Source organism: Dermacentor silvarum, chromosome 1 (assembly GCF_013339745.2).
Source record: "Dermacentor silvarum isolate Dsil-2018 chromosome 1, BIME_Dsil_1.4, whole genome shotgun sequence".
Taxonomy (NCBI): Eukaryota; Metazoa; Arthropoda; class Arachnida; order Ixodida; family Ixodidae; genus Dermacentor; species Dermacentor silvarum.
Window position 1 is genome coordinate 242,398,824 of NC_051154.1, and position 72,089 is coordinate 242,470,912.

General features: G+C 46.2%; 1 protein-coding gene across 2 annotated transcripts; it reads right to left on the reverse strand.

The window, feature by feature from the left end:
* Nucleotides 1-9,444: 9,444 nt before the first annotated feature.
* On the reverse strand, nt 9,445-58,543 carry LOC119437011 (eukaryotic translation initiation factor 4E). 2 transcript variants are annotated; one of them, XM_037704073.2, is made up of 6 exons: nt 58,395-58,543; nt 44,789-45,037; nt 34,967-35,080; nt 31,050-31,189; nt 12,333-12,387; nt 9,445-9,778 (listed from the first exon to the last, which is right to left on the reverse strand). In XM_037704073.2, exons 1-6 carry the CDS (start codon nt 58,419-58,421, stop codon nt 9,719-9,721), a joined length of 645 nt encoding a protein of 214 aa, XP_037560001.1. In that variant the 5' UTR covers nt 58,422-58,543; the 3' UTR covers nt 9,445-9,718. The 2 variants fall into 2 exon arrangements, with proteins under 2 accessions (XP_037560001.1, XP_049516138.1); XM_049660181.1 differs by lacking the exon at nt 58,395-58,543 and adding an exon at nt 58,197-58,317.
* Between the last annotated feature and the right edge of the window lie 13,546 nt (nt 58,544-72,089).

Consider the following 72,089-nt stretch of genomic DNA (forward strand, 5'->3'; position numbering starts at 1 on the left):
GGCAACACGATTAACGTGGGCTTAAATGTATTGGCGCGAATAGCAAACGAATAGCAAACGGTGTCTTCGCTGCGATTGGCAAACGAAACGTAGTATACTTGCAAGCCAGCCGTGCCGCCTCGCTGAGACGGCCGGTGCTTGGGTTTCTGTCCGCGAGACGAAATGCCGTTGGATCGTTGCTCCCGATTGCACCAGTGGTTTAGTACTGGGCGTTGCTTTATGAAACATGCGCAAATTCGAGATATTTTTTATGAAGAATTATTTCATGTTAAAGACAAGCTGCAGCCGATTTCTACGTCGCCGTGAGCGGCGACAGAAGCGATCGCCTCGGTGATGGCCGGGACCGGCGAGGTACCGTCCCGATGGCGATGCCGGCTGTGTAGGACCACGCAGTCTGACCTGTAGGCCGCGGCCGTCCGATCACTCCAACTCTGCGGCGGCATGGGACAGAGTTCCACTGGGGATGCATGGACGGATTTTCACTGTGGATGACAGCACATTTTAGCTAGGTCTAGATAAAACATTGACCTTTTGATAAAATTGAGATTTCTTTACGCGCGCAAGATAACATTTATTCGCACAACAATGTAAATCCGTCGCTACTCTTTTTCGCGATGTCGCATTCATGTGGTTGCTCCACGCCGCGACACGACAGCGCGACAGGGTGTGCCTGTCGCGTCGCTTGTCGCTGTCGCTTGAATATCGCGTGCATGCGGTTGGGCCTTAACCCTGTACATTTTATTTCGCGCTCTAAATTTAACTGACACGTTTAGGCGTGTTTATGACATCCACACTGAGGGGAAAGGACCCTCTACCCTCACGCAACACGTGGCACGCTGGTGTTCCGTTTCACCCACTTTTCTCCGTCGAGGCGCGCTCATGCCGTGGTGTCGCAGCCAATGGAAATTTAGGTTGCTGCAGACGGCGTACAGTGACTTTTTCGCTCAATGAGCCATTTGACGCTTTCGCATCAAAACTGGGTTGACAAAGAATGCTTCGTATTCAAAAGCCTTGCTAGCCTCCACAGCGTTGCACGCCATGAGCAGACTGGCGCGTGCGCCAACTCGCGTAACGGCCCTTCGTCTGTCTCATACCCTGACACACGGGCAAAAGTAAAGTCCTTTGCAGGAAACCCCTTTTGTTACTCTGAAGGACCCTTTGCAGAAAGGAGTAGCGCCGATGACACACGGCATCGCACTAACTTCTTTAGGTGGTTCCTCAGATGAACGCGGGAAAAAAAAAGCGTTCTTTGCTTGTTTGTTAAAGAAGCAAGAGAGAAAACATTTACTAGAAGCTGCGCATGTAGATTACATTTAGTGATTGTAGAACCTAAAAACATTTTTTCCCATTTTTGATGGCTTATAATGCGCATATAGGATGGCCTATAATGCGCACCCTACTTATAATGCGCATATTCGGAATTCAACATGGCGGAGCTAGCGACGTGGTGCGGGCGTTTGAGAGTATAGCTAGAGTAAATCCTCACTGTTCAACAAATCGCATTACCGCTAAAAATTGAAACATTTTCCAAGGTAAAAAAAAAATACTTCCGGGGCACTGTAGTTATGTAACAGGTTTCCTTCTATTAATGAGTTGTGCACGCTGTATGCAAGAGTACACCTCTCCGCTCGAAAAGTAGATGCCCGATCTCCTTTCCCGCAAAGAAACCTTGCCGGGAGGGAGATACTCCTTTGTCGTGTGTCACTGCGCTTGAACGCATTTCCACTAGATGTCCCCGTACCTAAAGGACTTTAGAGTGCCCGTGCGTCAGGGGTATCAGTCACCTTGCTGTTGTTCAGCGCTGTTGCTCGTTTTCTTCAGACATGTATCAACCAGCCCAAGTTGGCAGATTATCACGTAATCCGCGCGCCAGTTTCCATCGGACGAAAGACGCAGGAATGAAACGTTCAACCTTACCACTTTCGCGTCCTACTTCTCACCATTCTTCCTTCGACAAACATCAAACATCGTTTTCCTTCTCGTGAAAACACTGCATGCGTCGATGTCCCACAGTGTGCATGTGAAGGACCTGCTGTTTGCATTCCGGCAGTACATAAGCATTGCATGTCATTACAAGTTGCATATGGTGACAATAAAACACTTGTAACGCATCGCATTTGGTTTTATGTAATTTAATTAACTGCTTCACATGATTCCAGGTCAGCATGATTTTAAAGACAAGGTTCCCCTTAGCTATTTACCGCCACTTTCCCGTATCGGGTGTTTCTAGCCTCTTATCGTGGGCCGATCCCGGAGATAGTGCAGCCTAAAAATGTGGGCCGATATGTGCGACTCCACTGGTCGCCGTGATGTTCCGACTGTACAGGGTGTTGCACCGAACAGTTTCAAAAATTCTTAAAGGTTGCCTGTGGCAGATAGCCCAATTCTAGTTCATGAGCTGGTCTACTCGAAGAGGCGGACCATTACTTGCACAAGAAATTGAAATGCATAATCGAATGATTAACAGAAATTCACTAATTAAGTTTTTAACTAATTGCCTGATGGCCCATATTGCAATTTACAAATTGTAGCTGTGGAATTCGCAAGGCAGATCCACTTGGAACGAATTCTCGGGATGACACCAGTTTCGAGATAATAATTCCCGAACTTTGCGAAGAAATGCATTGGCGTTCCAGTTAGGTTCTTAACAAAACGTCGCTTTATGCACTGAAGCACAGTATTAACTGGAACGCCAATGCATTTCTCAGCAAAGTTCGGGAATTAATATCTCGAAACTGGTGTCATCCTGAGAATTAATTCTAAGCGGATCCGCCTTGCAAACTACACGGCTACAATTTTTAAAATGCAATAGCGGCCATCAGATAATTAGTTAAATACATATTTAGTGAATTTTTGTTAATTAGTTGATTATGCATTTCAACTTTTTCTGCAAGTAATGTCCGCCTCTTCGAGTAGACCATTAACTAGAATTGGGCTATCTGCCACAGGCGACATGCAATAAATTTTGAAAGTGTTCGCTGAAACACCCTATATATATATATATATATATATATATATATATATATATATATATATATGTGTGTGTGTGTGTGTGTGTGTGTGTGTGTGTGTGTGTGTGTGTGTGTGTGTGTGTGTGTGTGTGTGTGTGTGTGTGTGTGTGTGTGTGTGTGTGTGTGTGTGTGTGTGTGTTGTGTGTGTGTGTGTGTGTGTGTGTGTGTGTGTGTGTGTGTGTGTGTGTGTGTGTGTGTGTGTGTGTTAGGCCCTTACACCCGGTGGAGATGGTTGACGAGCGAAGCTCACAAGGGGTGGCCACGGTGTTTCTCTTAAGGTTTATCACGGGGGTATATTAAAGTGTTTCTGAACTGTGTTACGCAATTTTGGATCATTTTACGCGCCCCATTATGCCGAGCAATGAAGACACGGACACGTTTGGCGTTGGCGGCGGCAGGCGGACTCCCGGCGCTGTTTGCGGCGCCGTAGTTCGTACGATAGCTGCTCCTTGGGAGAACGCGCCCTAACGTGGCTGTACCATTGCGATGTCGGAGAGATTACATGGAATAAAGAACCAATTTTAGAGAACGGAAACTCTAGTGGTACGAAACCAAGAAGCTGGCAGCGCATGGAACTCACTGGGGGACCCGACAGATGGCGCTGCTTAAACAGGAAGCGGGTGGCGTATGCCACCGCCCGATTTAAAGGGTTCAGCCTCATCCATCATCCATCCACCCATCCATCCAGCGGAAATGTATATTTTTTAGTGCGAAATCCAATATGGCCGCTTTTTACCGGTCCATAGCCTCCTATATACAGGGTGTTTCATTTTAGCTGCACCAAATTTTTAAAAATTGCCTGTGCCAGATAGCATAATTATAATCCTTGAGCTAAACTACTCGATGAGGCGGCCGTTACTTCCACGAGAAATAAAACCGCTTAATTGAGTAATTAACATTATTACGCTAATTAACTTTTTAATTATTCACTTCACGGCACATCTTTCAATCTACGAAATATAGCCGCTGACTTCGCAAAGCTTATCCACTTGAAACGAATTCTCAGGACTGTGCCAGTTTCGAGATATTAATTTTCAAAGTGTCCCACGAAATACATGGGCGTTCCAGTTAACTTTGTGCTTCAATGCATAAAACAGGGTTTTCCTCAAAAAGTTAACTGGAACGCCCATACATTTCGTCGGACACTTTAAAAATTAATATCTCGAAACTGGTTCAGTCCTGGGAATTCGTTCCAAGTGCATACGCCTTGCGAACTCAGCGGCTATGACCCGTAGATTGAAAGATGTGCCGTAAAATCCTTAATTCAAAAGTTAACTAGCGTAATTATGTTAATTACTCAATTAGCCGTTTTGATTTCTCGTGGACGTAATGGCCGCCTCATCGATTAGTTTAGATCAAGGATTATAACTGTGCTACCTGCCACAGGCAATGTTTAAAAATTTGGTGCAGCTAAAATGAAACACCCTGTATAGGAGGTTATGACCGGTCGCGTACGCTGGTACGCGCCGCGCCCGCCCTGCTGGCTTTGCGGCATGCCTCAGTGCCTTGGCTGCCGCTTAGCTGGTGCGTTATAATTGCCAGGAGACCAAAGAGCCTCTACTGACGCACATACAAACAAGCCACAAGTGAATGAACAGGACGTGTGACTTTATTAGGAGAAGACAAACAGTGCACCTTCTCGTACAAGAGCAGCAATAAAACTTGCATGTTGAGATACGCTGAAACAATAAACGCGAGCTCGTAAACTGCTCATTTTCGTCATCGCACATGGCGGTCCGGTAACGGGCGACAACCAGCAGCGCAAGCAGATAGTGCCCCACCTGTTTGCACCGACAGTCACCGTTGAAGATTAGAAACTTGCATACCGAAGCAATCGGGTGACGCAGGCAACTGCTGCCACACCCAACACAGCAACATCGACTACCGTGCGTTTTAGCATTACCTCCTTTCCAACCTGCACGTTTATTTTTATCTATCGGGGCCGCTAATGTGTCATTGACACTCGGTGCCCCACTTTCTCTCAATATGCACAAGTAGATTTCATGGGCATCACCTTTCCGCAGCCACTTTTGCGGGCCTTTCCACCCAGGTGGCTATCAACTTCATGCACTTCCGATCATGTAAGCACGTATGCCAAATCGCGGCTCAGGAAGCCCACAAGCACAATTTGCCCACGGCTGCAGCAGGAAAGGACGGAACGGGGAGTGAAAATTGAGTGAATCACGGTGCGTGAAAATTGGAAGTCTATGTCGCTGCGCGGACTGCAGGAGCATGTGACTGCTTCCCAATGCAAATGACCAGGCCGCCACACCCAAGAAACGTAACACAGCCACCATAAACAAGTGAAATAACAGCAAAATGAGATTCTGCATTCAATCACCGCATAAGGTTCAGACAATACACTATACATTGGCTAAGATCCACGTGGTAACAGTGAGGAATGACGTACACGGGTCGCTTAGGCGCATTCAGCAGTCCGACTACCGGCACAGTGCTTGCCTTCGTTGCACATGGTGGTCTGCTAACAAGCGACAAGAAACGCAAACCGATTGGGCAGCATATCCCACCGGGCAGCATATCCCACCTGTTTGCACCGACAGTCATCGTTGAAGATAAGCAACTTGCATTGCGAAGCATTCGGCCTACGCAGGCATCTACGCAGACATCGACCACCCAGCATTTTAGCGTTAACTGCTTTCTAGCCTGCACGTTTCTTTTCTTTTGGGGGCCGCTAATATGTGGCTCACACTTGGTGCCCCACTTGGTCTCAATATGGACAAGTCGGTTTCTTGGGCGTCACCTTCGGCAGCCACTTTTGTGGGTCTTTCCACCCAGGTGGCCATCAACTTCATACACTTCGGACCATGTAAGCATGTATGCTGGTCTCCGTTGACGCCAAATCGCGGCCAAGGAAGGCCACAAGCAAAATTTGCACACGGCTGCAGCAGGAAAGGACGGAATGGGGAGCACCTATCACGGTGCGTGTAAATTGGGAGTCTATGTCGCTGTACGGACTGAAGGAGCCGGCGCTTACCTCGAGAGACTGCTTCCCAATGCAACTTACCAGGCCCCTCAAATCCGAGAAACGTAACACAGCGACCACGACCAAGTTTCTGCAACCAGATTCTGCAATCAATCACTTCACTGTAGCTTGAGCAAAAACCCAGGCTATTGAGCAAGAAGAGCAATCCTGAACGAGACCAGGAATTAAATATGGGAATGAGAAAGCTTGCATTCAAGAAAGCCACTCTGCTCTGCAAGCAGTGAAGGCCAACAACATTAAGTGAAATGCTACATAGCACACGGTGCAAAGGTTAATGCAAGACACATGCCGTTGCCGCATCTGCTATTTCAGGAGAGGAATTTAACATGGCAACGTACAGTAGAAAATACTGCTACAAAGCTTGTTATGCTAATAGACAATGACGGGCATTAAGTATGAGCAAAGAATCGGTTCACTTTAATTTTGGGTAAGGAAGAACAATGATATCTAGCAAGAGTGGGGAATGAAAAAGCTTGCATTCATAGAAAAAATTATACTTGGCACAAATTTAATTTGACAAGGCCAGGAAGCTGATTAAGGAAGGGCAAACTGATGGAACTCTTTTGGTCAGCGTCGTCCATGCTTGTTCAGAGGTTGCCAGGCGCATCTTAACACGAAGAATTTTTGTTGAGGTACCTGGATGACTCTGCCAATATCCGTGCTGGTGGAATGATGACTGAGGCTCTTTTCCGTCTTGATACATTCCTACGTAGACTTGGTATCGGCCACGCTACTGCGATGTCCGCGTAGCGCCCGTTTTAACACTCGTCGAGATTACGGAAACTGCCCAGAGCTCGCGAGGAGACCGCAACAAGCGGTGCAGACGACGCAATCACGGAGCGAGCACCGGACCAATGGCGAACCGCGCTGGAGTCACGTGGCGGGCGCGGCCAATCGGTGGCTCCGGCACGACCTTCAATCATTTGCTTTTTGTGTGCTTGTTTCTGTATGGAGGATAGCTGAAGCGGCAGATTTGAAGACGGAGAAATGCGCTTTCCAACGAGACCAAGATGGCGGCGCTCAGCTGCGCCGTTCCGGAGAAATCGTGGCTTGAAAAACGCCGTTCTTTCGCGATTTCCGCGAAATCTTTCGGCACCTTGGCTGATACAATTTTTTTAGAGCACTTCTACTTGATTTTCAGTGATTATATTTCGGAATCTGATAGAATAAGAGTCACAGAAACGGAAAATGTGATTTTCAAAAACTCGATTTTTTAGCCATTTTTCGCGATGCGAAAGCCGCGTCCCCCTTAAATGCACCCAGTCAGCCAATGCTAATTTCTATCGAGGAATATAGGGAGGGTTATCATGCTGCGTCATTAAGTTAAAAGTTACGGGGAAGTGGTCACTTCCAAAAGGATTGTTAACGACATTCCATTCAAGGTCAGGCAGAAGAGAAGGAGATCCAATTGCTAGATCTATCAATGAGTACGAATCGTGTTCGGCATTGTAGTAAGTCGGCTCCTTATTAAAAAGGCAAGCACCTGAGGTCAAAAGAAAATTTTCAATGAGTCAACCCGAGTCGACTCATTAAAAATCGCGAGCCTCCCCACAACTAGTTGTGGGCGTTAAAATCTCCCACGAGAATGTAAGGCTCGGGAAGCTGGCCAATGAGGTGTTTTTTCAAGGTGACGATTGGGGGTATATAAATGGAACAGACAGTCACTGCTACACCACCGGACGATGCAACAGCGTAGTCTCAGTCTTGATGATAAACGGTATACTGACGAAGAAAGTTTTTGTGTGGGGGTTTCAGATGAGTCTCTTGAACACGCAGCAACTTTGGGTTATGTTTGTCTAGGAGTTCTGTAATGTCGTCGAGGTTATGAAGAAGTCTTCCAACATTCCACTGTAGTATTTACGTCTGTGTGTTTAAGAGACTAAGATTAGCTCACAGGGCCCTTTCCAGGTGCCATGAGATGAGTTTTGTCTTTTTTGGAGCGGTTGAGAGAATCCCGCCGCTCATTGGGCGCTGGCTGCGCCATCCGAGTAGGTGTTACGTCCATCACCTCTTGTGGGGCGCTGGACACGCGCCCTTGAGAGCACTGTGTTGGACATGAACGCCTCGACACATCGGATGAGACCTTTGCGGCCACCAACCTGGAGGTTGACGGGCCCCCCTTTAGGGCCCATTAGCCCTTTTCCTCCCCGTCCCTTTTCCCCAGTGTGGAGTAGCAGGCCAGAGCAAGTTACAGCTCACGCCGATGACCTGTCTGCCTTTCTGTAAATAAATTTTTCTCTCTCTGCACCAATTTTTGGCAAAGTATGTACAGAATTTTTTATTGCAGACCTGTCGCTGTTTTCTACAGCTGGAACAAAGCAATGGAGTTCCTTTGCACCAAAAAAAGAAAAACGCCATATCACATAAAAATCACAAGTAGTAACATGTTAGAACAGCACATTTACAATATGCAAGATATTTTATTAAATACCCAGAAAAAAAAAACTCATTCTTATATTATTTTTAAAAAAAACTTTCCAAAACAGCACAAACTGCTTCACAACTGCTACAAGTGAATAAAAAATGAATCTGTGGCAAACAAGTGCAGCACTTACGTTGGCCACAACCACGGCCGCTGGATAAAACAAAGGTGCAGCCTGCCGCGCGCATTGGAAACAGCTTGATCCGCGCGTTTATTAAATACCCAGAAAAAAAAAAGCATTCTTATAGAACTATAAAAAAGCAGTACAAACTGCTTGACGATTGCAACGAGTGAATAAAAAAGTGCAAAAGTGCTGCAAAAGTGCAACACTTGCACTTGCAGCACTTTTGCACAAAAGTATGTTGGCCTTGTAAAAGCCATTGGAAGCAAGAAAACGCTTCCCGTTTACCAAATGCCAACGTTGATTCCCCGGGTAAGATGGCGGCAACCAGCTTCACCTTTGGGACATCATATCCACTCCAGAAATTGCGTGTTAATAGAATGTTTCGGACTAAAATATTGCCATAGGCTGAGTAGTCGCTGATCTCCCTTACAAGTTGCCAAGACCTTCAAGGTAAGGTTGATCCTAAAACCAGCGACACAGACAAGGACATCGAGAACCAACGACTTTCACAAGGCAAATTTTGCCGTAGAGATGGAAGCGAGAAGAAAACACTTCCTGTGCTCCGCCAATGCCAATGTTGATCGATGTCCCAAAGGTGAAGCCGGCTGCTGCCATCTTACCCAGGGAATCGCTCAAGAAATTTTTTTTTAAAGCCTCCTTAGGCGGGCCGCACCTTTCTTTTTAATCCAGCAACCGTGCCACTACATAGTTGGCCTGTTATCGGCACAGAGGAACTTGACTTGTAGCATATGTGCAAATTATGTTCTTGGAGCATGTAATCTTTCTGGATGGTGCAAAAATTTAATTTAATACAAATGAGTGAACTATGAATTTCTAAAGTAATGAAGTTAACTCCACAGATACAGAGAAAACACAAGAAAGAAACAATGTGGGTTACTTGTTATCTTTCACTCGCAAGAAAATAAAGATAAAATAAAAAGGCAGGAAATCATTAACCACACCAAATTTGCAAGTCCTTCAGAGTAAAATATTCTTGCTTTTTTTTTTAATTTCTCCTCTTGCTGCTCGATGTTGTGGCAGCGAAGTTGCATAGAATATATCAGTTCATTTCACTTTTTGAACACACGGCACACCTGCAAGTTGCTTGGAGTTTTGGTGGCATTTCCGTTCCTCGTGCCTTGGTTTTCCTAAATTACTCAAACTTGATATCTAGCCCTAGCTGTGGAACCTTGTTTTGACTGAGTGTCAGCATGGGCCTGCAACAGTGAAACAGTAAAGAACAATCAGCATTCCACACTGGTGAGTTAAAACACACGACACCAACACCAAAAAAGTTTGGAAAAAGCTTCGTCAAATTAGCAAGATTAGCCCTTATTTAAAGCATGCTCGCACAAAGAGTTCAGGCTCATTGCAGCGCAAAGACAGAACCGAGCAGGTCAGGAGCATACGAATGTTTTGCTTTACTACCTAACAAAATGTAGGCATGCAAATCGGTAACAGTCCCTAAATATTTATTTCACACTACTTCAGGAGCTTACAGAAAAAAATTGACAAAAAAAAAAAAAAAGCTTTTTGAAGCCAAAAAGCAGAGTCCACCAAATACAAGTTGCCAAAACGACTTCCGTCTCCCAACTGCACGAAGTCAATTTTTGTTTTTCTGTTTTTTTTTTTTTTTTTTAACAGCAACCTCAGCCGATATATGACACCCTCCTATGGAAGCAGGGTAAACCATGATGGAGGCTGATGAATGAGCACGATTTCTTATGGGGTTTTACGTGCCAAAACCACGATCTGATTATAAGGCACGCCGTAGTGGGGGCTCCGGAAATTTGGACCACCTGGGGTTCTTTAACGTGCACCTAAATCTAAGTACATGGGTGTTTTCGCATTTCGCCCCCATCGAAATGCGGCCGCCTTGGCCGGGATTCAATCCCACGGCCTCGTGCTCAGCAGCCCAACACCTTAGCCACTGAGCAACCACGGTGGGTAAGAGCATGATGTCAATGTCTCAAGTTCCCTATGGCGTACGTGGCTTTAGAAAGAAACAGGGACACTGACAGCGAACAGGAAGGCTTGCGAGAACACTCGCCAACCGCATTTTTTTTTTACATCGTAACCTGTTTGGGCTCATTCTAATAGCCATATCGCTTGGCAATGCTGTCCTCCGCCATGACCAGTGTCTGTTGCAATTATCGCCAGGAATGAGGGGGGGAAAAAATGGTTCCCACCGGGATCAAACCTGGGCCCTCTGCGTGGGTACCAGTTACTCTGCCACTGCACCACGCCAGCGCTTGCTTGCAGCTACGGAAACATGCCCTATACAGGCATTCTAGCATGTGAGGAATCATGCGATGAGAGATGCACACAGCGCAGCGTCGATACGTGCACACTTTGCATTGCAGTTGCATATTATTGCACCAGGTGGCATGCCATGTAGCAGATGCATCGTATCGTGCCACTTATCGTGCGATGCAAGATTCGTGACGCATAGCATCGATTCATGCATGCATTCCACGCCATGTCACAACATGTAGCAGTTGCATTTATCGTGCCACGTGTGAAGGTGTTATGTGCGTCGCATAGTCTCGATACCCGTGTTTACTCTTCAGTACACATCATGGCACTTCCTCGCAAGGTACGAACCGCTGCTGAAGAAGCGAATCGTAGCACTACATGCGCGTTTGCAATCATGCAACGTCGGGCTCAGCAGCACAAGCTGCAGCTCGTTCAGTTCGTTCTTGTGACAACAACGCGAAGAGACTTCGCTGCGAAGAACCTCTAGTGCATGCTGCTGAAGATAGAGCTCCTATGGAGCCACTCCTCCAGCATACGCTGCAACTGTGCTGCATGTGCAGCGCAAGCCTGCTTTTTTTTTTTTAACAGCCACCTCAGCCGAAATATGGCATCTTTCTTTGAAAGCTGAGTAAACCATGGTCCAGGCTGAGAAAGGCACGCAATTTTAATGACTACTTTTTGCCCAGGAGTACTTGACTCTAGAAAAAAGTGTCCACAAATGAGAACACAAATGGCGAAGAGGTTGAATTTGCAGGATTGCATAACTTGCAAATTGCAGGGAGCATTATTAAGAGAGGAAGTTCACCGCTGGTGAGAAGCTACTTTGAGCACAGTCTATTACTCCCCCACTTTATGTGTGGGTGCTCCACAACAAGAGTGACAGCCTTCAAGAATAACACACCGAACCGTAAATGTCGGAGGCCACGTGTAGGTGCAGCAGCGGTGTTACTTTGGTTAGCAGCACTGCTGATGCACTGGTGGATCCAGTGGAGACAACCTGTACCCCCTCATTCCACGACATGGCAGAACTTAAGTGCCGACACTACTGAGCATACAGCAAGACCCCCCCTGTTGTGTTCACCATCTGGAAAGAGGGAGAGGGGAGGGGTCCCACAGCTACCCGAGAAAGCTGGTGGGGTTCCACAAGGCCATAATGTGTAGAACCCCTGACTTTGTTAAGTCACAATAACAAGTGAACTCAATGTTTTGCTTTTAACACAAAAATCAATGGAGAAGCTTTAGAGCCCACTGAGAAATATTCGAATTATTTTTTCGTGATAGCAGCTGTGGTTTATTTTCCTGGCTGCAAAGAGTGCTAGAGATTTGAAAATGTACCACGTGACTAAATACTTGCGCGCAACACCATTAGTGCCCTCAAACATGCTAACAATGAATAATCGATGCTGCATGCAGACCAAAGGCTCAGCCATATGTGCAGGCACAAATGAGAAGGGTTGCTGATCAACGTTGCCAGGAAATAACACATGCGGCAGCAGCAAAGTAAATGGAACCCACCTGGTATGGAATAATGTTGCGGGGGTGCATGTTTAACCTCTCCTTCAATGTCTTCCTGCGAAAAGGAAAAGAGCACAAGAAAAAGTTTAGATTCAATCCACTCAGCACTTGCAGTCACCACAAATTATATCTTGGTAGTTAGTTTGGGCGTGATTCACAAAATTGCATGCCACTAGTATTCACATTAGGCAGTATGTAGTGGATATCACGTTTATGCAGTGCACTTCTGATAATTTGATCAGGACCGAAAATCCCTACTGGCACCCATACATTTCTACGAGTCAGGTCTCATTTTCATTCTGAAGTTGGCCCTCGCAGCATAGTTCAAACTTGACTGATCGGCACATACTCGCCTACCCACAATGGTGAACATTGCAGCATCCGATTTGGTGGTGCTGAGATATATCTCCCGCTGAAAACTCCCTATTTCTAGTAGGCCCTCGGCTTATTTTGAAGTGAAAATGGTGGCTCAATGAATAATTACATAGCAGGGGTGCCCGAATATACAAAACTTTCAAGTAGCGAATCATATATTGAGTGAATTAATTATTGATTCGATTGAAAGACTGAATGAATAGCTCATGTGAAACAGAAGTCCTGTTTACGACTTTGGCATGGTCTACTGTCAGAGCCAGTAGCATCACAAGTTGGCGACAGAACAAGTTTTTTTTTTTGTGTAGGTTGGCAACCATGGTGCACAACTTGCACTACAAAAAGAAATTCAAAAGGAGTTATTTCCCGTGCTAACCCAGCGGTAACCGAGCTACATTACATGTTCTCAGCGTGTCAAGCGTTTTGCTTAATTAAGCCGCATGAAAAACCGTGAAGTGGTTAGTTCGCGATGGTTGCGGTTTGATGCAGAATGTCAAACTCGGGGGACCACACTACGTGGCCTATAGTGATAAAGAGCTGTCCTTGAGTGATAATTGACATTAGCAGTGATGCATCCCCTTTCGGAGCAGCTTTTGGAGCAGCAAAAAAAAATTTAAAAATGTCGCAGTTTCACTTAAAAGGCAAAGCATCAATTGCGATAGCAAATTAGTAGAGAGCTATACGGAGTAAGGATAGTAGTTTTATCAGCTGAATAAACTTGGACATGCAGCAACACCAGAAACGCGCACAACTGCTGTAGACGCCATCGGCGTTTTGACCACGTTCGCACCGAACGCGCGCGGCGTTGGTGACTGTTGCTGGTGCCTCTGGGAGCAGCTCGGAGGTTTTCGACGAGACACTGGTCGAGCAGTGTCGGAAGTCTTTACCACCTTCTCACCTCGCAAAGTTTTTATATAAATAGGCATTTGGTGCCGCAGCTAAACGTCGCCTTGAAAAGAAAGCCTTGGTAGCAAACGTTGAAGCAGGTAGGCCAAGCGTTGCCACGGTGGTGGCTGCGGCTGCCAGCAGATCTGCGTGCAAGAGCGTATTCGAGGCAGCCAGATAATGAAAATGGTGGCAGTGGTGGCTTCGATAAAGTCGTTTCGGACCTGCGGTCATGGCAAAAAGTCTGGTGTTTGCATCTGAAATTTTAGAAATTCTTATACATTGACTATATGGGGAACGTGGCAGATCCGCGAAGGCGTCCGGAAAATCAGTCGTTGACTGTACTTGAAATGACTGAATCTCTGCTTCCAGCCAACATTCTAGCCCATGACCTCTCGCCCTTATCACCAAAGCGGTTTATTGGTCTGAACATATTGGAGGCCATCTCGCTGCGACAACCATGCCTGCCACCGCGTCAGCTGGCAGTCAATTTTTGTCACGGACGCTTATGATACAGCAAGGCTGAACCAGCGGCGCTTCCTCAGTATCCAGCAGCGAAGAGTTGACCAAAATCTTGGCCGTGTGCCATTCTTACGCTGTGAAATTGCCACGCTAAGTGGGGGCGACAAATTGATCGCAAAAAATTGTTCAAGGCCGCCCCATGTCCGCGTCAATGTGCGCGTTATGTTCGAAAAATCGACTGTGACACCATACAGCATCCGAAACTTCGGTCAGCATTTTACATTGGTCATACAGGAGTGCGGGGTCTGGTTCAGCACCATCGCGATCGCTCACTGCCACCTGAAAAGCAAAGTTGGGTCCCGTTGCCTAAGCAACCTATACGCGTTGAGGTGGAAGGTACTGAATATAGACAGCAGCCCACTGAAGAAACAGCAGTACGATCCCTCGACTCTGTTCACCACAGAGCTAATGCAGCCGCTGGTCCACGCAATGACACTTTAGATGGTGCAGTAAAACGGCATTCGAGGGCATAGTTCCGTTTTTGAAAGCCCGAGCAACCCTTTCGGTGCAGAGTGGGCACAGATTTCTCATATTTTGCTGAAATGTAGCAGGATGGAGCAGAGAGCCTCTTGGCGCAGTTCGCTGCAATTGGTGCAGCAGTAGCATCACTGCATTAGGTGCAAATAAAAATTCCGTTATGTGCAGGCAAACTGTAGGCTTATTGTTCTTATTGCCAGAATCAAAGGCATGCTTTAGTTTTCTTGTTTTAAACAGTATGCACATCAGATTCCAAATGTACTAAAATTGGGTAAATACTGCTGCAAAGCAGCAATGCAGTTAGACAACTTTTCCGTCTCTAATTCAACCTGCCAGATTATTTGTCTAATTCGGTTAATTCAATCTTGACAGCACCAACAAAACTGATCACTTACCTGGCAGGTCAAATTAAGAGGAAGCAGGAAATAAAATTAACGCACTGCCACTTCATTTGGCAGCATTTGCCACATTCAACAAGCCCCCGAATCTAACTTGCACCGTTTTTATGGGTTTAAAGTAGTAAACTTAAATAGTAAAAACCAGTCAAAAGACGAAGGACAGGGAAGAGACGTGGCACACACGACGACTGCCACGTCTCTTCCCTGTCCGTCTTTTGACTGGTTTTTACTATTCAGTATGTACCAACTGACCCAGACTGCTACTCTACTGTAAATTTAAAATAGAAATGGCTATAAAACTGAAACAAGTAACTTACACATTCAATGCGCATACAATTTTTTGCAATTAAAAAATTAAACCAGCGAAGTTTACCTTCAGGCAATGGAAATTTATTTACACAATGTTCAGTTTATCCAACTCTCAGAGAGCACTTTATCGCTATGGACTAGAATATCTCATCCTTGACATTCCACATTTATCAAATAATAACGCAAGAATCACAAGCAGAACAATGGCCCACATTAAAAATGTGTGATGCGACTTTGTTGGCGCTAGCATAGCATGTAAAGTAACTTGTCAATTGAATAAGCTTTCATAATCGAAGAAAAAGCACATTGTCGCCGCCATCCTATGCAAGAACTTCTTGTCGCAATTTCACGATGACAAAGGCAATGATGGTTCTGACGGCTGGCGGATGTAAAAGCATTTGTGTACCAATTGCCTTGTAAAGGCAATTTTCGGAGCAATCTTGGAGGGAAAAAAAATAACTGCACATTGGAGACAGGCAATACGGTAATAATTAATTGTGAGCTGACATTTTTATTTAATAATCTTTGAAGGGCACGCCAAAAATAGGCATTTTTGTCTGGAGATGTGTTTTTGATGCACTTCTTGTTCCCTAGTGCAGCAAGACAGACACAGCAGCCATTGGGATGGCGAATGGAGACACATTTGGGTAAGGCGCATTCGTGCCGACCAGTCATGCCCGTGTTATTCAGCGAGGAAGAATTTCAGGATCGAAATAATGAAAGTTTCAGAACTAGAAATGTATGGGCCCCAGCTGGGACTTTGGATGGATCAAATTAACCGAAAAAAGTTGCAGTTTCGTCAAAAAGCGAAGCATCGATTGCAACAGCAAATTATTAGACAGCTATACAAAGGATAGTAGTAAGGCTAGTGTTCAGAAGTTCATACCGGCCAATAAAACTAACTTTAAAACCACACGCACACAGGCAAATCAAAACGCTGGCTGAGGAGAGTAGCAGCGCAGCGAGCCTGTTTAAAGGGGTTGAGACACCAAATTTTGAGGGTATAAAAGGCCTGCTGTAGGCTTCCTCTGTATGAAAGGACACTCAACATGAAGTGTTGGACACAGCAAACGTTTAAAATATTTTTTAATTCGCTTCCAAAGAGTGCCTAAATGCTCGTTCTCGCGATCAAGACCCATCGCTAGCGCGATTAACATCGATGCACTGTGTTGGAAGCGTAACGCGTTTTAGTGAAGTCATACGACATTAGAGTGACGTACAATGAGCGGTGACCCACAGCACGGGGCAAGCCTCGAGTCTAGAGTGCAGTATAAGCTGCATCGTACGCAGACGCTGTCGGAATCGGAGCTGCCACAGCTAGCGATGGCAACTGTCGGCGTGGGTTTGTTTGCCTGCGCTGGTACAAAACGTGTGTGCGAGAGCAGACGATGCAGCAGTGCGTGCGTCACAGCCTTGTGGGCCCACGTGACCAAGCTTCCTAGCCAGTGACGTCACTGTCCAACTCGGCGCCGAGAAACCGAAACCGAAAATGGTGCACATAAATAATGCGATATTAAATTATTTACCGAGAATATATGAACCTTCCAGCGTGTATCATGCTTTCTGTAGCAATAAAAAACGTTTGAAACAAACAACGCGCAAGCCAGAAATTCTATGTCTCAACCCCTTTAACGCAAAATAAGCGGCGAGAACACAGCACACCCGAAGCTATCGCCCTCAGCGGACCTAGACTACTCACTAGATCGCTTGAAAGATGGACCACAGCCGCACCATACGCAGCTGCTGCCGGAATTAGCCGAAGTTGCATTAAGTCACAATAGGCTAAACGGGCGTGTCGTCCCATAAGCAAAACAGGTGGCTGCCTAGGGTGCCGCTTAGGGAAGGGTGCAGGTGCAGCAAACTCCGTCGCTCCTCAGCCTGCTTGCTTCAGTGTGTTGCACCAGTGGGCCACAACCACCACTGGATTTCGTTGTATGCAAATTGCATTATCTTTATTCAGTTCATTTTAATGGCTTCACGTAACAATAAACCATGATGAAAGGAAAATATAGGAGGGGGCATACTGCAACGCGACTGTCGCCAACTGTGGTGGCCCAACACGTGATAAAAATGTCACAGCACGGAGGATACGTCAGAGCGCACGGTAGGTTTTAGTACTCCCGGTCAATTGTTTTTTGTTTTTTCAAAGCCCATTCGAAACCATTTGAAACTTGAAATAAACAAAACAAAGGAAAAAAAAAACGAAACAAGGAACAATCTTTTTTCTTCCTGCATGTGAGCAGCTGCCGGCCGAGCGTGTACCGAATACAGCCGAACCCAACTATATTGAACCCGTTCACATCGAATTACCCGGTATATCGAACATTTTTGAACACCGTAATGTTACAATGAGAATATATAGCAAAAATTACGGTTACATCAAACAAAAACAGCCACTATCGATATATCAAACTTCAAGCAGCACAAAACTACCCCAGAAGTTGGCTTTCCCGCATGGCGAGCACCGTACACGCGACCAACGAGCCGCCATTACCCCTCCTCACCCCCCAGACAAAGTGGTTTAGCCCAACTGTGTGCGTGCGGTGCTGCTTTTGCTCTCTCGGACAGCCACCCCCTAGAAAAAGTGGTTGGACTACTCTCTCTCTCTCACTCACGGCCAAGTGCGCCTGCATGCGATCGGCTCGATTGCTCAGTGCTCTGTCGTTCGTGAAGTTGCAAGATTGTGTGCGTAGTCGCGTCCTCGAAACGCAGCACTCGTCCGCTCCGTAAGAGATGGCTGCCATGAAACAGCAGAACCTGCCAATATCCGCAAAGCAGGAAATCATCAGAAGAGTTGAACGCGGAGAAAAGAAGTCTGATGTCGCTGCAGCATACAGCACCCCAAGAAGTACGCCGAGTACAATACTGAAAAATAAGGCCGACGTAAGGCGGACAAGAGAGCAGGTGCTACCGGCGCCCACCGAGTACGGACGATGACCTGGTAAGCGAAGGCAGAAAAATCTGCTTACTCGTTGATAAATGATCTGTGCATCATTGTAAGGTAAGCGTCAGCTTTGTTTCCTGCCGCCGAACACAACCTCAGTGCTGCAGCCCTTAGACCAAGGCGTCATTCGTGCACTGAAGGCAGGCTATAGAAAGCGCCTTGTGCAACGGCTTTTGCTAAACCTTTGCACTGGCTGGGAGTTGAAAATTAACCTCCTGGGCGCAATAACAATGCTGAATGCATCATGGAATGACGTCAAAAAAGAAACAATTCAGAATTGCTTCCGTCATTGTGGACTCTAGTGTTTCCGGCGACGCTGGCGCAAGCTCATCCGAAAATTGCGATGAACCAATTGAGGAACTTGATTTGTTTAGCCAGCTGTCCCGGTCCCCGGGTGCCGTTTGTGATGGGACTGCAGCGAGACTTCGTCACCGTCAACGACCATGTTGCGACCACCGGAGAGCTCGCTGACGAAGACATCGTTGCCGATCTGGCTAGAGATCTTGCCAGCGACAGTAACTGCGAGGACCCAACCAGTTCCAACCTGCCCACGTGTTCCGATGCACTTCATGCACTGAGCGTCGTTCGCCGCCACTGCGCATCCATAGAAGGCTGTGGGCTCGGCTTTTCAGAGTCACTCGACAATGTTGAAAAGTGTACGCTTAACAATGCTTTAAAAAATGAATAAGCAGAAGATCCGCTACTATTTCTCGCGCTAATATGCCTGCTGCACATGTATTTAGGAAATAAAGAATACTTTGTTAATGAGGCACGTTTTGTACATTGTCAAATTCTTTAAATGTTCTAAATCGAATTACTCAATATATCGAACTAAATCCAGTTTTTTTTAAGAGTTCGATATATACGGGTTTGACTGTAAAAACTACCGGTAACCAAACGTCTCGGCAAATCTCAATATCGACGGAAGAGGTCACATGTATGGGCCACCACTGCTGGCTAGACAAAGCCTTCGCTTGCCAGGCTGGCTGCGTGACGTAATGCTCCCTCCTATATTTTTTCTTCCTCCATGCAATAAACAGATACCAAGAAACCTACGAGCAAAAGGTTCATGCAATTGGCAATGCTTCAAAAAGTAGTGCTTTAATGATACACCTAATTTTGGTGCCACAGTGCAGCGCAGTAATTTGACTGCCTGGAGCTGCAGAATACCCTGAAAAGCTGCTGTGTAGCTGTGCTTACTTTTGGCTCCAACAAATTTTTCATGCGAGACAGTAATGCCTTATTCCAAACAAGCTTAATGTTTTTAACGCGTCTGTTTCAGAACGTGACAGGTCTGGCAAAGACCAGGTAAAAAAAGGAAAGCCAGCTTTTACAATTACGTAATGGTGCAGCTTTGGAAAACAAATTCATGGGTATGTCATCATTTGTGCAGAGGAGTTCCACCACACAATATTATGCGCAGCGTGTTGCCCGAGGACAGCGACACCATTGAACATTGTGGCATCAACGCAACACAGAGGCACATCGCTGATAAATGGCCTCCTCTTTCGTTGTATATCCAGTCGTCAACTAAGCACCAGTGAAATGGGCATCCCAGCACGGTGCAGCTTGTCCTGTAGCGCTGTGCATATGCACTGCAAATGTTTCTGCAGCGAGCTTTCGCAGCTCCTGTGCCGCCCGAAACGTACACGGGCACAATTTGGCTTTAAATAAAAAGTCCTGCAATTTTTTTTTTTTTAATCATGAAACTTCACATGCAGCACAACATCCAAGCCCGTGTCTGAGGACATGATCTTGTAACTAACTGTTATGGTGAACCAGGGGCGCGCGATCGGAGATCTTTGTTCGTTTCACGTTCCGTTCAGTTGCTGCAACGTCACGAAACGGCAGTATGCAAAATTTGTGACACCGGGAGGGAAAGAGCAGCCAATCGGCAAGCAGTGAACTGTCCGGGGGGAGTTTATCGTTTTTGGCGATGTCGTCTGCTAAGAGCAGAACGAGACAGGAAATGAAGTTCAAGCGGTCATCCGCTCGCTACGAGACTGGCTTCGCATGGCACGTCTGGTGGATTGGATCCAGATGGCCCTGCGACTACGGAACGGTTCACCGCTTGCTGATTGGCTGCTCTCTCCCTCCTGTTCAAAACAAATTTTGCATACTGGCACTTTGTTCGAAACATGTTCTGTTCAGTTTCTGCGACTTCACAAAGATTTCCGATCGCTCTCCAGATTCTAGCTGCTCCAGCTACGCAATTCATTATGAGCCTATATGTCCACTGCAGGATGAAGGCCTCTCCCTGCAATCTCTAATTATCCCTATCTTGCGCTAGCCGATTCTCACTTGGGCCGGCCTGCAAATTTACTTGGGCCGGCCTGCAAATTTCCCAACTTCATCACCCCACCTAGTTATCTGCCATCCTCAACTGTGCTTCCCTTCTCTCTTGGCACCCATTCTGTAACTAATGGTCCTCCAGGTATCTACCCTATGCATTACATGCACAGCTCCATTTCTTTCTCTTGATCAGTGGTGCAACAGCCAAAATAGGATTTGGAGCAATTTTTGGAGCAGGAAAATCCAAATTTGGAGCAGGTTACGGAAAAAAAACAGCGTTTTGGAGCACTAAATCCCAAATTTGAAGCAGTTTCACAAAGAATGCTTACTCATAAAATGCCATAAAATTTACCCCGCATAATAAACACACCCCCCAATTTTGCATTGGATTTCTGGGGGGGAAAAAAGTGCGTCCACTACGCAAGTATATCCGATAATTCACATTATCAGAGTAGGTGACGGCAGGGGCGCGATCAGAAATCGTTGTTCGGAGCGCGCGTTCAGTTTCGCCGCGCACGGCTGACCTAGGCCGCACCCGGTGAAATTGAACGCGGGCTACGAACAACGACCTCGATCGCGCCCCAGCAGTGCACTGCACGTAACTTTTCCCGCCAAACACATGCAAAGTACACATGCACTTCTTCGCAAGTGGTTCTCTTTCGTTTTTTGTTTTCCGACGATATGTAGCGAGCGACGTTCCGGCGGAACATGCAGTTGAAACATGCAGCGACTGCTTGACAATCTTTTGGCGTTTCGGTGGTGTACAGCAAAAATCGGCACCATTTCATTACCGCGGTGCCTGTTGCCGCGTGGAACCGAACCTTTACTAGTTTTGTGCATTGCGTTGCTTACAAAGCTCACGCCATCAGTGCCGGGTGGCTTGCTGTACCTTACAAGCGAGTTTCCCCGTGGAGTATTCGCACCCGCTCCACTCGTGACCGCGTGCACAGATACGGCGAGGAGCCAACGCGGCAATGGCGAACTGCTTTCGTTACTGCAAGCAACGCACACTCCACGAGATTTTACTGCATATACAACACGCCGCACTGCAACCAGCAGCGAAAGTATTCTTCGGCACCCACCATAAAACACGCCAACATCTCATCTGGGCACTTTGGATCTCGTCTGCGCTACAGGTACTGTAATGGCGTGTCAAGCTGCAAGTTTCTAACGCGGCCTTTATTTCCCGCTAAAACTAGCGTAACCGTGAAATTTCGCAGCCGATCGGGCGTTTTGGTGCAGCGTGGTGCAATTTCAACATATAGCGCGGTTTTGGTGCAGCATGGCGCAAAAATACGAAATTTTATCAAAATGGCACAATTGGCGCAGCTGTTGCACCCCTGCTTAATGTCTATGCAATTATGTGCCAGCAATGGGCCTCTGATTATACGTCCCCAAGGCACTGCTTTCAACCGATTAGTGTTGAGTAAGCAGCGTCTTGAGCAGTCTTAAAACAGCCGGGACGACAAATCGAACAGGTCCAGTGATGAATGGGGAGCAAATTAAGCTAAAATAAAGGCTTCCCAAGCTTGTTGCAGACAGTGGGAAGCATGTGTCTTGATGCATGCAACTGCTGTTCAAAGTGCCGACAGTTGATGGACTCGCGTCTCCTCAGCAGCTGACAGGCTCCTTAGGCCTACACCTCAGTAATTTCGACAACCTCTTTATCGAACGTGGGGGATGCAACATTCTCGGCGTTTTGTGGCACCAAGCAGCACTTCTTGAGGTTCCAATTCAGCATTCATCACACTTTTCGGCGGAACTTACCTTGCGGGTAATTTCGGCTGTGATTTGGACATTGTGGTGCAACTCCTTGCCGACAATGAGACAAGATGTGTCCATGTGCGTCCCAGAGCACACAACAATGAAACTCCGTCAACCGGATGGCACCCTCGAGTCACGGGAACCCAATTACAGTAGAACCTCGTTCATACGTTTTCAAAAAATATGCAAAAAATAAACGTACGATCCGAGTTCAGTAAAAACTGAAGCTGACAAGCCCATATTGAGGTGCAAGGGCACAAAACAATTCTTGCAAAACATAGTTACAGTCGAATCTCGTTAATTCGAACTGATGCTGTGGTCCCGTCAAAGTTATGTGTATTCCAATGCGCGAGAACGCTCGGTAAATCGAACGCGAAAGCATTTGCGACGGTTAATTCGAACATAACCGTGCACCAACAATGCTCTCAGCAGCACACCAAATCATGTGGCAGCGCCTCTGACTGGCAATGCTCCGACACCGCCATAAAGCAAAAGCTTAGGAGAGACCCCTCAACGCCCGCGCGGAGAAATAATAAATTAAAAAATACCGCGGCAAAAATTTTCTCTTTCAAATGGTAAGGTCGCCGTTTCAGCGTCGTGCCGAAACACGTGTGTACGTGCCGACGTCTCAGCCAACGCAGCGGCTGCGGCACAGAGGGAAGCAATGCGGAGGCCGAGTCCGGCCAACGCTCGCTTCAACGGCAGAAAACGAAACTTAGGGGAGCGGGTAAGCTGGCACCGGGCCCGCAGGCGCGCACGGAGACAGTCAAAGGTGAGGGAGCTACGAGAGTTGAGAGGGAGGGTGAGGGGAGCCACCGAAGCGACGGGGTTGCGCAGGCCAAATGCGCTTCCCTGCCGCCCTCCTCCCTCACCTTCGACGGCCTCCGTGCGCGTCACCATGCCAGCGCGGCCCGATCCCTGAAGTTTCGTTCACTGCCGTTATCGGGATGTGCGAGAGAAATAGATTGTGGTTGATAAGAGGAAGAGGCGCTATCGAGATGCGAGCGTTGGCCGGCGTGGGCAGTTTCGTGGCCCTCACTCGCTACGTGCTTGCGCGCCGCGATATTTCACCACTCGCACCGTTCGCTTGTAGGGCTATGGTGCACAAATACATCAAAAATAAGTACTAACTGTAATGAAGCAGAGGCGCCCCTGGGTATGTGCCGACTGAGGAGGAAGACGAAGGACCGTGCCGTGATCGCGAGAGAACCCCCGTGCTACAAACAGTCCTTGCAGTGCCTACCAGTACCTAGCGTTCTTACAACGTTATCGACGACAATAAACCTCGTCGCATTTGGTGGAGGTTGCCGAGATCCTTCGCCTCGTCCTGGAGCTCCGCACTCGAACCCTGCCAAGACCAACACGATCGCCCTGCACTATGCCTGATCCAGCCACTTCGTTGCCTGCACCACCGGCTGCCACTGTCGTCCCTCTTCATCGCGATCCACCCATTTTCAGTGGGACCGCCGAACACGACGTGGAAGCCTATCTCTCATCGTACGAACGTGTAAGTGCCCATAACAAATGGGACGACCAGGCTAACCTGTCCTATGTGTCCTTCTACCTCGCCGACGTAGCCAAACTGTGGTTCTTCAACCACGAATCAGACTTTTCAAGCTGGTCAGCATTTAAGACCCTTTTTGCCGAAGTGTTTGATCGCCCCGCTGTGCAACGTTATCACGTTATCGACGACAATAAACCTCGTCGCATAACAAATTTTCGGGCCGCTTCGAGTTAGAATTATCCAGATTCGATTGTATTTTCTGCTGATGCGTCACATTCTTGGACAGGAACAACTCTTGCGCACATTGCAGGCCCTTGTCCACATTTTAATCGTCTTTCCTGTGAAAGAAGCTTTGTAAGGCTTCCAGGCCAGCAAGGGCTTCGGCGAAGGTAGCCGGTGGGCGCAAGCCTTCGTTCTCGCTGCCGTCTTCAGGCGCCTCGTCCACCACCACCTCCGCTACGATCTCGGCGAGTCGTAGCTTCGCCGCTTAGTAGTTCGCGTTGAAGCGAGGGGCGAAATAGCGCAAAGGTCAATTCGCTCGACGCTGCTGCCGCACTTCCGTCACTTTGGGCGAACGAGCAATGCAGAGAAGTCGCGGAGGGAGGGGGGGGGAATTGAGCACTGCAGAGAAGCCGCGCGACGGCTGTCTGCCACTTAGCGCTTCACAAGCACGTGAGAGCGGCCTTTTTGCACACCTGAATGATAATTTTTCGCTGCAACACGTATCATATGACCGCAGTTTGCCACAATGCTGAACGTTGCTGCCGAATAATCGTATTTTCCGGGAACGTATTAACACATTCCTCTATGGGGTCATGTTTATTTTTCGCGATTGCGAACGTAGGAGCCGGGAAATCGTATTAAGCGGGAACGTATCAGTGAGGTTCTACTGTATTAAAAAGAAAGCACGGCGGTATTTTTTTTGCACATGCTCTAATTGGCTATGACTAAATAGGACCCAATATGGTGCAAATTTGAGAGAAAAATCGCTAAATGTTTGCACTACTACACAAACAGCAAGCACATTTTACAGAATAACTGCTATTTTAGCACCAACTCTGGCTTAGACTTGGCTCCTATACCGTATTTACACGATTGTAGGTCGACCCATTTTTTCAAATTTGGCAATCAAATGTTGGGGGGTCGACTTAGAATCGAAACCGAACCGTGTACCGCTAGTAACGGCAAGAGAAACGAGAAATCAGGGGTGCTACGGCGTGGTTACAACTTTGCACCTACGTTTTTATGGTTACGGTAGAAGCGTAGCGTAATAATTTACTGTATTGCATTTTGATTGCGCGCACCACGATCGCACGGCTCTTGTCGGAGCATCGATCATGGAAGAGCCGCAGTTTAGGGGGTATTGGTAGATGGCGGAAGAGCCGCCGTTAGGGGGGTATTAGTAGTTGGCGGAAGAGCTTTTCTTTGAGATACGATTGTTTTCGACGGCCGCGCGCATCTGTCACTTCTGCTGTTGTGCTGAATCGTCGCGCCTGTCATGAGTGCCAAGAACTTTCGGCGCTCGTTCTCAGCAGCGTTCAAACGGGCTGCTATCCTCCATGTTGAGGAAACTAACAACTGCGCAGCGGGACGCAAGTCTGGAGTCAGTGAACGTGTAGTGCGGCAGTGGCGGCTTCAGCGCAAGAAAATTTGGCCTCTCTGGCTACTGTGTGCGGGTGGGTCCTCTCTGCGTGGGGGGGCTGTACCGCGCAATGTCGTGGTGCGGTCGTTCGCGAAGTGTGGACTCACTTTTGATGACGACCTGCTGTGGGACCGCAGCAGCTATGATGGCAGCAGTACCAGTGAGGTCAACTCTAGTGACGATGAGTAGTCTTAGCAACCCCATCAATAAATTTCCCTTGTGTGAAATGCACTCGCGTGTCCGTGAAGTGCTCCTTAACAGTAACATGCGGTGTGCAAATATTCCATTTTAATCAGTTGGTATTTGATTCGATTCCAAAGACACTATTTGAAATGCCCAAAAATTGCCATTGTCAGGTTAAGCCAGCTTCGCTGCAGTACAGCCGTGTTATGCGGTGAAGCATATTTGCCGTGCAGTGAAGCATGTTAAAAGTAAGAAGGGGGCACTGTCAAGGGGCCCCTGCTGGTGCTTTTAGCTACCTGACACTACAGTTAAACCTGCTTATAACGAACCTCCATATAACGAATTCCTGGATATAACAAAAAATTTCTATTCCCCGCCGTTACTCCATAGAAGCACATGTATTTGAGACCTCTACGGAACGAAGTAGCAGCGGGAAACCCCCTCGAAATAACTAATTTTCCCCACCGAAAACCGAGAGATTTCACCCCAAATTATGTCACATTTGCGCGAGCAGCAACTGGAAGCACATTCTCCGCCGCGACGAAATGCGAAGCGGCGGCGTTGCGCTTGGCGCGCTCGAATTCACGGCCACTGCAAGGCGACAGAGAGTGCACGTGCGCGCAAGCGTGTGCGGCTTGCGAGGTGGCCCTGCATCCCTCGACCCGGCGATCTTGCCGCTGCGGGCGTGACCTTCCCCCTCCCTTCATTCAAACCTGATCCCGCCGCTCGCTGTAGCTGGCCTAGCCCGCCAAGCCGGCACTCCTTTTCCTGTTGATGTTGCCGAAGGAAAAAAAAAATTTTTTTTCTCAACGCGCCGCCAATGCTATTTTTCGGTTACTGCGCAAGTCTCTGCGCTTCACTAACCTGACACTAGGTGACACTATACGACGCCATCGTGTCGCCCGCTCTTCGTTTCCGACGCCTCGCGCTTGTGCGAAACGACACACATCCACGCATCCAGTACCTGGTGCGACATTCCAAGAATGAGTGCTTCGACGCAGAAACCCAAGATATTGACCTTATCTGCAGTTGGCTTTGAAGATAAGCTCACACGGGCGCTGTTTCCACATCGCAGATCGCTTTCAAGATACGGCAGCGGCCCCCGCCTAAGTAAACGCCTCCCTTTCTCGCCGCCCCCTCCCTCTCTCCCCCTCGCACTCGCGAGATGAGTCGGCTGACCCCCGCAAGCTTTCACTCGCACACACAGCATACGGCGCGCGGCAATGATGTTGCAGTGTTTGGACTTGACACGGAACCTCAAAGCGACGTCCACGGTGACGGCACAAATGCGCTTTGCAATAAAATGTGCTTCTACGCGGTTACTACTCCGATGGCGACAGCGAATTCGTGCCCCCTACCGGCAGCTTCTCCGAGTTACCGGGAACTTATCTCGAAGGCCATGCTTTTGTGCGCGGCAATCGACAACAGCTGTACATGCGGGAAATACGTCATGTGGCCGTGTTGCAAGTTCACTATCGCTGGCTACTGTCGTCCGGGCGTCGCAACTCGAGAATCACTGCGCAGGTGAGATTTTGCAGATTTTGTGCCTGCGCGTGTAGAACAAGAAAAATAGTACGCACTAACCGTTTGGTGGGCACTGAGCGACTACGGCTTAAGCGGCCAGCCAATACATGGGGTTCAATGGGGGCTGGGTGGAAGAATCTTCGCGACTATGTTTAAACTGCAATTGCGCATTAACCAGGTATGTACCGTATTAACGAGGTTTGACTGTACCATCCTTACTTTGTATATTAATCGCTGCTTTGCCTTTCGGGTGAAACTGGGACTTTTTTGTTCATCACAACTTTAGTGTATTGGGAGTAAATCTTGAGCGATAGGTAGTACATACGGTAAGCGTTTCTTTTTCGAATTTTCATGCCAAACCTGCATATAACGAAATCCTCTTTATAACGAAGTTTTTCGGGAATTTCTCAATTTCGTTATAACTAGGTTTAGCTGTATCAGCTCAAATACTCAAACTATGCTGCCTCTTCATACATCTGGACAACAAAACCGCCAGGTGGAACACACTGTCTGCTACTAATTTGGCTAAGTGTCAAATTTGTAGTTTGGAAACCGTGTTTTAACCAAAGTAGCAAGCTTGGCAATGTACGATTTTATTGCAAGAGCAATCATATGGACACTCCAGGCACATTTCTGCCGTCGCTGTGAGCTTCCGTATAAAGTCCAAAGGCGATAAAAATCGCCGCTGCGTGCAGTATGCTGTATGGGCAAGTGAAAGCGTGAGAGGGCGAGCCAGCGATCGCGGCTCAATCTCGTGCACACAAGGGAGGAAAGCGGGAAGGAAGCGCATTCTATGCCTGCTGGGGCCCGCTGTATCTTGAAAGCCATCTGCAACGGGAGCCCAATCAGTCGTGCGCTGTTTTCACGGCTTAGTTTGTAATGATGGGAGACGCAGCACGAAGGTCAATTCGCTCGCTGCTGCTGCCGCGCTTCCCGACTCCAGCGTTTTGACAGAGCATTTCCGCGGTCGAGTGAGATGTGTTCATGTTTGTACGTGACACCATGCTTGTTAATGCGCAGAAAGCTGCGCATGCACAGTTAGCCATGGACGCGCTTTCGCGCTCTCCCGCCATTGCATCATACTGCCAGTTCCGTGCGAGGAATGCAGGGATGCATGGCCACCGCAGCGCGGCGAGCGAAAAATAGGAATGGAGCTATTCACGCGCCAGCAATGTTGGACGTGCCTGATGGCGCCAGACATGCCGTGTCGGAGAATAGACGCTCACTGTTCACCACCGTGACGTCGCAGAGTTCGACACGTGTGCGCCAGCGCATTACATTGAAGTATATCTGCGGCTTGAAGGGAGCGCTCCGTTCTCCATCTCAGTTGACTGCCGAACTTCCAGGCAGCTGCACTGTAACCGGTATTTCTTCTCCCGCAACAGCACTATAAGCGATACGCATATACATAGAGTGCTATGGCAAAATGAACGGGAGTGTGAAAAGACCGTATCTGGTCCTGCACTATAAGCAGGTTACGTTATAAGTGGTCTGTACTGTAGTTGAGTACCACCAGCATGCTTCAATTGCCAAATGGATTAAAAACGTGGCTGTAGAAAAAGCAAGGAAAATTTAAAACACCAAGGAACTCAGATATGGCCTCAACAATGAAAGCATCTGAAAAGGCTCCTTCCACATTAACACTGTCGGAAAACTGACACAGTCGCCGACGATTTTTCGGACTTCTAAAATTCGGACTTGTTGGATACTCCGGACTTACCCAAAGCACTGTCAGGGTTCCCATACAGTTAATGCATTTTTGCGCCCGATTTTTCGAAGGAATTCAGGCCCTGAAGTTCAATTTTCCGGACTAAATCGCTCTTTCCGAGCCATGCTACCCGATCTTGTAGACTGCCGTGTTGGATTTTCTGCTGGCTTGGCCAGGCTTGGATTCCAGTGACCAACTCTATAGCCTCCAAGATTGAGAGGCGCTTGCTATGAATACAGTGCGCGCGATCTACCAATTTCTGGAGGCCATGCCCACTCTTCCTTAGCTGACGAAACGCTCCAGTTTCTTTTTTTCTGTCTTTTTTTCAGTCAGCACTACCACCATAATCACTAAATGTGGGATCAGTTTTCTTTTTAACAGCAAAGCTGTTTAAGCCAGCTGTAACTTGTGGTTCGGATCAAGAAACGCGAAGAAATAAAAGAAAATAAACTTTCTTGCCGAGGCAGGATTCATACCCGCGAACCCCCGGTCCCAAGGAGAGCGTCTTAACCACTAGGCTATACAGCCACGCTTGCTCAACATGCATTTATGCGAACTATATGATTGCGTTCGAGCGTCGTCTTCGTCCACAGCTGGCGCTCGCTCGTGCTCTGCGAGGTGAATAGGTTTTGCACGCTACAAGAGCGAGAGAGAGAGAGAGACACACATTCATTCATGGAGCGGGTCTGCTGGAACGCGTTGTCGGCATTGCAACGAGGTGTTGGTGTAGCAAGATGTGCTATGCAATGTGCAGTGATGGCAGTAAGTCCGAGATGCGTGAAAAGAAATTAACATGAGTAGCAAGATGAAAAGTTTGCGCACTTCCGGGAAATGCCTGGCTATGATCGCCCAGCTTCGCTGTTTTAAGCGTTGCGCGGCTGAGTGCAAGGTTAAGCGTTTTTTTTTCTACGTTTCGGTTGCTGTTTTGCACGTGCTGTTGTGGGAATCCTCGGGTCCCATGATCGCCACATGCGCAACAAACGTCGCGTCAGGCGCATGCGCGCCAGGGAGAGTTGGGAGAGGGGAAATTTTCCTTCCGCGGGCTGCGCACGGGAATCGCAAGCGCTATCAGCGCCACCGGGTGGGTCACGCGAGATCCCGCTGACATCGCCCGTGTCTCTTTGGTCTCCAGCAAGCGGCGATAGCGGAAGTCTCCGTCACCGCTCCCGTTTTCCCACACGTGGTTAGTCAACCGCATTCTTGGCGCGGTAATTGCCGCGGCCGCCCGTATTCCCCAGTTGGGAAGTCGGAAGCCCTTATTTACCTAGTGTATTATTCTCTTCGAGGGAACACTCAGCGATGTCAACTATAGCTAGCTGGCCTGCTCGAAGTGTTAGTTGCAGTCATAATAAATGTATTCCGAGCGTACACAGTAGTTGTCTATTGTTTCCTCAAGCTTGTACCGGACCGCGGTTGATGGGCAGGCATGCGCCAACCGCGGGGCTTGGTGTGCCGAGGCAGAGAGCCGTTGGCATCGCCCCCTTATCCCGACATTTGGCGTTCCCAACGTGGGGCAAGCTGTTGGAAAACGAGACGACGATGAGTTCGGGACGAGGAAGGCTTTGTCAGCACCAGTGTTAGGCCTCACCCAAAGGCGCGATTCCTAGCTAGATTGGGCATGTGCCACCACGATGCAGCATCCTGGTTCGCGTAAGAAGTCAAGCATTCGACAACTCTGAAGGTATAGCGGATGCCAACATCGAGCTACTGAAGAAAGGTATTTGTATAGCATGGGGAATTGTTCAGCTACGCGATGGGTGAGCTGATGTATTGCTGACAAATTTCGGAAGTGAATTTCAGCATGTCACAAAGAACACAGCCATCGCCTTTCTACACAGCGTTACTGCAATCACAGGTGCATGTAGTTTAGCGTCTATGCCGCCTGCTGCACAAACTACGCATGACGCCATAACGTCAGTTGCAATCAGCCCAAGTCTGTCGCCAACCCAGAAAGAATTGATGGAAGAGCTCATAAATGACTTCGCAGAATGTTTCTCCACTTCGTCAAAGGTACGGCCGCACACCGATTGTTAAACACTGTATAATAACAGACGAAGCAACCAGACCAGTGTACGAACACCCTTACCGAGTATCACCGGTTGAACAAGAGATCTCTGCGGCAAGGCAGAGTCACTTTATTCTACAAATGGAAAATTTTAAAACCCATGAGATAAGCCAACAAAACAAACTTACCCAATCTTAATGTTGCCATCAGCTCGGCGAACATCAGCAGTCCAGACAGCAATCTTGTCAAGTTTGGGGCGAACTTGGACCACAGCACCATTTACGTCGTCACTGAACTCTTCAAAGCTCTCTCCTATCAGGCACAGCAACTGTTAAATACAGACAGCACAGGCATTGCAACTTGACATTGTCCAAAATTATAAAACCACTATAGTATGTCAATAGCCTAAGAGTTATAGAATTTCATGAAGCTGTGCCACAAGCCAACAAATATACCCTGCATCCTATTAGGATACTGCTTCAGGCAGAAGGAATGGTACGTACAAGAAAGCCATATAGCATGTTAAAACAGGCCCGCAATTTTATACCAATGCCTTCTGCTCGATTTTATGCCCCTTTCATCCACCATTTATGGCCGGCTGATCCCACTGATAACGCAGGCAGAGCATCGCTCTGACGACTGACGGATCCCAAAAAGGAACAGCATCAGGAAAAGCATCACAACATCGCGACACAGGTCTGAATATTCCCATGTTCAGAGTGTACCCATATGTTTTCAATCATCATCAGCTCAACAATCACTGAAACTGCCTTTGTGCTTACTTCTGAGTAGACCGATTCCGCCAGTTTGCTTCAATGCATGATCAGGTCCCGTTGCAGCCCTCGGACTATGGGACCCTAGTCTGAAATACCTGTCTATATTATATGCACTTTGCACTATTGATCATAAATGATCGCTGAAGAAATACATGTGACAGTATAGTACTTTGCCTGGCACTCCCCCCTGAACAAAGAAGTTTCTTGAATGCTGCTTTGAATTATCTTCCTGCCACAACGCCCGAGAGCTGACAATGAGGTAAGCACTGTAGTCAAAATGATTGACGGCACTTGTTTACAATTGATAGTGCTCGCGTGTCTTCACACCGTTTATTCTCAAGTTTCTGCGCTACACACTAGAAAAAAATTAATGCAGGGTGCATCCCCAGAAGCGAATGTCCCCACTGGCCAGCCGGCAACCAGCCCACATTCCAAAGGTCAAGCACCCCAACTCGACAATGGCGAGAAGTTCAACGTAACTTCTCTGATCCTGTTGCTAGCAAGAAATGCAGTGAAAGAACACTTCGGAAAGCCTAGGAGACCTAGGGAACAGATTTGAGAGAGCAGCACAGTACTTTCACTGGCTTTTTCTTCTGATGGTCGACAAGTAAATATTCGTTCTAGAGTTTTACGTGCCAAAACCAGTTCTGATTATGAGGCACACCCTAGTGAAGGGCTCCGATTAATTTCGACCACCTGGGGTTCTTTTAACGTGCACTACAACACAAACATATGGGTGTTTTTGCATTTTGCCTCCATCGAAATGCGGCCGCGGCGGCTGAGATTCGATCCCGCGATCTCATACTCAGCATCGCAACGCCTTAGCACACTGAGCCACCCCACAAGCGACATGTAAATGTTGTACATAAAGCACATTTTCGCGTCCCTCCGGACTTCTTTCACCTGGCACCCAGCGAGGCACCAGCACTGGAGTCTCCGTGGTTGCTCGGACACCAATTTCACAGCAATAGGTACTTGAGTGAAGACTAGCCATCACAGGGCTCGTACAGGTCTCGGACAAATTCAAGGATATTGAAGGCCTTTCAAGGCCCTGTCAAAGCTTTTTAAAGGGTGCAGATCGGCATCCCATATAGCAATTTTTCACTATACCAATCTTTCTAAAACACTATAAACTTAAACACAACGAAGGTAGTAAAATCGGCACTTTGCATAAAAGGTCCAATTTCACTATGACAAATAAATACAGTCTCTGATATACTTATCTTCCACAGAAGGGGCCGTAAAATTTTTAGCATTATCATGCAACCAGAAAAACAAATTTCATGAAGAACACATCATTTTTTTTTTAATTTGAAGAGCCTGCGACCAAAGGTATGATTTTGTGTCGTGTCGATGATAGCTTTAGATTGATATGAAACGAAGCCTGCAAAGCTTTTGCGTCCACTCCGCCATCGTGGCTAATAGCGTCACTCGCAGTGGGATGACTTTGCGCTCGCTGCAGATTAACTTTAAAGACGAAGTGAAAGTCGTGTGAAAAAGAAAAAGCGAGCCGCCGCACCCGCATTTATGCCATACATCCAATGCGACAGGATTTCGCCGCATCGCCAGCCTTGCATACCTTTTTCTGATCTCCCTTCCACTCTTCCAAAACAAGTAAGCGGTAGAAGGGAGACGGGAGAGAGCACGAGGGGGTGCGACTGCAACGAAGGTATGCCGTGCGGATCAAAGGCGAGTGTGGCAAAGGTATGTGGCACATAGGTGGGTGCAACGTCCCTTTTCTCTTCCTTTGTATTGTGCCATTGTTTCTAAAATGGCAAGTTTGCTGGGTCCATGCTGATCCACCATAAAAAGCTGGTCACAAAATTATCTTGGACTATTACACAAGAAATTCAAGGGTTTTCAAGGAGAAAAAAGACCTGTGCGCACCCTGCATCATTTGTGGCAGTTCTGGGTATATTAGCGATTTTCAGTTTTTTTTGGCCTGTTTGATTATTCCTTTTAGTCATTTGTAGACGAATTCTTTTTGCTAATTTTGTCCAGTACCAGCAAGGAAAAAAAAAAAAAACTGAGCTGCAGCTTAATTCCTCTGCTTATTCAAACTTACTTCAAATTTAATTACTCTAATTACGAACCCTCACTAAAATTATCTTCCTACTATCCTTGCTTTCTTTCGCGAGTCTGTGGCACCTTACAATAAAATAATGCAAATTTGACACATTTATTGACAGTGCATCATAATTCGTGAATGAAGGGGGTTTAGTTAAATAGGAGGAATTGCGATTGAATAAGAAGGCAAAATGTATACAGCAAACAACAAAAGTATTTCAGCATGCGCAGAAACACGTTTAGCCTCTGTTCTGTACATGCTGAAACGCATTTATTTGCTTACCGTATACATTTTGCCTTTTTATATTTCTATTTAATTCCTCTAATTTGCGCTTCCTTGAAACAAAAATGACTTGGCAGCCGGCGCTTCTGCCCCTGTGGTGCTCCTTCCTTTTGTGCTCTCGATGCTTTTGCGTGCTTAGTTCTACAAGAAAATGAATGTAAAGTGTAGCGTCAGCTACTCCCCATGAAACCTGCACCTGCATCTTCACGCATAATTATGTCGGAGCCATTACTGAGCTATGGGGCATGTCCACAAACTGCACACCCGTAGTGGAGGGCTCAGGGCTTAATTTCATTTCAAGAGAGCTTTTGCCTCCCAAGCCTATCACAATGTGGCCGCCGCAGCCAGGAGTCTAAGCCGCAACCTCATGCTCAGCAGAAGGATACCACAGCCACTGAGCAGGTCATGAGATCCATTATGCAGGAAAATAAGCAATAAGACGCATGCTGAACGTGTTCAAATGAGAGCACTTTAACTGTTGACCCCTCCTTGCTCACACAGAAACAATCAACCTATCTCTTTTCGAGAAATTAGCAGCACATCATCAGCCAATTTTTATGTCCACTACAGGACGAAGGCCTCTCCCAGTGATCTCCAATTACCCCTGCCTAGCGTTAGCCGATTCCAACTTCCACTGCAATTTTTTAGCAGCACATACCTTGCAGCAAATATTGCTGCTGTACAACATGTTTGTGAAGAGCACTTAAAAAAGAAAAACTGCTACAGCTTTCTCATTCCTTTCGCGCTCCGAGAAATGACGAGTACTTTAAGTATTTGACTGATAAAGCTAAGCAAACGTATTGCCACTCACCATCTGCGGTCACAGAGGTCCCCAAACTTTTGGGTATCGCATTCACAGTTTACACAACAGAAGCAAGCATACCTGTTTTCATGCCAAACAACTTGCTAACAGCAACTGAGCCATAGATTATGGACAATGTCTCTGTCTCAGTAATTACTAAGTAAAGGGAAAGCTCACAATTTCAAGCCAGTAGTTATCCAAGTCTATTGTCCTCTGGTTTTTGTTCAAGTTGAAGAGCCAACGACCTCCTTGCTTGTTGCGGAGGTCTTCCCACATGGGCTTGATGCCATACTGCACAAGAAATACAAGCTTGAAAAAATGAGCCAGCCACATACTGCAAGTTGCAGATAAACATAATATGCCTGAGCCCACATTAACATTTCCTTTGGCACGCCAAAGAACATGTTCCCACAAAAAGCATTTGAGCTGAACCATCTGTAGGGGAAAAAAAAAGTTATTGCACTATGTTTTTTGAAATCGTAGTGGACTACTCAAACATTTATCTTGGCATCATATTTAAGCAACCAATATTTCTCGGGTGTTGTTGAAAGCAACACAAGATGTCTCTACCAGCCGTGCATCATTGTGCATCACATGAAGCAAACGTAATCATAGCAATGATTGTCAAAACACAGCTGTGGGAGGGCCACAATGGAACGACAGGTGTCACTACATGAATGCAAGCTGAATTTTGACTGGATAAGTGTTTGTAGGGCGAGTGAACTGCAAAAGGCCATGCCTTTTTTTTTATGTTGTTACTTTCAATTTGTAAGCTGAATAACTCGCTTGCCCACATCAATCGTAATTAATTTTTCATTCACCTCGAAATCATACAAGGGATGCATTGCGGCACAACACTTGGTGGTTCAAATAATGTTGCAGGGCCCCTTAAGAGGACAAAAAAAAATATTAATTGAGCATATTTTATTGCAAGCCATTCAAAACACGCCATGTGCAGTGCAATTTCAGGGATGAAACAGGTCCGATTTCACCAAAACAATTGGAGATGGTCACATGGTATCGCAACCCACCGAGTTGCAAGTCAACCCAGCACAGTGGTTGCAAGCTACAGCAAGAATATTACCGAAGTGGGCATGCGTTGCCACATTAGATATTCTTTCCCTCCTCCCCTCTGCGCTTCTACGCATTCAGCCTGGTCCTTTGCTGTCGGTTCTCAGAACTCCTTTTGCCTCCCCTCTCCTATAATCCTGTCAAGTGTCCAATAAGCCGTTTTTGCCAGCATCGTTAATCTGGCTTGTAAGCACTACATCATGCAAGTGATGCACGTCAGTGGTATGCAATATCTGTTTGGCACCCCCATTTTCCTTGACAGTATGGAATATTACTTCAAGAGTGGTGCACTTGGCCCACATTTAGAATTGGTTGCGTTAAAATATTTTTCACTAAGTTGAGGCTCCAAAACCTAACACACCAAAAAGAAAATTTTGTGGTCTTTATACGTTTATGCATGTACATTTTATTATATTCATGAGCTTGCAAGAAAATGAGACCTAAACTGAACGGCAGTGTTCATTATAAAGCAGCACAGTGGGTTATATTGCGAGGAATGCCACAGTGAACGGTTCGATTCGACCACCCAGAGCACAGTACACAAGCACTTTTGCATTTAATCACAATCAGAATGCAGCTGCCGCGGTCGGGAATCTAACAACCTCATGCTTGGCAGCAAAATGGGTTTAAGGGGCACTAAAGAGAAAAGCTCAGATGACCTGTATCAGTTACCTTCCTAAAATACCAAAAAGGCCACTCTTAACCATGAGAGGCGGCTTGGTAAGCCACAAAAGATGAAAAACCAAGACGCGTGGCATCACCCCCTGGAAGCTCTCTCACCAGCTTGCCGTGATGTCATGAACTTCAACGGCATCTTCTTGGGCCTAGTTAACCCCTTACTGCATGAACTTATTTTCTCGTGAAAAAATTAGACAAGCTTTTTTTTTTTTTAGGCTAGATTTGCCTGACCCGACTTTAAGGAAACACTTGGTTGAGGCTTTACGAGCCAAAATTATTGCATATCATATTATACATCATTCAGTAATGGGTATATAATTTGGACTAGGCAAAAAGACATTTGAATTACAGAAATCTTGCAAGAACTATTAGAACCATTGAAAAAAATTTAACATCGCTTTAAGAATGGAGTTTGCTTTACAGCTCCAACTAGTACAACTTTCATTAAAATTTGATGACCTCATCCTTGACCGACTAATCAATAGCTTCAATATCTATACTTGCAGACTTTTCTTGGCTATGAAGCGAAAGCTACAGAACCAAAGCGTGCCTTCTTCCCCCCTGCTGGAAGTGGTTGGGACGCAGTTTTGTTCACGTTTTGTTACGTGGAAATTAATCATTTTTAAAACTATTTTACAGCACCTAACTTGAAAGGACACGCAACATTCACAAGTCGGCTACTGGTATTATTGCATATAGACACTCCAGGCGCATTTCTGCCGTTGTCGCCACGAGGTTCCGTATAAATTCCACAGGCGATAAAACTGTCGCCACACGCCGTATGCGCGAGTGAAAGTGTGAGCCGGCGATCACAGCTCAATCTCGCGCACGCAGGGACGGGAAGCGGGAGAGAGATTCGTTTTAAGCCCCAACAAGATGTACGCATTATAACACGACCACATGCGGCGCCCTCACTCGACGTGCCGTCGCGCCTGATGAAGGAAGAGGGCGTGCACCCAAACGATGCACAAGTTCTGGCGCATCACCGCGCGTTTCGTCGCAGTGTTAGGTTGCCATGTTCAAGGCAGCCTAGCCTTCCCTCAACGGCTACGTTAAGCGAGGTGTTAAAGAGGGCAATAAAACACATGAAGTTGACTTAAAATTTGTTTTTATGTTTCTAAAATATATTGCAGGTCTCCGAATGATTAAGACCGCTTAACTGCGACTCAATACGAGTATTGCGAACCCGGTGAAACGTGCAGCAGCATTGGCATAGCATCACTTGCTACCGTTGTTGCGCGCTGTGTCAGGTTTCGAACAGCGCTGCAAGCTTTCGTCCTTTGGTCTTTGTGCTTCGTTGACTCTTGAATCATGAGACCAGTGTCCAGAAGAAAGTGTTGCCCCTTGCCATGAAAATGATGACGCTGCTGCTAATGTTGAAGAGAAGGTGACGTCAGTACCAGCGGCAACCGCCTCTTTCCACCCACAGTGCCGCTATTATGTTGTGGTCGTTATGTTGCTTATACGAAGCCATCCATCCTCAATTGTTGCCAACGTGGCACTACGGCGATTAACATTTCATTATTAATGCAGCCACTAAGGCTAAGGACTTCAGCGGCTGCCGTGATTAAACTACTAAAACATGCACAGAACGCCAATCACAATGCAAGCAGCTTGCCTGCACCGTGGAGGAAGGAAAAAGTTAGGAGAGCATTACGTCACGCAGCCAGTCTTGGCAAGCAAATGCTCCATGAAGCCAGCCCTTTGCACAGTGTCCGCCCAACACGCGACCTCTTGGGTCGAGATCACGGAGCAAGAATAGAGATTCGCCGAGACGTTTGGTGCCCGGCATTTTCTTTTCTTTTTTTTAAATCAATGCGCGCTTGTTCGGGGCCCCTGCTGTAGCGCTGCATGCAGAGCAGATGCAGGCCGACATGCTTGGCTTCAATCGCATTGCGCGATGCTCCCTCCTAACTTTTTCTTTCCTCTATGGCCTGCACGCCACGCTGGGAGTCGTTCCGGTTGGTCACGTTGGTTCACCGTGGTCACGTGCGTCGCACGGGTGGCAGCTTCCGGCGCGGGCTTAAAACTAGCAGTGCAAGGTCTTCATGCCACTACGCGTAGACACGCGATGCAGCCTCCGCGCCTGATGCCGTACGCGCCCAGATGCGGTGGCTTCCCCGCCGGGCCACAAGGCTCGGGGGGGGGGGGGGGGGGGGGGCAAGCTTCCACCCGGGCGGCTGTATCTTGAAAGCCATCTGCGGAGGGGGCAGAGTCCTTCCTCCCTGCACTGTGTTTTTGCGGCTCAGTTCGTGTAGATGCGAGCAGCGGGACGAAGGTCAATTCACTCGCTGCTGCTGCTGTGCTTACTCACCATAGCGTTTTGACAGAGTTTCCGCGGTCATTGAGCGAGATGCGTTCATGTTTGTTTGCGCGCGCGTGACACCATGCTTGTTAATTTAGTTCGTATGCCTATGTTTAAAAGTTTATATGGCCAATAAAACTACTATACTTCATATAGCTGTCCACTAGGTTTGCTATCGCAATCGATGCTTCGCCTTTCGGTCGAAACTGCAACTTTTTTTTATTGTATTTTTAGTTTGCCCTTTTGACTTCTCACACACCCGAGTCTGTCGCATGTTTTACGCATTCCTCAATAGCAAAATGGCACTCGCGTTTTCTTGCGAGTGCTTGCTGTCCTGCCAATCAATTCCCCTGGGAAGCTGTAGATTAACTTCAAGAAAAAAACTTTCATAGCACAGAAAACAAGTGAACCCATCTGGAAATCGCAACCGTCGGCATGCAAGTACAAACGAGTCAGCAACCTGACTACGGCGCTGGCTCTACTGATGCCAGTGTCGGTTGCGCATCTAAAGAGCCGTTTATAATCCGACGTAATGCAGTGCGCTTGCACGCTACGTCACAATGGCGAAAACGACCCCCTCTAAAGTCGGGCGCACCGGCGCAGCCAACGTAACTGGCAGCTTCTAACTGAAGGGCCCGGCGGCGAAATGGCTCCTAACCCATTCGCTTATCGAAGGCGACGGCACCGTCAACCCACAATGCATCGCACGTGAAGAAAGGCACCCACGCTGCTCCGCCCGTGGGCACAGACAGCCGTTCAAAGTGGCCTGCTGGTTGGGGATCGTTCTGCGCATGCTCGGAAGATAACCGATGGCGTGCGCGTTGAAGTATTAGCTCCGAGAACGAGCAAAAGCGGCGCTGCAAGCGCCGCTCGCATGACATCACAACAAGGATTCGCACCTGTCATCTGCTACAGTTCGGGCTGCGCCCGGGCACCTTCTGTAATGTTTCCGTTTGTTCACTCTCGTTCTCCTATGGTGGTACACTTATGACAGTCCTCTCAAATATATTTTGACGATGTCTTCGTCAAAATTTATTGAAAAAGAGCTTATTTTCTAGACAATATATTTCTCATAGGCACCGTTACAGTGCCTGCCAACGGAGGTCAGTCCGGAGTAGTGTGGGTTTTTCATGCGCAGTTATACACCCTGCAGCAGTAGCTCAGGTGGATAATAAAAGCATAAACGCGAATACATACGATAGGAAAATCTAGTTAAGTGACCATACCTGCCGTGGTGCAACAATTATGCAATAAACGCTGGCTATATATGACTTGTACAACATTTACCTTGATTTTAACCGGCTAAATCTTGTTTGCTCACGAGCCGTTCATTGGCAAAATATCGAATTTTCGCATTTATTCACAGAAACGTTAGGCAGTAGCACGAGGACTAAACAACACATCAGTATAGATTCTGCCAGACTGTTTGCTTTTTGAACTGCTTCTCAAAATTAAGCCACTCTTCACCAGTTAATTTTAAGTGGCGGTAATTTTAAGTAAAGCTAATTGAGGCTTTAAGCTGTTTGCAGCACACAAAAAGGCATGGACCAATATTTATTCTCTTTTCAGTGCTACACGCTCTGCTCTGTTCAACAATTTAGTGCTGCTTGTTGCTTGGGGAACCGTTCGGATCGATCTGCTTGGCGAAACTGACACAGCTGCTCGGCGCAACTTTTTGGCTGAAACATGCCTTTTATGGCTGCAGCCAGCAAGAAGCCGAAGCTTCATTCTTTAGTGGTATAGGGCACATAGAAAATATCAGATTTTTGAGTGATCAAAAATCAAGTGAATTCATATGAGGCTTGCATATATAGTGTCTTCTTTATGAGGTGGGTATACGAGGGGCTCTTTTATGGGCTGACGCAGTGAATAGTTCTGAATTTGTATAATTAAACACCATTGTGGTTCGAGACATCGTCATGCAGACTGTAGTTGCGTGACGATGTTGTATGACGGAGCTGCCTCTTTCAGGCAGCCGAAGCTGCACTTAGTGCCTCGAGTATGTTATAGGCTTTCCAATTAGGCGCTGTAAAGGACTCCTTCACGATTTTAATTCAAAGTTGTAGTAAATGGAAGAGTGTCGCAAACAATGCGCTTAGAGGTCAAATTTGTCGTTTCATGCGGGAGGTGTCCATATGTCGTAAGGTGTGCTCAGAAACATTGCGGGATGTGGGTCTTGGCATCATGATGTATAGCATCACCTGAAAAAAGTTTGAATGGTGCGTCATGTAACGCCCGGGGGGCTGTTCGGAGAAAGGTGAAAGTAGTTGCAAATGTCTTTCGTAAAACATGCACGCCCAAACTTGTTCTTGCGCATTACTGCAGTATCCACATTTGAGTAGAACTGAACAGAGCAATACAGAAGCTTGACGAAAGCTTCGCCGGCAGTATCCTATTCTACCATACTGATTTGCATATAAAGTTGACACCAAATACCAATATTGCTGTTCCGGGTAAAACGAAATGTCTGTCATAACTAAGTACCAAAGGAATGTTAAGTTTGGAGTGAAGCATTGTACAATTAAAATTTTCCATACTGAATTTGCAGACATTGTTTTTACGCAATATTTATGAACAGACACGGCACACCTCTGCGTTACAAAAGTAGTAACCCCTGCAACTCTATATAGCTTCGATATCCAAGCATTTAAATTTCAGATTCACGCAGTTTCGAAAAAGAAACTGCACTTTAGATGCGACACCAGAAAGCAGTGAAAACATTCACGAAGTACGGCTGGCGCACCTCCGAGCATAAACAAAGTGAAAGAGAGTGCGCACACCCAGCAGTCGAGCAAGCCGCCACGAGCGGCGTCCTGGCTGTGACGTCACTCGGGAGAGGGCGCCACTCCAACTTCTCGCCGCTAATCGAAGGGATGGCATTTTGACTGGCGTAGCGTGACTGGCCACGAACGACGCTCGCCCGCGCGCCGATAACGTCGGACTATAAACGGCCCTTAAAGGGAAGCTGAAGAGGTTTTAGAATTGAAAAATTCACGGGGGCTTGGAAGGCTGACACAGAATAATAGGTGGATAGCAAAATCTTGGTTGTCGCAAGGGATTGTGGGGTACGGCGTATTCTGCTACAACTTCCGGTTTGAGACCACGTCGCCGTGTCTATGCCGCCGCCACTTCACGCCCATGCTTCACGCGCTTGGTTTTTTATATACTGCGTAACTTGGGTGAAAAACCACGATGCAAGCACCGCTGGGCAGTTCCAAAAGGTAGGTGTGAGCTATCGCTCCTTCGTACTTATGTTGGCGCCCTTAGACTTGTGTATTTTTAGGTGGCAGGCATTTCAAGCCCCAACGTGTCTAGTGTCGCGTCAAATAGTCATAACGTTTATCTAGCGCAAACGTTTATCGTGCGCAAATAAACGTTTGTTAACTTAAGATGTAGTTTTTAACAAGTGGTAAGTCAACCTAGTAAGTGGCTGTTTGTTTGCTGTTGCGTAAGCACGTGCAACAAAATATATTCGCCATCACTATAACGCTTCCCATAACAAACGGTGCAGTCGATCGCTTCGTCCACCATTTTATCGGCAGCGGTGCCCACCACGCACCATGTCGTCAGCTGCTGTGCCTTCGCAGTCTCCCGTTATTTTTCAAGAGACGCATGTCGTGAATAACTGCAGAGAAAAAGTACCGATTTAAGTATCTGAAAAGTCCCCGAATTATTTCGACGTTACCTCTCCCCTCTTTTGTGCAGCCTCAGTTGCCTTTTAGTTGTATTGGAATAAAGATGGCACAGAATGTGCTGAGGATCCTTGCTGGGTACACGTGTGCGTATTTAACCAATTGTTAAAAAGGGGGTATTTGTACTAGATTGTTAGTAGACGAAGTTATTCGCCAAAGCGCTTGCCTGTGACGAAACGATCTTCACATATTCGGGCTCCTACGTTCGGTACCCACAGCTCGCCGTTCACGGTCGCTCGTTTGACAGCAACTGCCCATTTACATTTGTGCGCTTCATTCCATGGAAAACGAAACTTTTTTCCTTTCACGGAAGAGTTCGCGCACCCTAATGCCGAGCAGCCAACCATAATCACGTTGCTGAAGCGCGTTTTCTTCGCGAACAGCGGGAAATCGCACTGCAGAAACTGCTGACAAGGCTGAACAAAGCAACAGAAGTGCTAACCCTCGAACCAGAAGTCGCTAGCTGACGACATCGTCATTTTGATATCCACCTATTCAACTCCTGGAGTTATTTTCTCGATTATGCGTGTAGCAACGCCGCAATCGCAGTTTAAATTTTTATTAAAGCTCTGCCCCCTTCGTGCGCCAATCGTAGCGGCGAAAGACCGGGCACAAGGATGATGTCAATACAGGGATCACGTGAGCACTATTCGAATCACGCTCCTCGCCAATACTTATGATGACGTCACGATCGCCTTCACCATCACAGCTTGTTTAACGACTCGCAGCGTCGCCCGCAGACGCTGTGGCTTGTTTTTGCTAAATTAAAGCAACTAGCGGTGACTTCTGGCCCGTTAAAACTACGATATTTGTATTCAGGGGATGAAAAACTAATAATTTGTTGAAAGCTCACTTTTGAAAAGTGCTTGAGTTGCCCTTAAGTTCCAACCGACACCAAGATCATGTGGTTGCGTCTGGGCTCCAATGCAGGCTGCGTTACTCGCTCTTTAGAACTCTCTTACATATCAGATGTGTATAAACACCGACTCATGCAGAGTTAATTGTCTTTGCCTTCACTAAAGAAATTGTGCGAGGTCAGAGAAGCAGAAACCAGTGCCAAGCTCGCTCAGCCTACATTGCGTTCCAATAGTTATGTGCTGAAGCTCCGGCCCCGTAGCTTTCACTTCATAGCCAAGAAAAGCTGTCCGCGAGTATAGGCCAAATCATTGAGACCTTGGTTTTATGTGAACTCTTGCTTTGCATAGTCTTCAAGAGTTTGACGCAAGCCGAAAAAGAACTATTCTTCAGAGAGTTATTGTTGCTGTTTCTAGCTCTTGGAACGTGACAGGCCCCACACTATCTTCATCGTAAACACTGTTGGCATTCTTATTTTCTTACCTATTCTAGGCCAATAATGGTGCCAAGAAAAAGTGTAGTGCATACAAACATTCTGACACCAACTTTTTTTTTATTTCCCAAGGAAACAAAAAATTTACTTTCCTTCACAAAACCCAGAACTGCATGCTGCATCATATATGATACAGCGATTAATGCTTGCCTCACAGAACCACCCGTATGCATTTCTTGATCAAAACATCACAGTGGGCTAATGAACAGTAAATAAACAACCTGATATTTTTGTGCGCTGCTTTCAAGTGTATAAATAGTGAAAATAACCTGTTAACGAGCGTTTCACACATGGGGCGAGCTGCCACCACATATTTTAAAGAAAAAATAACTCCAGTTATTTTCAGTGCTAAAGTCATTGCTATTTCATTTCTAGAGAGGACATTAAGTTATGTCAGGACAAATTGCTCTATGCGCATCATATAATCCGCCAAGCAGTAAGGAGTTATTTATTGGAAAATAGACATATTTTAACGGAGCTAAAGACTGAACTTTGCAAGTTTCAGAACTTCTACTGAGCTGCAATGGCCCAAATATGAAAAAAAGTTTGAAATCCGCGACGTCGCACTGATGTACCCATGCGGGGGTTTAGGAAGGGAAATTAGAAAAAAAAATTTTTAAAATGAAACTATCCATTATCTCTTAATAATCAACCATGAAATTAACGAAGATAGTTCTAAAAAAACTACTTTATCTAAACCAGTTTTAGTGGCCTTGTAATGGCCCTTTAAGCTATCCAAAGGAGTACATTAAATATATTCACACTAGAATAGAGTGCCATGATCTCATTGTCAAAACCTACTTACAAAGTCCAGTAATACTGTGGACTCATTTTCACTCACTGTGACATACAAAAAAAGAAAAAAAGAAAAAAAAAAGTCCACCAGGAAGGACAGATGTCATTACCTTGAAAAGTGAGTAGTCACATCCAAGAGGAAGCTTACTGGCCACCTCAATGTGATTATAGAGGGCCCAGAAGTCCTCAACGGTGTCAAATGAGGTTATCTCTAGGAGGTTCTCCTCCCAGGTACGATTCTTGTCATTTTTGTAGAACCACAAGCTCCAGCGATGCTGTAGCGGGTGTTTGATCATTTCGAGTGGTGAATCTGGACATACTAGAACCTGTTCAGCTGGCCCAGGCTCGCCAGAGTCACTCTGCACAAATCGGGATCAAGAAATTGCATTTGCTTAATTTGCACAGTTACATGGGATTCTATTCTCGGCAAGCATTTGCTATTAAATGCCCAAATGAACACGCACTAGAGACCCAAGTGCCTTCAAGACTTGTGGGGTTTAGCATCCCTTAACTGCACAGTGCGGTACGAGGGATGTTGTAATGGAGGGCTCTGGATTAATTTCACCCACCTGGGAACATGCAACCAAAGCACGATAAGGGAGAGGTTTTGCATTCCACCCTCCCATTGCAATGCAGCCACAGTGGCTGGGAATCAAACTGACGACAGTGCTCAGCATGCCATAGCCCCTTAGCCACAGTATCGGGTCATTCACATGGCAGTCTTGTTCAGACCCATGTTCATTTCATTTATCAGATAATTAGATAAAGTACTATCGCGATGGAAAGAAACGCGAACAGCGGAGCGCATGGCTGAAGCATAACTGAAGGTACAGTGTGCGCCGTCCAATCATCACCATTGACAGGCGCGCCTGTCCGGTTTGATGGCGCTGAGCGATGATGCACCCCTATACCACGATATTTTTTTTATTCTACTTCTCTTACTTGAAAACGAGAAAAGATGACGGCGCAGTAGTGATGGCAGCACAAACTGTACTAACAGAAACGAAAATATCGCAGTATAGGGGGTACATCATCGCACAGCGCAATCGAACCTGACATGCGCGCCTGTCAATGGTGATGACTGGACGGCGTGCACTATACCTTCAGTTTTGCTTCGGCCACGCGCTCCGCTGTTTGCGTTTCTTTCAATCGTGATAGTACACACCTGTCAAAAGAATACAGGTCACACCGAGCCTGTATGTATCTGACAAAGCCAGACCATGCGGCTTCAGGCCACATGTTAAGGCAGCTCTTTTGCATTTTCAGTGTCCCAAAGCTTTAGACAAGCCATCTAAACATACTCATTTCAAGAACCAGGCGGTGTACATGGCACAAAGCTATTCGTGGGTCCTTCTGGCATGTTTGGTTGCCCAAGGATAAGCCAAACAAGGTAGTGAATAATCATGAGCAGTTATCCATTCCTTTCCGAAACCTGCAAGAATTAGTTCTCACCTAAACAGCTCTCACACTTAATGTTGAGACCTCAGCCATGATAACAAACCTTGAACACAATCGTGGCCCAACAGCATTAGGTTTCACACCATCCTGCAACACACCACTGCATATCTCTGCTAGCTAGACAGCAAAATAGTCTGCCTCTGATGACTGCAATGCGACTGCAAAACAGCTGTCAACACTAATATTTGGAACACACTACTTGTCTCCAAGTTCTGGATGTGCTTCTTGTCCCGGCTTTTAATGGTTGACTGTTTAATTTTGAGGTTTTATATGCCAAAAGCACAATTTGATTATAAGGCACGCCATATAGTCAGGGACTCCGGATTAATTTTGACGACCTGAGGTTCTTTAAAATGCACCGAATGCACGGTACACTGGCGTTTTTGTATTTCGCCTCCATCGAAATGTGGCCACCACAGACAAGATTCGATCCCGCGCCCTCGGGCGCAGTAGCGCAACGCCATAGCCACAACAACACCCGGCAAGTAAAGGTTGCCTGTGTCAATAGAATTACAGTGGAATCTCGTTGATACGATTCTACATAATATGTTTTGCGGGATAATACGTTTTGGTTGGGTAATACGTTGGATAATACGATTTTCAGGTGATAAGCTTTAGTTTCCAGTTCCTGTGAAGATCGTATCAACGAGATTCCACTGTATATTAGGAAACCCGATTTTTCACGAGGTTTCCCATATACCATTTTTCTGGAACAGTATTTCACTGACAAAATATACAGTAGCATTTAACATTCTCAACTCCTACTTTCTAAGACCCTGGACCTGTTTTGTAAAGTAGGATCAGAACGCACAAGTTACCATGAAGAAGGCAAAAGTGGATAGGCCGAATTCCAAAGCATTTGCACATCTGACATGGGGCATTACAAAAACAAGGCGGGCAGAACATTATTCTTAGGAGTGCACTTATTTGCCGGTATAACGTACAACTATTCCCAATCTGTTTTTATTCCAAATCGGCCCGCCGTGATAGGTCAAATCGGCTCCAGCTCTGCCCATCAAATCAGCTCCAGCTCTGCCCATCAAATCAGCCATTAGCCCTCCAGTGATAGGTCAAATCTGCTCCAGGTCTGCCCATATATGGCAAACCTATCACAGAGGGCTAACAGCAGATTTGGAATAAAAACAGATTGGAATAGTTTTATGTTATACCGACCATTGTTTACAAAACCTGCTGCCCGTTTACAAACCCACATTTGCCTCTGGATGCACGAAGCTTAAAAAAAACATGAATGACATGCATAGATAGAATGACAACCTGTCGAAGGAATGAAACCATCAAAACTACATTGCCGCCAAGATGAATGTCAAAACATTGCTAGTTTGCAAAACTCTCCCAACGTTGGCAGGCGACGGTTCATTTTCGCCACACCAGTTTGCTACTTAACGCATTGAGCACAGCCAGAGCGAGACCGTCAGATGCACAACTCAACCTGTGGTCCCCTAAGTACAGTCAACAGATTCTTTAACAGTAACGTGCGAGCATAGACTGGCCTACCGCGTGAGCGTTAACTGGCCTAAGCCCATCCATCTTTCAAAAGTAGCAAAAGGTTTTGATCTAACCGCCGCACCCTACAATACTCCAGTTGGCGACACGTGACCTTTTCACCTCCGCGCCCCGCCCAAGGGGTCCAGCGGTGGTCACCGTGCCGGCAGAATGTATGGATGTCTGTTTTCGAGCGTGGAGTTCGACGATTTTGGTAAGCAGAAAGTACTTCACGCACCTCTGTTGCAATGTTGTTGTAAACTAGAAGTGTCTACGTACCCGATGCTTGAGTGGACGCAGGAGTTACCTGTTTGAATTCAACGTTTGCAGTGTGACATGCTAGTATGCCGGGCTGCTGTGCCTTCGGCTGCCACAACCATGCTTTTGTTTTACTTTTGTTTAGAGCAGTGGTCTTTGGATATACTGCTTTCTTGTTCCCTGCAGTTTGATTATTTTGGTGCTGAATGAATTAAGTGCTGTGCAGCGTTTTTCACGGTTGTGTGAAGGAGATAAAGCTTTGTTAGTATTATATCTGTAGTCCTTGTTATGAAATGCCTTATTAAATGACAGGTATTTGGTGTCGTGCACTATATTAATGCTGTGATGTACTCCAGCCAACATCGATATTTGCTATTTCTGCAGTTGCCCTTAAACAGTCATTTTGTGCGGGTTTTACTCTTGCGTGTACTTAGGTTCCATGCCATGCTTGATTTCTCCAGCGGCCATAATTATAAGCTTAAGAATTTCGACGCATCTGGCATCTTTTATATAGGCAAACATCAAAGAGCTCTTTATTAAAGTGCTGGTCAGTGGAGTGCTACAGGACGCTGTGTACAATGGTGCTACTTTGCTAACTGCAGCAAGCCTTTCAAACAAAGTTTTGTTCTGCATTCCTGCAATAAAAGCTAACTTTTAAATAAGTGTTCCCTTCATTCTCCTAGATCTCTACAAAAAACCACCCAACTCAGCTTTTCTGCCTATAGTCTAGTTTTAGAGCCTATAGGTGTAGAAATACCCCAAATGTATTTGCAAGTGCATTGGGTAACACTGCAAACATACCTTTATATCTGCGGGGCTTGCAAAGGTACATTGGGGATAAAGGCGGTGGGGTTTGTAAAAGGGCGAGGGCTTGAAATGGGGCCTCAGACACTAGTAGGCATGCTATTTTTCCTAGTTCTTGGAAGGTACTCTGGTTGCTGATAATCCACAGACGCAGTGCAACTCTTTCTCCTAAGTAAAGCTATTAGAGTATTAATAGACAGTTTTAGTTTAGCATCTGTAGCAAAACGTAAACGCATCACTTACGTAAAGAAATAGCGTTGTCATCACTGCGCATGCTCTGAACGTTATTGAGTTTCTGTGGTTTACGTGCGCTATGATAACGCACGTTATTTGGCGAGCTTAAGAGGAAGCTTTAGCTTGGACTGAACTCTGACACGGCCTATACAAATACATGTAAAACGCAGAAACGCTTTTCTGAGATAACCCCTGGACCGATTGTAATGAAACTTGTTGCATTTGAGACAGGAAGAGCTCTAGTGACTGTTGCAAGCGAAATTTCGATTTACTGAATTTTTTTAAGCATTTTCAAAAATTCTAAACATCGAAAAAAAAAAAAATAGAAGTACGAAGTTTACAAATTAGTATCTCTGCATCAAGAACAGATATCGAGGTTCTGTAAACAGCATCCATTGAACATTCAAGGACAAATTCAATATGTCAATTTATATCGTATATGAATTTGTTACATTGTGTACAAGGGTTCTACAAAAGCTGTAATTTCTATATTACTAGATTTTTGAGATTCATGTGTAACATATCAATTTTGTCCACTTTAGATGTGCTATTAGAGGCAATTCACATAATTGTGATATCATTTTCATTGCAGACTTAGTTGTGAACTTGACAGTTTCTATTTCTGAAAATTTGTGAATATTGCCAATTTTTAATCAAAAAAATTGATGACCTAAATCAAAAATTCGAAACCAACAGTCACGTTTTTCTTTTAAATGCAACAGACCACATCACATTTGGTGAAGTGGTTGCAGAGAAAAACGAATTCTCCTTTTACATGTATTTAGATAGGAGCACCCGAGCTTTTCAACGTTCGTAATGTTTAGTAATGTGAAATTGCTGCTCGCACTCTGCATTTCTCTGTGGTATCAACAAAATACCCAGCATCACTTCGGCTGCGCACTACATTAAAAATGTTTGAAGATACTTCTTGCGCTAGCGCTCCTTGCTTTTAAAGCCATGACTGACAGTAGGCCTACGCAATGCTATAACGGCTGACACCAAGGAGAACGATGGAGAGTCTAGTGTTGCTAGTTGCGGAAGGCGGCATTCGCTGGCTAGCTTATTGAGACTAGGACCACTAGGGCACCCAACAACCCCGTCAGCGTAAGGAGCGGCTCTGCGGTTAACGAAATATTGTATGTATAGGGTTTCCCTACTACTTAATGTTTTGCGCGATGAACTTCTAACTGGATTAGATTGGGTTGTTTTTTGTTTTTTTTGCCAATGTGGCCTGACGAAGCGCTGGACGTGGGAACGAGACGACAGCACTTTCCTGGAGATTTTCCTGTCAACCGTACAAACGGAAAAAATGGTCGACATCCGGGAGTCTCCCGGGTAATCCGGGAGACTTGGCAGGTATGTTAAATTGCCTTTAAAGAAAGCACTGTTAATACAAGAACAAGCGCGTGATAGCGCCACTATTTCAGCGCCCCCCAGACGACCGATCAAGGAACTAAATCCGCGTATCTGTACAACAGTTCCAGGACAGGCTTGGCGTTTCAGGCGGCCGCAAGGTATGCGCCAGCAACTCTCGCTAGCAAGATAGGTTTGCGAATAAATAGAAGAACCTGACAACTGCATTTTAAAGAGTTCCGAGTCGCTATTCTGGTCATTCCGCCATTTTCTTGGAGGTGCGACGTAAGCGCGACGCTTACAAAATGGCGTTGATGGCCCTGTTTTGCTTTCGTAACGCGATGCAAATTTGCCGTTTCGCCTAAGAAACCAATGTAGGCATTGAACCTAGCGTTCTTGATAAAGGAAAACAGTTTTCCTCCACAGTAAAAATAAAGCAGCTAGCTCAAAGCGTACGATTATTCCATAAAAATTGTTTCTTGCTTCCGTCTGCATGCGCACAAGCTGTCGTCTGCTTCATTAGCTAGGATGCGTGTCCTCGGGGAATAGAATGAATCATCGTATGTTGGCGCACGTGCTTGCTTTCTACCTTGAGACAACAGTGACCTGCCAGTGATGATCAGCGCACGCTCTAGGCCGCGTTATCGCTATCTTGTGAACCGCAAGTGACTCGGCCCGACTCGTCTGGCTGAGAAACAGCAGAATATCATCGATAGCATTGCGCACGCCACAGGTATCCACTTGAGCGACGCAAGCGCCGGCACTGCCATCTCTTGTGCACTTCGCTGCTTACTCGCACCGCGAGCGGAAACTTGGCGCCGTCTTGCGTACATTCCTTTTTATAAATTAAAAGGTCACCGTTGTCATAGCCTTTGATGACGCGAAAAGTCATTAATATTGATTACAATACAAATGCAATAGTGAAAAGTGCAAAATGTCGCAGGAAGTTTGCTAGTTTCAACCAATATTATTTCAAATAAACGTGTTAATAAAAATGCTTCAAAACACAAATACCAACACCACCCGAGAGCGATGCAAATGCTATGAGCACGCGTTGTGAACAAAATATTTTTATAGCCCCAAATGACAGCGAAAATGCGGCGATACACATGCCTCTCCACTGCCATTGCATATGGCCGCTCATTACCATAATTCGCGCGGCTCGTCGGACCACAAATTTTGGCGGAAAATCTCTGCAATGGCGGCCCAGCGCAATGTCAAATTGACGTTTACGAAACGGCCCTTCCTGCGACGCTCTTCACAGAATATTCCTTCAGCCAATCAACAAGCAGACATGCCGGCTATCTAGGAATGCCACCACATATTCGCAAAATTGCAGATGCATTGCACGGGCTTCTGCACGCTACCGTCCACTTTTTTAAAGCACTTAAGTCGCAATATAGGTGCCAAGGACAACAAAAAGTATTAGTCAATAAAATTTGCCGCTCCACGTCCCGTTTCGTCATTCTGATGAAAACGCAAAATTGCATTTTGCAAAACTTCCGTTACCCGGCACAAATTTTAAAACACGTGACCTCTCGACAGCCAATGAGAGAGTCAAGATGGCGGATAATGGCGGCCATGCAGCCGCCATGCGTGTCAAGAATAGAGCCTCTGGCCTCAACATTTATTGAAGCCCAAACTTCATTTTTTTTTCTTGCCTTACGTGTTCGGGCTTCATTCCACAATGGAGCGAATTATATGTTTATGCCACGTCACCTCGAAGCGCGACACACTTTCATCACCTCCGCTCGCTCTGTGCGCCCTATCGTGACAGGGCACGCGAGTGAGTAAAAAAGCATGCAATGTCCTTTACTGGTCGATCGTCTGGGGGGGCGCTGAAATAGCTGTGCTATCACGTGCTTGTTTTTGTATTTCGCGCGCTTTCTTTAAAGGCAATTACAAGAACTTTCATCAATGGTACTTAGTTGCAAACACTTCAGTCAGCCATTTTTAAATGTGACCAACTTTCATATTGGCACTTTCTTGGTGAAGCCAATATTTAAAAAGTTAGGCAATTAGTTTATACTAATTAATCGACATTTAGCTGGGACACCCTGTGTATTGCATGTAGCTATCTCACGGCGGTAGCTGGGGTACGTGGCATATACAATCCGAGCTTCGCCGAATGCTGTTGACATTATGTTGATCCCTTCTGTTGCCAAGTTCGAGCGTTTGCTTTCCGACGTGCAGAATTATTAGGAGGTGTACACACGCTGTCCTAGACACATGTCGAGCCTTTAATTAGTACGCGGTTTCATGAACGCTACGAGTAATCGGCAGGTGCTTTCTGCCAGGGACGTGGCACAACCGCGATTTTGCTATGCCTGTGTGGGACCCCACTAGGATGACTTTTTCCATAATTCAACTATCGATAATTAGACGATTAAATTTTGCAGGCAATGAGCTAGCTTAAATACAGCGGTTAGGGGCAGGAAGAGCGAGAGCGCGAGGTAATCTGCGCTTTGCAAACAAGTTCTATGCGTTCAGTCTGCGATTCCACTATGCAAGCTTTATGGTTGTGCCGGTGACGTCTGCTCCGAGACTGCATCATTTCGGAGGCCACGCAAATGTATTCGCTGGGTAGGGGGCTGTCTACGAGTAGCTAAGAGCAGACGACGGCAGCCAGGGGAATGACTTCCGGTCACGGTGCTTTCGAACAAAACCTCGGACAGTCCCCAACAGCTGGATCGTGCGACTGACTCGCTCTTCTGTCAGGACTAGTCCGACCGGAAGCCACAGACGGTTTGCGGACAGACCAGCACTGCACAATCGAAGAGGCACACTACACTAAAAGCACTTCTGGCACAGCAAATGTCTGCTTGTGTTACAAAGTGCTCTGTGTTTACCGAGAGCTGCGCGGCAGTGTTGGTCCAACACCAGCTAGACAGCACAGGCCTATGCACTCTGATCTATGACATCATGCTACCTGGCCCGAAATTTCCATTGCCAAGGCTGGCGTGACGAAAGCGGTGATGTCAAAATCACCATTGCTTACGCGTGTGAGCATTCTCATTAGATTCTATGGCAGTCGCAGCAGGTAGCATGATGTCATGGATCGGAGTGCGTAGGCCTTGTGCTGTCTAGGTGGTGTTGGTTGGTCTTGGTTCTTTTCATGTGCACCATGGTTCGCCCTTGGTGGGTTGTGGGCTGCAAACGTAGTGACTGGCAATATGTTAAGCTGTGACATCGTGCCCCTCTGCAAGGCAGCAGACGAGCGGAGTGGCTGCAGCGCATCGGACTGTCAGTATCTAAACGGCACAAGCATCTACGCGTTTGCGGCCGCCACTTCACGCCGAAGGATTACTACCACAATAGAGTTTAGCGTGCCCGATATTCGGGTAAACGTAAGCGCATGTGCAATGGGCGTTTTACGTAATGAACGGAGGCGCGAACGTGAACTTCTTGCACAGTGCAACCACCTGGCGGCACAAAGCTCAACCAAACACAGAGCTAATATAGCAGTAATCAAGTGTAAATATGTTTTACACTTGGTTGCTCTGTATTTGGCTGGTTAAGCTCTGCGACACTAGCTGGATGGACCGTGCGTGCCGATGCACGGTTCAGCTCACGTACGTCCAGTGCCGGATTAAGAAACTTCAGGGCCCGGGGCTAACTGCATCCTTGGAACCCTAATGACGATGATGATGACTGGTTTAGGATGCCGAATTTTTCGAAGCCCACATGTTACATTTGCTGATTAGTGATAAAATATACATCTTTATGGGTTCAGGAAAACCAATAAGTGTTATTGAACGGTTATTATCCAACGTGCACGTCCTTCTGGCGATTCTGTCGCGTCTACCGACTATTCTGCTTGTTGGTACTGTTAGACATTGCAATCTGAAGCTTTATTTGTTGCTTACACAATTTAGATTTTTTTTTTTTTTATACGATACCTTACAGAGTTTTGGTGCCATGCTCAGAGTTATGTTTCGCTGAAACGCCCTGTACCGAATAGCCGGAGCAGAGCTGGGGGCTTTTGCCGAAACGAATGCGACGGCTGTTAATAAGTTGCCACGACTGTCAGTTTTCGATTACAACGTGGGCAGCAAGCACGCTCAGCAACTTTCTTTTCTAATGGTCGAGCGGGGCCCCTGAAAGTTGGGGGTCTGGGGCTGCAGCCCCCATAGCCCCCACCTTAATCTGGCACTGCGCACGTCTCCGCTAAAGCTCCATCACAGCAGTATGGACGGGCTTTAGTTTACGCCTCCGCCTATCCGTCAAGACACTCAGCTCGCCTGTTACCGGAATAGCAGATAAGGCAACAGAACGCTCGCAAAGCACGCCACTTGGATCGCTCTTGCTGGGAATCAACGGCCAGGCGGCTAACGGAGAGGTTGGAGGGCCTTGGCGCGATGGCTCCAAACCAACCGGAAGTACAGGACAACACGTCACATCATGACGTAGAGCCAGCGAAGGTGGAGGCTTAATAAGCCCGATCACTCGGCGAACGAGTTGAGAAAAAGCATAGCTAGGGAGGAGGGTAACTTGTAATCGTCTGTAGCAATCTTAATACGAGACGCTTCACTTACATTGCGACGCGAATCTTTTACTGTAGCTGCACCCTACGCATCTCTACAAAATTTGTCCGAACCATTTCAGGGAGATAGCTGCAGAAGAGATAGTTGTCCTCGAGCATAATTTCGAGCAGGCAACATACATACATACATACATACATACATACCAGTTAACGGCAAAATATGTTGTCATCCAGTTATATTTGGATTGTCATCTAAATATAAGCGGATTTATTAGAAATATAAGTTTTGTGTATGCAGGGTGTTCCAGCTAACGTTAGCCAAGCTCTTAACAATATAGGATATACGAGGACGCAATCGATGGTATTATGACAGCAGTGACGTACCCCACTAGGATGACTTTTTCCATAATACAACTATCGATAATTATACGATTAATCAACGAACCGTTTAATTATTGAATTGAGGGCGCAAATTTTGATAGAAAAGTAAAAATTTTGTTTAAAAACACGATTTAGTTGCTTTCTATGAGCTATGTCTCATGTAATTTTTTTTTCTGCCTTATATGAAAATAGCCTCATGATTACGCATCCACGCACCGCGACACCAGCTGTCCCAGGCGTTACGTATATCTACAAGCATGACAATGTGAATACGCCTTCATTCAGCAGTTGATGACTTATCGGTCATTAGTTCATCAAAATTGCAACTTCGATATCACATGAGAATACTTCTTGTCATGAATTATTAACTCTAGGGACGAGTTCATCACGGTGCAGACACAGCAGAACCACACAGACAGCTCGCTCAGTTATGCGCACGGTTCTAACTACACGCGTTACAACAGACGGCGCTAGCAGTGCGCACCGGCGCAGTGCCTTTTTATCCTTGCAATTTATTTGCTTTCGCCACAAGCTTGGGGCGCTGTGCCCGCAACTGTTTTTTGGGGCAGACTCCGGGGCGAATTTACCGAGGTTGCATGAGAGCGACTTTGTGCGCGACGGCGACGAGCGACGAAACGGGCCGTCGCGCGAACAGATCGCTCATTCTTGTCGCGCGATCGCTCAGTTCTGGAAATCTAGAATTCGTCGCTCGTCGCCCGGAAGTGCTATGAGCGACTAGCCAATAGCGCGAAGCTAGAACTGGATACACATCAGTCAAGCACTACCGATTGTCGCACGGAACGCGCAAACGACTAGATTTTGATACATGCAAGGATAATAACGTAGTGCAAGACCTTTAGAAACATTTATGCTGCTCTTTACAGTAAAACACATCAACTTAAATTAATAAAGCACACGTCACGCCAGTTTCGGCGAGTATTTGCTGCCCTCATACCGGCAACACCGGGGAGACGTCGCTCGCCTCGTCGCTCGCATGCGGTACGACTTGTAGGGGACAAGCGAACGCGACAGCCGTCGCTGTCGCGCGCAAGTTCGCGTACATGCAGTTTATACTTTAGACTGGCCAGCCGGTCAGCGCCTTTTAACAGCGCAAACCGACCGCAGGTGCGCACAAAGTTCACTCAAAGTGCAAGTTTCGTCTGCTAGGCTCTTCCCACAGGCATGACACTGCCTCTGTCGCGATTAACTCGGTGGAAGCTTCCCTGGTTATCGGAGACAGCAAGTGAGCGTGAACTTGGACGCATTTTTTTTTTTTTTAAACAGCGGCATAAGATTAAAGAAAGCGCGCAAGGAGAAATAGTTGACGCGCCTCGTTTGAGCGTAGATAGAAAAGGTGATAATCCTTTCTTGCCCCTATGATCAACCTGCATTGCAGCTTTGCACGTTTTGTTCATTATTTTCCTGTGCATGCTCACTGGAGCAGCACACGAACAAAAAAAAAAAGACCCAAGCCAGGGGCACACGCTCCTGCTACCTCAAATAAGCCAGGAAGCTTGCACCGAATTAATCGTGCCAGGGGATGTGTCGTGCTGGTAGGAAGACACTAGCAGAGGTAACTTGCGATTCGGATTAACTTGGTGCACATGTGCTACTTTTGCCGATCTCGTCGCTTCGCGCGGTACACTTACAGTGCCTAGAATATATTTACTAGTGCGCCGACCGCCGAGCGTTTCCAATGGGAGACGCTGGCACCGCCGGTGATGCCTTCCGCTAGAGGCCACCACACGGTTGGGACCGTGCTAATCGGGCGGCGCATCAAGCGTTGCAGGCGCGTCGCTTGCGCTTCAGATTCGCGTTCGTAAGCGCAGTCGGTTGCGGTGCGTTGTTGCTTCGAGGAAGTAGTGTATGGTGCCTCCGCATGTCATTACTGGGTTTCTTTAGCTACAAATTGGTGGGAATTTAGCATTTGTGGACATGCATCGCACATAATAGAAAAAAAAAAGTTATACTTCCTCGGAAACCACGTATTTATTGGTATTTTTCTAAGAAACACCCGGTATCGTGTAGCGTATAATTGACAACTGTGCGTACGATCGTTTGTAGGAGCAACGAGATCATTCTTTCGATTACGCTTCGCACCTCAACCAACTTTCCGCAGCGCGAAATGGGCTGGGACAGCCCATCGGCGTCTCTGGCACGCGCGTTGGCTAGAGACGCCGCTCGGTATAGGACGGTCGCTACGGCTATCGCAGTCTGGTTGCCGCCGTCGGCACACTAGTAAGTATATTCTAGGCACTGTAGTACACTGTTAGGGAATAGGTGAACTGTACACGTAACGTTTCACCTGGCCAGACTTAAGCTGTAAATACAGACAAAGAAATGAGGGCAGATAACCTCATTCCCTATGCAGACTCAACTTTTTGTCGCCTTCCGTAAATACCGATTTAAAGTTCCGCCGCGAACCGTTAAAGCACGTAGCACTTCCGCTGTTTAAAGCTCAATAACAAAGCCAAGTAAAGGCTATCATGCAGTGCAAGAATGAATGAACACAGCGCTGCAGCTGCGCGTCACGACTACACTGTTAAACGAGTTCTGGTAAACCGCTGTGCTCCGTACTTGGCTGAGTGCTGCAAAGAATTCCGAAATGCGACTACAGGAAGATCACAAAGTGAACGCTGCTATCTTAGGTAAGGAATGAGCGAGTTGACACGCCGCCATGTATTGCTATTGCGCAACGGCCACGGGCAGCGCCGGCATCAGCAAGAAACACGCGAATTACGCCGAGTTTTAAAGAGGTGACGATACCGCGGGGCGCGACTCGGACACACAAAGAGGCGCCAGCTAAAAGTGTGCGCCGGCAAAGCGCGTCCACACAGCGCTTTCGGCGACACGTTCGCGGGACATGCTTCCGAGCATGGGTACAAAACCGGCGCCTACTTCGGCCACATTCCATCCGACACAGAGCCGCCCCAAGTTCTACAAGCACGCCCAAAGCGCGTGTTTCACGAAATAAAAATTATTTTTAAAAGACGAATCACACGGATACTAGACAGTGCAATAAACGAGGAAATACTCTGGCTTACAGCACTTAAGCCTACATACGAATCCGCCACTAGGACGGCCGACGAAAACCATATTGCTGGTGACAGAGTCCCGGAGCCCTAATCTGCTCTATCCGGAGTCGAACACAAGCGAAGCGGCTGAAAATTTAAGTCGATGCTCTCCGGTGACGTTCGTAGACGTGACAATCACTAGCCACGGTAAAAATCCCATTGACATACCTCCGAATATTTGTCTTCCGCTGCCATATTAGTCAATTTTTCGGTTTCGGTGTGGCTCCGTCTGGCGAAGGGGCGCGCGACAGCCACGCAGAGGGTGCAGAGCGCGCGGTGACGTTTTGACGTTATGCGGCCGCGCGCAGCGCCTCTTCCTCTTCATAACCACTATATATATGTATATATATCTCTCTCTCACGCGACCCCCTCTGGCCCCTCTGTCCGTCGGTATGGTAGCGCCATCTAGTTAAGGCGGCGAAAATTCATGGTACACCATAGAAACTCTATGGGGTACACGAAGCAAAAACGTAAGTGAACTGTGCAAAACAACATAAACTGTATATTTTTTGGCGATAGCTGGTGACACGCACGTGATAGAAGCGAAATTCTTGGCCAAAACGCTCCTGCCACGCACGGAATTGACGTCAGAGTTGTGGCCACTTGATTGTGACGTTGTTTAAACAAGTATGGCATGTTCCGGTTTATAGTTTTGCGCGCGCTGCAGGATATGCTGCGTGGAGCTGCTTCAACTTTTGAGCTTGGTTAAAACATAATTTTATGGTTTCTTACTGTAATGTGTGCTAGAATATTCTTCTGTCTAGTTGCGTTGGAAGCGCTGGATCGTGTCCGAGCTTGCGATCACGAACGACACAAGGGCGGAACCCTGGAGCAGCTCGTTTCCTTACGCTACTTACGCCTTGCAGTGCGTTTATGGTTCCGTTTTTCAGTGCTGTTGCTCTTGTTTGTTGAATTTGCTGTTGTGAATGGGGCACATGTGTGCTGTCAGCTAGGCAGCGCTTTTTTCTCTGGTGGTGTAAACTTCTGTTGCATACTTCTTTATGGCACTCGATGTAGCGTTTACCACTACTGTTGCTTGCCTTGCATGTTCTTACTGTTTCCCTGTTTATCTAGGATTTTGGTTGCTAGCGAATCACGACTTGCTTGAGCACCTGCTCACCATAGTTCAAAAAGCACATGTTGAGTAACCCGAATGTAAGGGATGAAGACAAATGTTGGGGAACGTGGCCCAGCCGCTGGTAGTTCTCAGGCTCAATTTTGCTGTAAAGTTTAGCCGCCTTGAAGACCAAGAAATTTTCTTAGATTTATTCCCGCTAGCTGGCTAAGCTGCTATCTAGTATTGCTTCTTTTGGTGCTATGCGAGGTACCATGTTTGTAGAAATGTTCCTCGCTCTTGTATGCGAACACAACGTAAGTTATTTGCAGGAACCAGCACTATGTTGTAGATGTAATATGCACGCAAATATGACCGGTGTAGGTTTGCAGGCCCATACCACTCTCAAGCAAATGCCAAGTTTCCATTGTATGAATCTTGCTTCACTTTGCTGCACTTCACAGGGCTTGTTTGGTTATTCCCTTGATCTGTACAATGGAATGAGCCTTACCCTGATCCTCTTGTCTAACAAAAACGTTTTAGGCATTGCATTAGGACATCTATGTGGGTGACAGTGTGACAATTTTTGCCTCTATAACCTTTCTTTTCTCCCATCTTTATCAGTAAAGTTGTCAACCACTCGGGACTTTGTTCAGAGTGCCGTGCAGTCACAGAATTTCTCTCGGAAAAGGAAAGTCCGTGAAGGAGATTTTTGAGACTCAATAGGACTTCCTCGTGGGCAAGTTGGTAAAGTCTGCTAAACAATGTTCTTGTGTGCAAAAAGATATTTACATAGGAAGAACACAGGCACACGAAAGTGCGAACTACCAACTGATTTAATTATTCAAAGGATGGAACATAACGGTGCTAATTTTGTGCACACACACAAGACATGGATGTTGTGACAGTGCTAGTTTGTCTTGTAATGCTACAAATCGGCCTTAAACAAGTGCATCTCTGGGGAATATAAGGTAATTGAAGTGGTTACTAACATGTGCAGGATCTTTCTGATAAAATATGCCTTCATGAGCTCGGGTGCTGTCTTGGTGCTGCTCGTGCCCAGGATCATAATGTGCGAAAGCACGGCTCACGTGAGCAGGCCTTGCAACGTACGTGGCACCGCCCAGTTTATTTAAAATAAATTGTTTAAATGAATGCTCCCTCAGATAGTTATTTAAGCATTGGCCCATTTAGCCCACATAGAACTTGCCACAGCTGAGAGGTATCTCATAGACCACCCCACAGCACAGTGCACAATATGGTTGGCATGATCTTTAATACACCCTTGTCCCGTGGTACGAGAACACATTTGGGCTAATTTGACGGGCATAAAAACACAACTGGAACACCGTATCTAGCAGGCATGATCCGAAATCTGTGGCTAAATTTGTGTACATATGGCAACCTCAGGTCTAGTGGCGTCTGTTCCTGTTACATCTGATTGGCAAGTCCTTGTCGAGCTGCTCTTCAGCTTTCAAAGAATGGATTCGGCCAAGGCATGCATGATCTATAGGGTAAACCTGCTTTTAAAAGGCTGTCCATCTGATCTGCTTCATTTTGTCCATCAGTGATAAATTGACGGCTGTTACTGTAGCACCCACTTACAGATAGTTCCAAGGTGATCCCTTTTTGGTCCCAAAACATGGATGCCGTCACCTTACCTGCAGAAATTTGGAATTCCTTAGGCCGAGGAAACAAATGTATTTACTTTTCTTAGTTTCGAGATTTTACAAAAATAACTGTGTCTCAATTCATTAAGAGTAGCCCACAATAATAGGTTCCTGACACTGCCAAGGCAGTGCGTCGGAGCACGAACTATCAGTGCCTCGTGCAGCAAGTTGAGTCAACATTGGCATGGACGGACCAGTCTGCCAGCTTTGTGCTAGCATCGAACCTGCATGCGCGCTCTTGCTTATAGGAACAGAAATGGAGCGAAAAGACAATAGCAAAATTATTCGCTTTCACACATGACAAATGTTGTATGCCGCTGCACACGTTCTTGGTGTGAAATAACGGGTCTCTCTTTTTTTTTTTGCTGAACAATCCCACATTCGAAGCAATGGAAACACTCAAAAGGTGTTTTTTTAGGATGTTGCCACGCTGCACATGAAGTTATGCTTTGACATAGCAATTCAATAGAGTCTGCAAGCATGACTCAGCTTGGTGTTCGAGTAGCTCGCTCTTTCGTGGCACTGCTTCGACGCTTTAGCGAGCCCTCAATTTTTGCTAACTTTAGCATGCTCAAAGTGATTAGCCGCTTCTCGAGCTAATGCAAATGATGATGAAGCTGGATCTGCTGTTGCGGCCACACTTTGAAGAAAGCGAAATGGAGAACTAAGATTTAGGGGTGCGTTAGGGTAGACATGAATCCAGATTCTTGGGATAGGGCCGCCTCACGGTGGACTTCTGGCGCATTAGTATTATGCATTGCAGAGCTATCGCAAGTTGGTGACAGGAATCACACTATCCAAACGTAATTGGAAAATACCAATGGAATTAACTCGTCTCGAGTTCCAAATCAGAGTGAATGAGTCGTTATCCAGACACTGCCGAGGCGCATACCTTCACTGGATGCTGAAGTAACAGGAGCCTGCCCTGGCCACCAGTGTGAGAGCAGAGAGGCAATGAAGCATCGGCAGGGGAATCAAGCGAGGCATCAGATCGGACGGAGCAACGATCTAAAGAAGACATGTATTCTATGTTAATCTCGATTTATTAAATAATTTTTTCACCCTAACATGACGAAGAGGACATCATAACCAAGCCTCTATACGGACAGGCAGAAGAATGACATTGTTGGTTGCTAGCGCGAGCGAAGAGCAATGAGACCGTGAGCGATGAGTTCCAAACAAAGACTAAACGTTTTATTCCCTTACAAGACACGGGGAGGCGTGTGCGCCAACAAACTTGCCTTTCAAGTGCATAACATGGTGTTCAAGAGTGGCGCTATAAACTAGCTATTTAAACGCGTGCCAGTTATAGTGGCACGCGGATGGCTTGGATGACTGCAACACAAATGACCAGCGATGTCATTAGGAATGTGAACATGCGAGCACCGAAAACACAGTTGCCGTTGATTTGAGGACTGACGACTTAACAAGAACCACAACGCAGAATGGAAATCATAAGCATCAGCTCCCATTTTTCAAAAAGATTCATTCTTTTATTGAACACGCCAATACCATGCTGTGCCCCGACTGTTTTCAAAGTCGTGAACTGCGCTGTCCTACAGGGTGCCTATTTGCCATCCGTCCCATAGTTGCGCTTCTGCTGTGACGTGTCGTGATGCTTGCCGGCAAGCTCCATTGTCAGGACCGTATACTAGGTTGAGAAGTTACCTTGTGTATGCAATTATTTTCAGCAATTGGGGCACACTTAGCTATAACGTTCATGTTTAGTGCACTAGTGAGTATTTACTCTAGGTACCTTTACAACAAATCAAGTGTCTGTGCTATGCATTTAGCTGAAAACTTTCTATTTTTTTTAAACTGATTTGAACAGTATCCACAATTGTCCAGCAGGTCACTTCCTTCGGCCTCCTCAGCCATTTTTATCTTCCAAGCTGAAGTAGCCTGTATCAAGCTGAGCCATCATTCTTTTGACCAGATGATGAACACGGACAGTTAACTCAGAGAAAGCAGAGGGTAAATTAATTGTGATTATTTGGTATTTATAAATAATATGAAAAATAGAAATGAAAGTGGACGAAAAGACAACTTGCTGTAGACGGGAGCTGAATCCACGTCTTTAGGCATGGGGTGCTTTACCAATTCAGCTACTGTGGGCCTCACCCTCCCATCCTCTTGAAGTATTTGTGTGTGTGTAGAATAGCAGCCCTGGGAGTTAGCCAGTACCACTCACAGCCATGGCAGTTTCTTTTAACCAGCTGAGATTCTTTTAACTGCAGGTGTCATGTAATACATGAGCAGGCAACTGCTCGAGGGCCCCGACTTCGGCTGCCTCGATGCCCTAAAATGGCATACGATGGTTTATTGGCCATTTGCTTATTGGGGGTAATAATGTGATTTTATCAAATGAACAGGCATTCAAAAGCCAGCTTCACTCAATTTTTCATGCATGTTGTGACGAAATACGTTCTTTGAAAGGTGAATACCAGCTTCACTAGGACTCACCAATCAGACGTAAAAGGAACAGACATCACTAGACCCGAGTTTGTGCCATATGTGCAGAGGGTTAGCCACAAATTGAAGAACTTGGCTGCTAGATATGGCGCCCCAGTCGTTTCTCCTGCACCCAACAGATTAGCCTCAATGTGTCTTTGTACCACGAGTACTGAGAGACAAGGATGCATGAAGAACCATGCCAAGCACTTTGTGTGTTGTGCTGTGGGGGTTACCTACTTCATACTTTTCAGCTGTGGCAAGTCCTATGTGTGTCAGAGGGAGTAGTGTTTGAAAGGCCATATTAGGGGAGCACTCAAATCAAAGTAATTTGATGGTGCGGGTCTTAGCACACTTTGCAAGGCCTGCTATTGTGAACCGTGCTTCTTGTGTGTTATGATCTTGGGCAGTGCGTGAGCTCACGGAGGCATATTTTATCAGAAAGATACTACACGTGTTAGTAATACCTTAATTACCTTATATTTCAGAGGTGCACTTGCTTGAGGCCAACTTGTAGCATTAGTAAATAAACCAGCACTGTCACAATATCAGTGTCTTGCGTGTGCACAAAATTTGCTCCCTATGTTCCATCCATTGAATCAACAAATCAGTTGGTAGTTGACACTTTGCATGTGTCCTTCCTTTGTATGTTTGTGTTTGTGCCCCAAAACAATGTGTAACATTTCTGATATTGTGAGCAGTAGGGTGCGGTGCCCCTTTCCATGCTAGTCAAAAGAAGCGAGAAAAATAAGGGAATCCATCGAGGCTCAATTCTTTATTAGTTACAACCGCATTAAAGAAAAATGGACAATGAAGCCAGAGAGCATAGGAGAAAGTAAATGTGTTTAATTGTAATGTATAAATAATAAGGAAAATTGAAGTGCCACAGCTTGGAGTCAGACCCACATCTTCCACATTATGCGTGCATGTGTTTTACCATTAAGCTACCTTAGCAACCGTCCTGTCAACTTTCTTGTATACTATTTGCATATGTGTACAAGATTAGCCCTGGGAGTGTTAACCAGAACTGCTTAAAGCCATGCTGGCAAATGTGAAATATCCTTTTAACTGCAGGGATAATCCCAGCCGCATTTCGATGGGGATAAAATGTAAAAATGCTCTACGGCGTGCCCCATAATCCGGTTGTGGTTTTGGCATGTAAAACCCAGAATTTATTTCATTTTAATAGCATGTGACCTTAGAAGCAGGCAAGTTGCCCAAAATTACTAGGGGTCCCTTCTGAGATGACTAAGACGACTTGAAGGCAAAAGCCCTTGCGCTGCTAACTGAAGTCCTCATTTCACCAAACTAAAACTGTGACTCAGCACTTTTTTTTTTTGCTGAGTCATCGTCACTCTTAACCTATATTTTGCAGTCGTTTTTGCAAGTCATCCTTTATTCAGCAAACTCAGACCGTGACTCAGCACTTTTTTCGCTGAGATATCATCACTCTGAAACCACAATTTACCATCATTCATGCAAGTCATATTTTTTTGAAAGTCACGCTTCCTATAATTCACCAAACTCGAACCGCTACTCACCACTTTTTTTGCTGAGTCTTGCACCCTCAAATCTCACATATATTTTTTTGCAAGTCACTCCCCCACTCCATAACTCCTCGATTCACTCTTAACTCACACTTGATTCATTCTTTTGATTCACCCTATCACTGCTTGGTTCACCTTCATTCATTCTGTCCATCTCGGTTTTACTTCCATCACACTTGGTTTGCTCTGTTACTCCAAATTTCCAATTTTCATCACTCTTGATTCACCCTATCACCACTTGAGTCACCTTCATTCACTCTGAATTCACTGTGAATTCACTCTCATTTACTCTTAATTATCTTAGCTCACTCTATCTCATCATCACCTTTCGTTTGACTCTTATCACCCAACTAAACTGCTTTAATTCACCCTTCTGTATACCCTTTATCACTTCAGTTCACTTGCTTAATCATTTTTCCAGCCTTAATCGTGGTTTTGTGTGCAATATTGCCTCTTATCCTAAGAGGACCATTTCGTGTCGACAACACGGTTTTGAAACTGCCTTGAAACGAAGACCTCACCATGAGACATACAAGGCTTTCGTCTTTAATAAACTCTTGTACGCTATCCCACTGCATCGAGGCTGTCAAAGTCAGGGCCGCCTACCATTTGCCTGCTCCTAAGCTCAGGTATTGGCAAATCATTTCTGTGGAAGCCCGCAAGGTGAAAGAGGGTTCACGAAAGGAAAATTGTCATCAACCTGATTTTAGCAGAATATCCCAGATTCGATCCCCGGACCAGGAGAAATTTTTTTTTTCTACTACGAAGCTTTCTTTCTGAGAAACTCATACGGGTTTCGAGAGAACTGCTTTTAGCTGAGAAACCCATGAAGCCATAGGTACGTACGATTGTATAACACATAGTCACTGAGGACTTCACAATTCATGCTTCTCTTGCATATGCTCGTCCAGTACATGTGTAGAACCAAACAAACGGCATGTCGCAAGCTCAAGTCAAATCGTGCCATCTGTGTCACACGATCATGGTCACTGCTGTCTTGTTGCTGTCGTTACATTGTCATTTTACGCAAACATGTTGGTCCGCCTGGTAAAGCTTCACGTTAACCATTACAATGCTGGGTAGCCAGTTACCAGCAAAATGTTTCCCATAAAATTGATTCCCACAATGCGTGGGAGCTGCTTCATCTTGTATAATTGTTTAACCCTTCGGCTTAAATGCAAATTCACAAGGCTTCATGGTAAATTACGTGACTGCAATAATGACTTGCAGGCTAATGCAATGTTTTGTGACTTGTGACGGAAGCATTGTGAGCAGAGGCATATGTACAAAGAAGTATTAAACGTGCTTAATGCTTGAACATCTCTGAATTGCATGAGCTATTAAATACCCCCATCACGCAAGTGCAGAGACCTTCCGCTGAGTCTATCTGGCGGGAGTCTTTTGTCCTGTAAATGCTCATGTTTTCCCTGTCCGTTTTACAGCTGTATGAGAGAGCCCCCGCTGCTTCTACTTGGTGAGACACCGACGCTAAACTCGGAGGAAGAAGCAAAGCTAGGATCCACATTGAGTGCCTGTAATGTGGTAGCATTGTTATGATTATCAGCATTCAGGATTGGCTCTCATTAGAAACCACAAACTCTTGCGAGGAACCCATACTAAAAGACAAAGCACATACTTTCTGATTAGCTTACCCTGTGCATTTCTCATTCTATAAAGCTTCGTCAATATTTTTTCTTGAAGGTTTTATCTTCAACATTAGGTACACCGGGTTTTTCAACTCGTGGTCAAAATATATTTACACAAGAACTAAAGTTCGTGCTAGTTAGTGCTGACTAGGCCAAATTTCAGTTTTTGACGTATGTCTTCTTGCTTTTTTGTTCTACTTGGCACTTAAGATACCCCAGTGGACATTTACACACAAAGCCATGCAGCCATGTGTATTTCAGATTTTCAACCTCAAAATGCAATAAAATACTACTGTTGAAGACAGAAAACACTAAAATTTGGTAAGAAATATGGAAAATTGTTTTTTGCACAAGACTTGCATTGTTTATTTAAAAACAATTGGTTGGCTTTGGGCAAGGCTCTAAGAAGTGTTGCATAATTCTGTTCACTAAAGTCAGTTTCCCCGCGCTACAGTCGTGTTACGGGGTGAAGCATATGAAAAGTGAAAAGGGGCCTTTGTCACAGGACGTGTGTGTTCCTTACACGCACGCACCTGCCATCTCCTGTCGCATTACGAATACTGAGACATGTAATAACTGTACTGGCAGCCATTCAAAGCTGCTGTCTTTGTGACGATTTAAGTTCCATGTTCTGGGGGTGAAAAGTGCGGCCCTAGCTATAAGAAAGTAATATTTTGTTTATCAAGCTGAAGTTCATGCTGTTCATGTGTTAATTATTTCTAGAATATTAGCTACATCCTTGCAAGGTGGTCGAAACAAGTGCGCAAATCACCACGTCCGAAGTAGCTCAGAAGGCCTGCTACTACACTTAATAGGTGTCCTGGTGCTTTTACTGACAGTAGATGGTGGGTGTGCGCATGTATAATTAAGGAACACATTATATGTCCTGTGACAGTGGCCCCTTTCCACTCTTAATAAGCTTCACAGTTTAACACAACTGTATTGCAGCGAAGCTGATTTTAGAAAACCGAATTATGCAATGCTTTTTGGACTCTTACCTGAATTCAGTCTGTAGAGCAGTGGCGCACCGACGGGGGGGGGATTCGGGGGTTGTAACCCCCCCCCCCCTGAGGCCCACTTAGCCCCCCCTTCTGTTTAACCCCCTTTCTTTCCTTACGCATTTGAGTACTGCAACTAAGATGTAAGGCGCGCAATCGTCCGAACACTCGTAAAAAGCGCATTTTTTGACAATTTCCCGTGAATCGAAATTAGTGCTGTTTAGATGGTATTGGCAAACTGTCAACCCCCCCCTGGCAGAGATCCTGGGTGCGCTACTGCTGTAGAGGCACTATGAAAAGGCATGCTGCTCAATGTTTGCAGCAAACAGAAGCTGCGTCACAGAAAAACAAATGCGTGTGGTATTTATTCGCAAAATATTCATGTAACGTCAGCCAAAATTTCACCTGCCATTTTACTTGTGGCATGTGCTGCCAGTAAGTACAAATAATCTGCGCTCGTGGTGTCGTGTGTGTTTTCCTTCTTGTGTCTTCGTTTTCTTGCGCAGTTTATAAACGTCTAAAAACAAATAACCGAGCAGGTCTGTATAGTCCAGCTCTAAAAATTGCCCAATGACTATATTTGCATTCTGTTGAGATCAGTTTTGCCCTTAATAAGATGCAACGAAAAAAATCTTAAAATTATTGGTGTCAATACAACAATCGTAAGTAACCCCTATAAATCTGACATTTTGTGATAAAATTGCAAAATTTGGCAGGTATGTATTATGACATCAAAGCAGGAAAAATTAATTTTGTAATGAAAAAAAGTCATGTATGCATTTACTTTTTCATATTTTGCGCTTGTGCTTTTATTGGTCTATATTGTGCAGCAAGTAAAATAAAGAATAATAACTGCATGAAGACATAGAAAATCCTATCCTGTTAACATACACCTACTCGGTACACTGTCGACACATTCTAATTTACTTGTGCGAATACATAAGCGTGCTCATCTGTCAAGTCAGGCACAGAAGCAGTTAACTAAAACTTCAGTTCTTGAGCTGCAATTTATACAACCATGCTTACACAGGAAACAGCTTTCAGGAGGCCAATTGTTGGCACACACATTGCAGATAGTATTATACATCAAGCATGGAGCTGAGCACAATGCCCTCGAACTCTTTCCAACATACATCTACTGTCTAGCATCCTGGGCCAACCTTCTGGCTATGCTTTGAAGCTGCTGTCAGGTTTTGAACCAAGCCCAATCACTTTCTTGCTTTGTTATCTCCTCCTCGTCTTGTCATTTTACCTTTCATGTTTGTCATATTGACGGAAATATTTGATGATTTTTCATTCGTGTGTAGTTTGGACAAAATCAATTTTAAAGAAGACAAGAGTCGCTAAGCTATATTTTATAACCCAACTTTTTTAACCCATTGATTATGCGCACTTTCCCGCGCTGCTGCAACATCAGCTCATAGAACCAATGTATATGGCAACTGAGTCCTTGTCGAATGTTACATGAATATTTCATTAATAAACTTCAACATTTCTGCCTGTCTACGGCACAGACCCATTGCTGCTGCGACTATATTGGGCTGCATGGCTGTTCACAGCACCATTACAGAACCAAATGTGCAAGTCTTTACTTAATAAGCAGTGAGCATATTGAATAATCGAATAATGTTTAGTGTTTTCACTAAATTTAAAGGTTGGCAGGCCTAAAAATCTCAACAGACCATCTAACCATGTGGAGTGATTTTTTAACCAAGCACAGGTTCACTGCTTTTATCTGCTTTTCACATGGCTACCCATAATCAGTAGCTGTGATGCAGGTTCTTTATATTTGGAATGGGTTACTTAACCAAAAACTCAGAGCACCCAAAACAAGATAAAGCCATTTGCATACGTGCAACAAAACATTTAATGCACACACACATAAAAGGGAAAGTAAATAGTATAGATTTCAGAAGCTGAGAGAAGATATAAGTAGAGAGAAGAAATAAAGTAGTAGCACAAGACAAAGCAAATTAGAAAAACATGGTTCAGCCAAAGAGAGTAGTTCACTGTTGCATGACTGGCAAGGTGAGATGAGGAAAGCAGCGATGTGCTCAACCCAGCAGCTACAGGCTTGACCGAAGGGTCCAAGACATCACAAACGTAATGTCCACACTTGGGCAAAGAAACGGGGGCCATATCGGGAACCTTGAACAGGAACACCAGGAGGAGGTGTCCTGGCCAGGCAGCTGTCTGTAAGTTCAGACTGAAAGCTTGTAAGCTTGTGTTTTGGCCACAGAAATGGGCGCTCACAGGCCTTATGTTAGAACTCTGTGGCCTGGTGAAGTTGCAAACCATATTCTTGTAGCTATGTGTTGGCCAGGCCTTGACTGGTTGCCATGGTCCAGTGAAGTCCCGGCAGCTTGGTTTGAAAAACTGACGAAATGTCTTCAGCACATTCGGCTGGGCGACCTGCTACCTACGTGGCTTTCTTCCATGTTCCAACTATCCCTGTAATCTCTTCCAGGACTTTGTGGTCCCCAGCGATCAGTCTCTTCTGAGGTCAATGGTCCACAGTGATTGGTCCCTTACTTAAAAGGTACATAATAGCTAGGTTCCTTAATTTTCCTGTTTTTTTGCCTTGCATGCCCTTGTGCCTGTTGCAAAAGAATAAGCTAACACCTCTCGCCTGTCATCATGGTTCTCATTAGAGTTTCATTAAAGGAGGAAGATTGGGGTAGCCATAGCATCTGTCTCGGTTCCTTACATTTGGTGCCGTAATAACCAGAACTCCTACTGCAGCTGCAGGCGTCATCTTCAGGTTTGTGAGGCGGGAGCAACTTCTGCTTGCTTCAGCTCCTGTCTGACCTTGCCCTTAAGCATGACGAGCTCGCAAGGCTGGGATGCCCCCGCAGATGAATGACGCAACCTGTCGGCCCAGCCCTCAGAGGACCTGATGGCCTGCCTATTGATGTGAAGTACAACTGCAATGACAACTTCGAAGCTTGCAAGGCTTGGGCTCCGCAAATATAACATTATTCTATACTGCACCTCTTATCAGAAAGTTGTGGTGGTGTGTTGCAGGCTAAGGCAGTGGAAGGAAGCCGTTTTGGTATCAGTCTACCTCAGTCCCAAAACCAGCCGTCGCACTCGAGGTGACTTCACTTGGCTTCGACATCTGCAAATTCGCTTTCCCCAGCACAGTATACTCAGTGGAGGCGACTTCAATGCACATCACTAACATTGGGGATACAAAGACGCATGGTCAAGAGAATGCCACCTTGACAAAGCAGATACCACATACCTCATACTAATGACACAGACTGTCCCAACTGCCACACCTGCCACTCAAACCAAAGAGCAGTACACTGACCTAACCTGGGCGACTGCGGCGTTCGTCCGGAGTGTCAGTGCGACTCTGACCCGAGAGGCAGTGACCATTATCCGATTTAGATAACACTTGATGTCTGGGTGAAAAGGTGCCACGTTCGCAAACAAACAGTTACAGGCTGGGAGCATTTCGGTGACGCACTTGAGTCTGCAGAATGTGATGGCGTTGAAGCATTCTTTACACAGTGCGAGGAGCTACATGCGAACTAGAGCTTACTGAAGTAACATCCAGCCCTGACAAGCACCTACTGCAACTTTGGGGTGAGCAAGCCAAACTGCATACCACATACTTAAATTGTGGCCACACACAACAAGCCCTGATCACTGTTCTGCACAAGACTGAGCATGCGAGATGTGATGCTAGTAAACTGGCCAGAGACCAGTAGATGAACCACTGCATGTCATTTGAACGCATAAGTCTCGGTAAGCTGTGGCACACATTCTCGGCTATAACAGGATGAACCAAAAGCTGTTATACTATTGAAAACATGCTGCTCGATCTTCACTGCACATCTGAGGAACAAGCAGTGGGCAGCAAGCAACAGGCGCTTTCCCCATCTACCTCACAGCGACAGACCGTCGCCAATCTTATATACACCTTCATGACCACTTGCCGATGAAGGAATGGAAAGCCTCTTTATGATGGCAGAACTTGTCGCTGCTCTCGAGTACGTCAACACTTAAAATGCACCTGGCAAAGATAGAGTTGCTTGGCAGATGTTGAGGAATCTTCCCAAAATTAAAAAGCATGGCACTACTGCTTGTAATCAATGAAATCTGGAATGTTGGTTAATTTCCCACAGAGTGGAAACACTCGGTAGTGATGCCACTACCGAAACCAGGCAAAAAACCAGACACCATAGCCAATCTTTTGACCAATCTCACTCACATCGACAGCGTGCAAATTGCTTGAACGAATGTGCCTCGCAAGGGGGGCTGTACTACCACCTGGAAAAGACAAGATTATTTCCACCTGTGCCAGATTGGTTTCTGACCTAACTTTGACATGTGTGACAATGGCCTCTTTCTGCATCAAAGCATTGCCAATACCAGCCACTGCGGAGGAAAGATACCTGAGATCCTAGTCACAGTCGAGCCAAAAAGGATGTTCAACACAAGTCTGCAACGAGGTGGTACTGGTGGCCTTTCGTGAAGTCTGCCCAGGTA

Excerpts from the sequence above, each read along its gene's own strand:
- LOC119437011 (XM_037704073.2), bottom strand. The coding sequence starts at position 58,421 with ATGGCAGCGGAAGACAAATATTCGGAG. Across the intron at positions 45,038-58,394 it reads CGGAAGACAAATATTCGGAG|AGTGACTCTGGCGAGCCTGG; the intron begins GTATGTCAATGG and ends CGATTTGTGCAG. Across the intron at positions 12,388-31,049 it reads GATGGCAACATTAAGATTGG|GAAGACATTGAAGGAGAGGT; the intron begins GTAAGTTTGTTT and ends TCCTTTTCGCAG.